This window comes from Peromyscus eremicus, chromosome 17, assembly GCF_949786415.1.
Source record: "Peromyscus eremicus chromosome 17, PerEre_H2_v1, whole genome shotgun sequence".
Classification (NCBI taxonomy): Eukaryota; Metazoa; Chordata; class Mammalia; order Rodentia; family Cricetidae; genus Peromyscus; species Peromyscus eremicus.
The window spans coordinates 27,808,695-27,873,541 of record NC_081433.1 but is presented as its reverse complement, the minus strand read 5'-3'; the positions used below and the strand labels follow the sequence as shown (position 1 = coordinate 27,873,541).

Genomic DNA, 64,847 nt, shown 5'->3' with positions numbered 1-64,847 from the left:
AAAGAAAACACAGGGCCGGCGAGAGGGTTCAAGGAGTATGGATCCTTGCCACCAACCATGAATTGGTGGAATGAAACAACTCTTGCAAGTTGTCTCCTGACTTCAACATACCCACACACATGCACACAAAGACATAGACACACAAGCACAAATAAATCCAAGTAAAAAAATTGAAAAGAAAGGCTGGGCACTCAGGAGGCAGAGGCAGGTGGATCTCTGTGAGTTCGAGGCTAGCCTGAGCTACAGAGTGAGTTCCAGGAAAGGTGCCAAAGCTACACAGAGAAACCCTGTCTCAAAAAACAAAACAAAACAAAAACAAAAAAAAAGAAAGAAAGAAAGAAAGAAAGAAAGAAAGAAAAGAAACCAAAGGGGAGAGAGATGCATAGTCTTTTCTTAACCTGCTTAACACCTTTGCACAGGGGACCATCGTAGTTAACCCTGAACACTCCATTACCTGCTTAGCATGAAGCCTGGGACCCAGCAGGTGCGCATGTGGGGAACTGTGGTTATAAACCCAGGCTGGAGCCAGAGCATCTGGGGTTGAATCTTAGCTCCACCTTTAACTAAATGTGTGATACCTACTGTCCTTGTAGACTCTGAGGATTTAGCACACTTTTTTTCTGTCTTAAATTTTATCTGCAAAATGGGAACGTAAGTATATTTATCTGAGAGAGCTGTGGAGAGGATTACAAACAAAATAATAAACGTTGGCCACTGTAGTTAGCTGCTGTTATTATTTCCCAATTTTTATGTTCAGAGAAAGGGAGGCTTGGCTTAATCTGTTTTTTATAGTCTAGCTGTAGGGCTCACAACCAGTTTTCTTCTCTCTTCCAAACTGGGTCTTCATAGCCCGGTTTCTTTTTTTTTTTTTTTTTTTTTTTTTTGTTTTTCGAGACAGGGTTTCTCTGTGTAGCTTTGCGCCTTTCCTGGAACTCACTTGGTAGTCCAGGCTGGCCTCGAACTCACAGAGATCCGCCTGGCTCTGCCTCCCGAGTGCTGGGATTAAAGGCATGCGCCACCACCGCCCGGCCAGTTTCTTTTTTTTTAAAGATTCATTTTTATGCTTTAATTCTGTCTGTCTGTTGGTTTATCTGTCTCTTCGTGTGTGTGTGTGTGTGTGTGTGTGTGTCTGCATGTGTGTGGGTCTGTGCATGTGTGTGAGTGTGAGTGCAGGTGCCCTTGGAGTCCTAAAGAGGCATTTATGAGCTGCCCAACATGGGTACTAGGAACCAATCTCAGGTCCTCTGTGGGAACAGCAAGCACCCTAAGTCACTAAGCCACCCCTCCAGCCCCTCACACCTCATTTTAAGGCATTTTCTCCCATAGCAGGTACAACTAGAGTTCCGTTTTCTGTTCTCCTGGGAGCCCATATATTTGAAAGACCCACCAGTGTTCATTTGTTCGGTGGCAAATAGTATACAAGTACATTCACATTCCTGATTTACATTTGGATAATTTCCTGTCTGGCCTGCCCTCCATTTCTGCCGACTCCAATGAAGGTCAGTTAAACACACAGGCATCTTTGGTGTCTAGGATCAGGATGGAGGAGATGGGGAAAACTAGAAACAGGAATTAGTGATGGACTGTACGGGGACGTACGGTAAGAGGGAAGGATCAAATCTATCTGACAGCCAGTGTTGTGTGCAGCTGCTCTACAGTTACCGTAGCACACCGGTCCAATTTCATCACTCTGCCAATAAGCAAACGAAACAAAACCATACAACAAAAACCCTCCAAAACCTAATAACCCAGAGAAACTAATCCATCACTTGGCCTCTGGGAAAATATCACCTTGATTTCGTCTTTTGTTAATGTCAATGCATTTGTCTGTTTACACAAAGTTCCCTTGCAAGCCAGTGAGGCACCACTAGTCTTACCTTTAAGGATTCTCTAAGAACTTCCCTGAACTTTCCCCTCCATGTCAGACAGGGGGACTCTGTGTTCATGCCAGGAAGGAACTAGGAAAATATCATTTTGCTTATGAGCAGTGGAGAAGATTTGCAGATCACGTCAGACAGATCAGTGAAATCTACACACAAGCTGGTTAAGGCTGATGGACACACACTATCTCCGTTATGACTTGTGTTTCTCTCTGAGGACGGCCATGGAGATGAGCAAGCCTTTGCATGGTCAAGATATTTACATGAATTTTCAATGGCTTTTTTATCATCAAAAGGCAAAAATTGAATGTAGCGGTGCTTTTCACAAGGAACCCCCTCCCTCCCAAGAGTGGTACCCACTCACTAGTTTTGCTGAATATACAATATAACATCTGGGTGCATAGAATTCTTGTGCTTTACAGACAAGAAGAGTGCAAGATTGCTATTATTCGTGTTCACAGCTCTGTCAACGCTGTATGAAAATCTCTCTCTCCTAATAACCATTCCAAAGGCCTTTTACTATAAAGTGGCGTGTATGTTTATTTTATGAGCTTGCTCAGACATATTAGCTGGCAAGCCATCCTGTCACGCCCTAGTGAACTGAGTTCCATATAATGACCTTTAAGTGGCATGTTCCGACCAGAGAGAGGTGATGTCAAGCTCAGGTGTCTAGCAGCAAAGACAAATTGGTGTAGTGACAACAGACCTGGTGGATGGCGAGGGGGACCCCAATAAAGAGGTCATCAATACTAGTTTGGAGTTACCGTTTCTCCCAGGAAGCCACCTGTCCATGCAGTTTCATGTTTTAATTTGAAAAATGGAAGGCACACTCCCTTAAATTCTAAGTTCTACCTTATCCCTACGTCATTGTTTCCCCGTACAAAACATGCATTGAAAAGTGCAAATCCCATGTACCACTTTCACATCGGGGATGAGGCGATCTGACTTTGGAGCGCGAAGAGGCTCAGTGATTTCCCCGATACCGCTTTAAAACCATCTTTGAATTTTCTTCCAAAGTAGCTTCGTTCTGTTAAGTTCTAGCCAAATCCCTGAAGAGGGTAAACACCAAATAAACGTGATCCATTACAATTTTTGTTAATTTTGTAGTGGAAAAAAAATATAAAATGAAGATTGGATTTTAATCCAATATCCATCATTACATTGGTCCAGAAAGTATGATGACTATTTGATTTTCTGCTTATTAAAGGGTGATCTGGAACCGTATTCCTTGGCTAACTTATTTTTTGTTTCTCTCAAGTCTGGTCCCTAGTTATGTCATAAATTGTGCCTTGGGGATCCATGACATAGAATTAAACAGACCTGAGGTTAAATCTATATAAAAACAGAAATAGTGCCCAGTCTAATCACTGCCCTATAGAGTACCAGAAATTCAAGCTGTAAGTAAGTTTTGATTCTGTCTAGATCATTGATACAGTAAATCTAATGTGGTCACCTTTAAGAGTAAATGCCTGGGCATGCAACAACAAATCCCAGTTATGTGTCCATCAAGGCTAAATACAAGGCTAAATACTTTCCTCACAGCCAAAGTAAAAGTGGTCTAATTAGACTCTCAGATATCTCAGACAAGCACTTCCTGGTCAAAAACTCTTTGGTTAATTTTGGCAGGATATTTATGCTTCTAATATCTTTGGGGGAAATGCCACCAGAAGACTGATAACGTCTCCCACCCATGTAATGGTCTCTGCATGCTAACAGTGTTTTTATTCTTTTTCCTCTATCTGTGTGTGCATAGATGCTGATTCTTGGGCATGGCAGCTGCCTGCTCGAAGACAAAGCCACACCCTCTGCTAACAGTGCCTTTAAAACCCTTTGGAACAACGCAGAAGACGGTATTATTTACAGTGATCATCCTGAAGGACGTTTGCATGTGATTTAGAAAGTCTAGGCAATACTTGTGTTTATCTGCACCGTATGAATGTCTCTGAAGGCTTGGAGTAGATAGACACAAAGCCTGAAAACAAGACACCCCTACAGCAAGCCTCAACAAATACACATCCAGCAGCTGAACAGGCGGCATCCTTGTTACCTTCCACACAGAGCTAAGTAACGACCTGAGAACCAGCATAGTTTATATATATATAAACTGCTTCTAAAAGATATTTAACAGCAGAATATTTAAAAACCAAGAGATAATACTGACACTCAACTTACACTTATTATAATATTTTCATCTCCGGGAGCAATAAAATCAAGCCTGTACTGAAGTACATTTTCTATTGCTTCCGCAGATCCTTTTATTGACATTTCAGTAGACATATCCTGTGGCGGATGCAGCAAGCTCCAGGTTCTGTGCTTACTCAACTACTCAGAGGATCAAGTCAAAGTGTCCAAGGACCATCTCGTACCTGGATTTGAAAACAATGAAACAGGATGCTGATTCAGGTGCCCACGTCCACCCCAGTGGACAGATAACGGGCCACCTCTGAAGCCCCTGACCCAAGTGGTGTAGTTATTCCTAGCTCTCCCTTTTCTCTGCGATGATGCACCAGTTACCATGATCATTGCCAGCACTCAGAACCTGCAGCTCGGACACACTCTCCTGCAGTAGTCCCGACAGCTCACCTTCCCGGAACACATGGTAATAGCGCATGAAGGCCCTGGAATCCGGAGCATCCTGCTGCTCCTCCGCGTAGCTTGGGCCTTCTGGTTTGGAATCTGTAGAGTCAAATGCAGAAACTCTCCTTAATATTTTTCTGGCAGAAGGATCAATGACGTTGTCTGCAGCCACACTGTCTCTGGTGTCAGCGATGTCCAGAAAGTCGCCGCCCTCCTTCCTCCTGCCCTCTCCTCCCCGGTGTCCACTGAAGTGCTCTGAAGTGCCCGGTGCTTCCAGCCAGCCCAAGTGTCTTTGAAAAGATGTGTCTCCAAACACCTCGTCTAAGTTTGGTTCTTTTGTTGAAAACGTCTCCTGGGGATGTAAGTCTAAGCTGGGGTGTCTGGGAGGCTGACGGGACACAGTGCTATCGGCCCAGCCCTCCGTGATTTTCATGGGTCTGGCTCTTTGAGTTTGCTTTCTCAGGGTTGATTCATCCAAAGACCTGGAGAAAAACCAGGAGCGGAAAGATTTTCCAAAATTGTTATACAATCCATTCGCTTCCTCGCCTTCCTTCGAAACATCTTCACAGCAGGTTCTTGCCATCGCAGGCCCGTCGTCCATGCTGTGGGACCGCTTGGAATCGCACCTGCCCTGAAAACACACTGCGCAGCCGCAGGCGGAGCCAGGACCCTGGTGGCCTTGGCTCGTGGGATGTCCACACGGATGCCCCCAGGACTGGTGGGATTCTGAGAGCCGCCGGGAGCAGAGAGCATGGTTCCACGGCACCAGCACGTCCTGCTTCTCGAAGTGTCTGTTCTTCTGTTCCATCGCCCAAACGTAAATCATCAGTTGGCCTCCAGGAGCTAAGACCCTGGCCATTTCCTTTATTGCTCTAATTCGTCTTTGTCTTGTAGAAAAATGATGTATGACTGAAAAAGGAAAACAGAACAGAAGAACACTTAGAGCTCACTGTGCATGCATCATAGGCATAAACACATACGTAGTGATGTGTTTCCACAGAACAATGACGAAATTCTGACCTAGAGCGAGCCTTATCTCGATAAACTGGAGAAACAACAAGGGTCTGTATACTGAGTGGTTTCGTGTGTCAACTTGACACAAGCTAGAAGTCATCAGAGGAAGGAGCCTCCTTGAGATCCAGCTGTAAGGCATTTCCTCATTTAGTGATCAATGGGGGAGGGCCCAGCCCATGGTGGGTGGTGCCATCCCTGGGCTGCTGGTCCTGGGTTCTAGAAGGTGGGCTGAGCAAGCCAGGGGAAGCAAGCCAGTAAGAAGTACCCCTCCATGGCCTCTACATCAGCTCCTGCCTCTGAGATCCTGCCCTGTTTGAGTTCCTGTCCTGACTTCCGTCAGTGATGAACAGCAATGCTAAAGTGTAAGCCAAATAAACCCGTTCCTCCCCAACTTGCTTTTGGTCATGGTGTTTCGTCACAGCAATAGAAACCCTAACTAAGACAGTCTGGCTTTCAGAGAGACACAGTTTTTGGCTTGGGCAAATTCTACAGATTTTAAGTTTCTTCAATTCCAATAAGAAACCTAGAGAGATATAATGTGCAAGCTCTCTTCAGCTCCAAAGCCTGTGGAATTTGATAACTGGACAAACATGTGTAACTGATGTGAATTACTGAAATATGAAAGGGACATTAAGTGAGGCAGTGTTCTCTGGTGGAGTCTAAGAGAGAATTCATTGTTTTACTGAATAACTGATATTTCCATAGAAACAAAGGATGAGCAGCATGAATCATTGGTATTAGTAATATTAATAAAACAAATACAATATAGTAAAAGATTAAATATTATTTTTTTAGCTAGATAACACAAAGAGAAGCCAGCTAAACATAAGTTCAAATGCTCACTCATCATTTCTTAAAGGTAATACAATAATTGTGTATGCTTAAAAAATCAATTTATTAAGTTATAGTTTTACTTTTAATCCCTGTAATGTCAAAGGGAGATTCGAACATTTTCTAAATAGAATCCATCAGGGAGGAGACTGGTTCCAAGCAAAGCTGAGAGACTCCAGCTCTGATGTGGGCAGCCCTGGCAGGGAGCAACTGAAAATGTCCTCTGATGCTCACACCATTTAGGTGTTAGTGATGATTTTAAACTAGTGATCTCTGAGGTTTACTTGCCACAGAGATGCATTGACTATCTACAGGGAAAGTCTGCTATAGATATAAAAGCTTTCAGAGGGAGATCACTCAACAATACAATTTGTATTATTTTCTATTATTATTGTTGTTACTATTTGTGTGTGTGTGAGTGTGTGTGTGTGTGTGTGTGTGTGTGTGTGTGTGGTTGGGTGTTTTGCCTTCCTGGGTGTACATACGCCACATTTGTGCAGTGGCCAGGAGGGGGCGTTGGATCCCTTGGAACTGGAGTAACGAACCGTTGTGAGCTGCTATGCTGTGTTCCCTGAGACCACAGAACACAGCTTCTCGGACAGTGACCACTCACTGCATTGATCTTGTAAAGCCCTAAGAGGGGCAGGGGAAACATTAAAACAGGACTGTTTTCATGCAATAAAGATCTCTTTGTAATAGACTAATAGGTCTCCAATGTTCCAGGATTCTACCAGGTTTCAAAGGGTGCTGCGTTCTATACGAAACAAAGTTTTCAGTCATTTATTGATAAATACAGAATAATTTATTTTTAATTATAATCTGATGCAGAAAAGTGACTCTTAATGTTTTAAATTTATATTTAACAGGTACTGGGTAACAGCTTTTAAAACAAATGTTTTAAAATTTTTTATTTGTGCATATGTATCTGCGAGCAAATGCCATGTGTATCCCTATGGAGACTAAAAAGGGTGTTAGATCCTCTGGTGCTGGAGTAGGCAGTTGTGACCTGCCCAGCCTGGGTTCTGGGAACTGAACCTGGGTCCTCTGCAAGAGTAGCAAGTGCTCTAAACAGCTGAGCCATCTCTCCAGCCCTAAGCCAAATGTTTTGGAGGAAAAAGAGGCTTAAGCAGGAAAATTTTCTTCACACATGCCAAACGTGCTATATATACACACACATACATGTTCTGTCAGGAAGCCCTGTGAATGTCACTATAGGAAGATCTGTCTGAAATGTCACTGCTGAGAAACTATGCCGAAATTTTAAAAATTAAAAGAATATTTTTGCTTGTGAGTCATAACCAGAGCTTAAAGGCAAAAATAGTATTCCGTATACGCACTCCATATATACACTCCGTATATGTACTTAGAGCAGTTTTCCTGTGGAGAGGCTAAAAAATAACTTGAATCCCAACTTTTGGATGACAGAACCAAATGGTGACAGCGGATTTCCGTTAACAGCCTGTCACGTCTTATGTTTTATGACTTCCTGTTCTTTAAGTGTGCCAGTGCGTAGGTCTCACTAGGCGCCCGGAGCTGATGGGTTTAGCAGAATGCAGGTTTTAAAACCCTAGTATCGCTGACATTTGGAGCCAGATCATTCCTGTTGTGGGGGAGCCACCCACTAGGTGACAAGAGCACACGTCCACCTGTCCCCTGTGAGTCCCCCAAAATGTCACCAGACGTCATTCAGTGTCCCTTGGAGGGTGGGGGCTGGGAGCGATAGAGCGCTACTTCAGAGCCACTGGTACAAAGTGGGTAGTTGATTTATACCAGTTTATGTTGCTAGATTCTTATGGACTGTAGAACTGCTCTAAAGGCAGGGAGTGGTCCCCCTCCCCCGAGTCTGCCAGGGAAGCGTAATGGGTGTATATCCAAGTACGACAGTTGTCTCTCTGTTATTAAGAGACTCTAAAAAGTAAGATGATAAGGGGGGAAAAAGATATGTCCTTGTGTCATAGCAAGCAAGAAATGCCAAAATATGCAATTCAAAATAGGGAATAAGTATATATGAATGTAAGAGTCTTGAAATTTCTCAGAATGTTATTCTAAATGTGAAATGTGACTGAAAAGTGACCTCATCACGTTACCTCATAGCTGCAGTTCCTAAAAGCATGTTTGTTTTTTCCATTTAAAGGGGCATTTTTGTTTGGCTTATTTATCAACACCTCTCTGTGTCCTCCAGGTTGACCTCAAACTCATGATTCTCCCGCGTCAGCCTGCACAGGACTGGGATTATAGATATGTGACATCGTGTCCATTGAGGGAGCATTTTCAATGAAAGATAGTAACAGGGTGTGCTAGTACATTTCTGCTACTATAACAGGATGCCGAAGACTAGGTAAATTATAAACAACAGAAAGTGATTTGGCTCATGTTTCCAGGGGCTGGTCTTTCCCAAAACCAATGGGTCAGCATAAGTGAGGGCCTTCTGGCTTCATCCTAATATGGCTTAGGACACACATGACAAAGAGAACTGAGTGAGATGGAGAGGGGACATGAAGGGGGGGGGGGAATCCTGCTAAGCTCATTGTTATGCAGCTATTTCCTCTGAATTGAAAACTTCTTCCTGGAGGGAGAGGCAGACTATGAGCCCCTCGCTGAGGTTATACAGAGTAAGCCATTGCTGAGAAAGGGGAGACTCCAGATGTGGAGTTCCCTGCGCGGTGTGAAGCTTTTCATGAGGTAGCACCCGTGTTGAGTGCGCTTTTCAGTGGTAAGTTCCTTTGAGTCATCAGTGTGTCCATAAGTAATTCTTCTCCCATGCTCCTGTCTGAAACCTGACTAAGCGACTGTGGGATGCTTCTTTGGTCTGTACTAGAGTCCTTATCTGGGGTTCACCTCTCCTAGGAAAATGGTATGCACATCTCTCCCCAGCCCTCCGGTTTAGAGGGTTTTCTTGTGATAACTAACCCATTTCCACCATCAGCTTTCAGAGGTTCAGGAGTGCCACGGTAAGTTCTAAGGTAAGCTTTGGAAGGGCCACAGCCTCTAAGCTGAGTACAAAGAAGAGTTCAAGAAGAAACGCGGAGCATTTCTCAAAGGCGGAAAAGGTATCGGCACCCTCCCCTCCCCCACAGTAGCTGAGTGGTGCTGGGATAGGCACCTTGTGGACCCGAAAAACCAACGTGAGCAGAAAGAGAGCAAGATCTCCATCTCCTTCCAAACTCTATTTAATTTCCAGTTCTTTAGGAAGGTGACCAGATAAAAAGCTTTCCCCACTAAAGATTCAGAGCACAGCATGGTGCTGCTTTGGTCAAAAAGAATCCTTTGTTACATCTGTGTGACTTCAACCAAGGCTATGTCCACAAGGAAGTCACTTTGGGAAGTCACTAGGCTCAGATGTGGTCCTGTGTGATTGGATTAGTACTATCATAAGAGTCCAGCAAGCTTGATATTCAACCTCTACCTCTGGCTGGTTCTCTGATGTAAGAAATAAAAGTCTATTGTTTTAAAACACAGGAATCCAAAGTATTTTGTTATAGCAGCCTGCATAGACTAATGCTTACAACAAAGTGCACCTAATCGTTTCAAGAGCAGGAAGTAAGACAGCGTAGTCAGCTTCCATAAGATCACTTCGCTTTGGTAAAGTTTGTTCCATCAACAGGTTAATTTAAAAAAATGTGTTGAATCAAGTAATCTGCTTTGCAAAGTATTTTAGCACTATAAGGAACTTAGTAGAGAATGCCTTTGTTTTTGTTTTTGTTTTTTTGAGACAAGGTCTTATTATGTAGCCTTGGATGTCCTAGAACTCACTATGTACACCAGGCTGGCCTCAAACTCACAGAGCTCCACCTGCTTCTGTCTCCCAAATGCTGACAATAAACGTGTACAGCACCATGCCTGGTTAGAGAATTCCTTTAATACAGGTCTTCCTACACATTTGAGGATAACCAACACAGTGGACGTAAAGAGTACTGGGTAAAGTGAGCTCATATATGTGTGCATGTTTCAGGCACAGATTTTGTTGTTCTTGTTATTTTGTTTGCTCTGGTGCTGACTTTATTGGGATGATAGACTCATCATCAACAATGTCTAGAATTAGGAACACAAAGACACGATCAAACAATGCAGTCTGGGACAAGACAGTGCTTGTCTTTTCCAGGAACTTGAATAGCAGTGAGTGACACACCTGTCCAGGGGGTGTTCAATATATATTAGTTCTAGAATTTTCTGTTAACAAAGGACACTGTTGTGACCTGTTGTTTTCAGTAACATGACACCTGAAAAAAAAAATCTACTCTATTTCAGGAGAATCTGGCCTGATCTCAATATAGCGAAGCATATTTTCAATGAATAGGAGTCCTAACATTCTTCATGTACAGAGTAAAAAAAAAGGGAGGGGGACAAACCATCAAAAACAATACAATAATAGCCTGAAGGTCTAAAATTAAAACAACATATATGCCATAAATGTAGTCAAGAGTCAAATAAGCCATGCACTAGAATATATATATTTTAAAATTAGGTAAAATGCATTGCCTAGACCTCTACAAAGAATGGACATTGAGTCACATGATATGATTGGCCTGGCAGTAGTTTTTCATGGCAAAGTGTGATTGTGGCCTGGCTGCCTTACCTCCTATGGAGATGATAGCATCGAAGCCCTGGTCCCTAAAGGGGAGATTAAGGTTGTCACATACCATGACTTCACCCCCTCTATTCCGGGCAATCTCTACCAGAGGCCCACAGTAGTCACAGCCCACGGTATGTACTTGGCTATTCACTTTAAGATACTTCCCAGTTCCACAACCTGTAAAAGAAAAACCTGTGTTATATGCTGTCCTTGCTGGAAAAATGCAAGTTAATTTGTCCTATAACAACTAAAGAAACTTTATATTAAATGACCAAGACACAACACTTCAGTGAATACTTACATAATTTCATACAGAAGAGAGGAGACTGAGAGTATGGAAAAAAAGAAATAATATGTATGGAACATTTATTTATTTATTCATGTATTTTGATTTTTCGAGACAGAGTTTCTCTGTGTAGCTTTGGAGCCTGTCCTAGAACTTGTTCTGTAGACCAGGCTGGCCTTGAACTCACAGAGATCCAACTCCAGAGTGCTGCGATTAAAGGCTTGTGCCACCACCGCCCAGCTGGAATATTTATTGAGGCAGTGCCCATGGGGCACAACACATCAGCACAATCCAATCACATGAACTGGCCTGCCCCCGGGAAGCAGACGCTCCAACATCCAGAAACTGAGGCCGACAGTGGGCAGTCGCTACATTTACGTTGATGTACACTTTTCACTTAGTTTTGTGCACACTGCGTCAAAGGTCTGCTCCAGTGACTTTTACCAGTTTCTGACCATGTTAAACAAACTACTGCTAATGACTTTTCAACGTCTAAAAATCGCAAATGTGGTTTTAAACACACAAATGTGACTGAAAAAGAAAGTAGCATCTCTTCACACACTCTCAGGTTAATGCTAGGTACAGGGCATTTCTGTTAGGTCAGTCTATAGTGCTCACAAAGAGTTTAAAAAAACAGGCCATTTTGGACATTCCTTTCCTAGCAGCAGAGGCCCAAATACACAGTCCAAAGACTGAGGTCAATCAAATCTTATAGTATGATAGAGAATATCACGAATGACAGATTATCTTGGAAACAAAAAAACAAAACAAACAAACAAACAAAAAAAACCCACTTTCTATTATCTAGCACTTGCTACCAAGTTCTTTTTTGAGATTGGGTCTCACTGTATTGCCCAGACTGAATTTCTGGGTTCAAAGAGTTTTCCCATTTCAGTCTTCCAAAAAGTTGGCACGCTAGATGCACGCCACTGCATGATCTTCCGTCTCAAATATGTAATCCAGGTCCGTCCCAGAGGTGTTTGAAGAAACCAGGTGAGCTGTATTTTGTATCTACTGACATTTCTTACTTAGCGATTTTTCTGCAGCACAAAAATATCAATCAACATTCAGATGTAAAGTTTTGCTGCTTCGGAATATTAAGTCTGGGACAGTCTTTAATAACTCTTCCTTAGTACACTGTTTTCCAAACGACAAGACAAGAAAAATGAAGCGAAGGTTCCCTGGTGCCAGCTGTGATAGTGGAGGGGAAGTGAATAAAAAAATATGCTTTCCAGTGTTATTATTTCAATATAAATGGCTGCGATTAGATTCTCATTTTAGATCTCACAGCCGCCGCTCCTAACGCTTAGGAATAAAAGTAGCCGCTATTTGAAGACAGTCACAGGGAAAATAGAAATCACATTGCATTTCAAAGTTGAAGTCCTGTCTGTGTCAAAGATGACAGCCCCATTTTTAGAAATATCTTGAAAATTCGCTTCTCCCTTTATTGGCTTGCGAAATGCATTCAGAGTCAAGAAAGGGAAAATCTCTTCAAAGATTCCGTTAAGAACATTTATTGTCGCCGGGCGGTGGTGGCGCACGCCTTTAATCCCAGCACTCGGGAGGCAGAGCCAGGCAGATCTCTGTGAGTTCGAGGCCAGCCTGGGCTACCAAGTGAATTCCAGGAAAAGTGCAAAGCTACACAGAGAAACCCTGTCTCGAAAAACCAAAAAAAAAAAAAAAAAACCAAAAAAAAAAAAAAAAGAACATTTATTGTCGTAAATCACGTCAGATAGTGGGGGCTATTCAGAAAACCATTGGTGATGAAGAGGCTCAGGTCTTTTCTCTTAGTGACCAGTGCTCTGATACTCTCAACTCTTCCCATCTTCGTTTTGAACAGCATCACTTTGAACAGAACCTCCAAACACGAGGCAATTGCTCATTTCTAAGTGCACACCCCCTGAGATGCTGGTAAGGGGAGAATGTTCACATAATCAGGAAGTCAAGTCCATCACCAAACCAGGTCTCCCCAGGATCTCAGATGGAGCCTGAACATTCATGATAGCATGGCAAACTCCAGTCTGTAACAATTACGCTCCCTTGCAAAATCTCCTTAGTGATAACTGGGCCCAGGACTGAAGAGAGATACCAGAGGGTATCTGTATGCTCACATTCTTCTCACTTTTGTACTCTGTACCACAAAGTGTCTACAGAAGATAACAGAGCAAGGCTTCAATTCATCAAAATCTTTTAGGTCAAGATGGGTGAATGTTTTCTGAAAACAACAAAAATGATTATTTTTTCTAAAGTTTGTAGAAAAAATAACTTACTTTTTGTACTTGGAGTTGAACCCAGGGCCCCACATTCTCAGATCAGAAACAACTACATTTGAAAAATTAGTTCTTGCCAGGCGGTGGTGGCACACGCCTTTAATCCCAGCACTCGGGAGGCAAGAGGCAGGCGGATCTCTGTGAGTTCAAGGCCAGCCTGGTCTACAGAGTGAGATCCAGGAAAGGCACAAAGCTACACAGAGAAACCCTGTCTCGAAAAACAAAAAACCAAAAAAAAAAAAAAAAAAAAAAAAAAGAAAAAAAAAAGAAAAAAAATTAGTTCTTTGTTAATATCTCACCTAAAAGAGTTCTTTTTCTATGTTTTTCTTCTAAAAAAGACAAATAGCATGCACATTTTAAATTCATTTCTTGGGTGCAGGGTTGAGGAGATCTGTCATTGGCCAAGCATAGTGCTAGCCATATGGGGATAGTGTTCTTAACTTTTATTGAATCGAATGCAAGAAAGGCCATTAAAGAATTAATGCCAATGAAAGACAAGCATCGAAACTGGGAACCCTGACAGACAAAAGTCAGGAGGAGTCTTAATTGTTTAAGAATTTATTTGTGTTATTATGTTCACAAAAATACCATTTTCAGTGCTATTAGGGCAGGTATTTCTGGAATTATTTATGAGCAGAATCTTGCTGAAAAAGAATCCAGCTCTGATCTTTCTCTTACTTTATGAACAGATCTGAGTAACGACTTCAATCCACACACTGCCCTCATTGCTGCATGCAATTGACGTAAAATGGACCAGCCGATTCTGGGTAAGGTCTCTTGCCATGCTTCCTGGATATGTCCTAGTGTTTCTGCTGTTGAACCATTGAAACTCTGGTCGTTTATGCTATTCTCTGTATTTCCTTAATCTCTGTCCTTCAGGCTTTCTGCTTGTTATGGGAGTAGACACCTGTAATCTTAGCTGAGACAGGAGGATGGCCGCTTCAGACCATCTGGGCTATATAGTGAGATGTTCTTCCACCCCAAACCCTCTGCTGGATGTTATAAACATGATTTGATGGTGGTCTCTGCTGGATGTTCTAAACTGATTTGACGATGTTTTGCTATCTATCTGCCTTTTCTGTCTAGCAATTTGTTCTTGTACTTTTGCTTGCTCCAGACTTAATAAGCTCATCCATTTAAGCCATGAGTACAGCTATCATAGATCGTATCTCTGGACCATATAAAAGAAAGGATGCGAAGGCAGTTTTTCTCTGTCTTCTTCCATGCTGAGGCAAATGTGACCATTCTCTTTTTTCTTGTGGTGTGTGTGTGTGTGTGTGTGTGTGTGTGTATGTGTGTGTGTGTGCGTGTATGGGGAGGGGGGGGGAGAGAGAGAGAGAGAGAAGGGGGAAGGAGGGGGAGGGGAAAGGAGACATGCTTTCTATATCCCAGCAACCTGATTTTAATTTTTATTAGGATATATCATACAAAGTGATGGTTATCATTCAGATACACCATACACTTTGCCCATATTATCCTAACAATTACCTGCAGAATTAGCTATTCCCAGGAGGGAAAAACAACTGAAATAGAAGATGAGTCATGGCTTTCTAATTAAAAACTTCTATTTATATTTACAGAGCCCAGTGCACTCAATGATCTACAGAAAACAGCAGACTATGTATTAGAAAAAACAGACCACCCGAAAATTATAGCAATCTCAGTGCCTGTCTTGCTGATATGGCTTCTTTGGCATTCCTGTAAAAGCCTGATGCCTACAACCCCTAGCTGGGAGGCCTGGTTCTGGAGAAAGTGCCTATCTTTCAATTTTCTGCCTTATTACTAACAGCTCTTCCCTCTCCGACCAGCCTTCCCATTTATCAGCTAAATCCAGTACAGTGAAATAGAACTTTCCCAGTCAGAACAACATCGTTTCTTCTTTAATTCAATTTTACTTTAAAATATACCCTTCCTTTTCTAATCAAAGCATTGCTGTTTACTGATTTGTTTAAATACAAAAATCACATACAATTCAGATAATCCAAATGGGCAAACACGTATTTCCTATTGATATAGTGAGTGATTTGTACAGAGGGATTCAGAGACTGCCATTCATCCTATAATTTATGGCACCAAAAATACAGGGAAAAGATTGTCTGTTAATGTGGTACCCTTAGCCTGGATACTATGCAGCTTTTAATTTTGGGCAACATATTCATATAGGTGAATATGCAGTATATTGAAAGTGACAAAGGATTGATGTATGATTGTATACTCTACAACCATCTGTGGAATCAAGAAGGGGAAATCCAGCCATACACATACCCAGAGGCAAAAGGTTCTTATAGTCAAACAAAATAGTTCAAGATTGCAGAGTAAGCTGGCAGGAAGGGTCTCCTCTAGTGTGGATGGTGCCCAGAGACTGGATATGCTGGAATAGTTTCTTTCACTGGGTGTTCTTGGAACTGAACCCAAGTATGTAGATTACTTCCCAAGTATTTTTAAAGCACACCTTAATTCTCCAACTTCATGCAATCATTTGTTCATAGCCTTTCGCCATTTGTCTTTGGGCCTGCTGGTAGTTTTCTTCTTTTTTATCTTTTGGGTTTATTTCTCTTGTCGAGTTGAACCTGGGCATCACTTAACCAACACCTCACCATTTGCTTCATCTTCCCAGCCTCTCCCTGCTCCAACCCCTGGTAATCACTTCTCCACACTCTGTTTCTATGAAGTCAACGTTTTTAGGTCTCACATCTAATTGAGATCATGTAGCCTCTGTCTTTCTTTGTCTGGCTTATTTCATTCAGCAGAACATATTCTGTGTTCACAGATGTCGCAAATGATAGGATTTGAGGCTTTTATACTAAATTTGAAAAATGTTCGGTAGAGTAAGAATTTTTTTTTCTTTTGTATTCTGGCTGTGGACAGGGTCACAGTGAGAGTCACATTAGCATATTCCTTTAGCATCCCAACAATTTGTTTTTGAATTGTCACTAGCACACATTCACTGTACGTGTGGTTTTCTATTATAAGTAGTGCAGATTTATTACTTAGTTTGCTTTTTGATCTTCAGACTTTATATAGTCACCTAGATTTTCATGTTAAAATTTTTTTAATTTTATGGGATCGAGGTTATTAATACAGTCTTTGTGCATTACTGACGGATTCCGTATTTGCTGATCATCTATCTGCTAAACTTTATTCACAGCCCTAAAATCGGCCTTTACACCATTTGCATGGTCATCCAGGCATGTACACTATCAGGCAACAAAAAAGTCTGAGTTGTTGCCGTTCTCACATTGTTGTCAGTGAAGAAAACCAAAGTGGAGTCATTGGTTCTAGACACTTAAAATGAGTTGCCAGGCCCTGCTGAACCATTCATATATCAGGCTTATGACAGGCGAACTTTTGAACCGAGCTCTCTGGTACCCACCCAGGTTCATGTGGACCTCATGATCTGGTGCCAAGTGCAATTTTCTGGGAGGAATCCTACCAGCTTTCTAAACATCTGTGAAACCACACCTTCCTCTCTCCCACTAAACTGCCCAGAGACAGACTGTGGCTAATTCCTTTCTTGTAAACTCTTACTGCATCAGCCGCAATTCCTGGCCAACAGAGGTATAATTGGCGGCCTCCTCACAGATTTAGTTACACCAATGATACTTTTGTAAGACCTAAGAGCACACCCTCACAGCTACCACAATTTGGTGTCTCCCACACTGCTATTCCAATAAAGCCCAAATAAATAAATTCTTCTCTGCTCTTGACTAGCTAGTTTCTATGTGACTTTCTCACAGTTTAGTTCATACCTAAGTGTTTGCACTCTGTGTGTGTTTTGGCTTTTTTAAAACGCACCCCTCCTCCCTGAAGCATTCTGTGTTCACTGATAGTTCACAGATAGCTACCGTGTCTGTGGGCAGAATACGTGATACAATGCATTGTTCAAGCATGAGTATAATGCATTAACTGAGAGTTTGATGTTAACGAACCAGAAATACACAGTGAACAAGACATCCTTAAACAGAAATACAAAGAAACAGGGTAAACTGACAAAAATGTGTGCTCAATATGTATCTGAACCTTTATAGATGTTTTCTCAGGACAGTGAGTTGGTGTTTATCAATCCAGTGTTTACCATACATTTAGAACACACTACAAATCATGACAATCAATTCATTTCTTTTATAGCTTTTTTCTTTTAAAGCATGGACAAAAGAAGTCTGAAGACATAGAGAGGCCTTTTGTCTCAGGACTACTTTAAAAACAATTTCACTCTCCTTCAATAATTTCATTTTCTTACACTTAAACCTTTGCTTCATTTTTGAATTTATTTTTGGGTAAGATGTAATAACAGCACCATCTTATTATACAGCTATCTCAAGCCTCCTGAGTGAATCACTCCTTTCCTCCCGACCCGTATCAAAGTCTTGTACTTTGCATGGACAGTGGACATTAGGAGCCCTGAACTCACTTCATCCTCTGAAACCAGATACCTTTCCCCCTTTTGTGGTACTGGGATTTGAACCCAGGGCTCTAAATATGGAGAGCATGCGTGCTACCCCTCAACCACATCCCTAAGCCCAAGGCATCGTATTTATTTTTAAAAACTGACACGCTAGAGATCCTTTTTTTTTCAGACTCCTGATTTCAGCATGGTACAAACCTCTTCCCAGACTCTAAACTGCTTATTCCCTCTGTCAAACTCTGCACACACAGCAGTTTCTCCCATCAGTATTAAGGGAGATGTCAACGTAGAATGAGTAATTAGAGACTTATGATTCTTCTGGGCACAGCAAACTTGTGATTCCTGGAGAGGAGAGTTAGTGGGAAGTAGAGATCCAACCACACCTTCAATCTTAGTCTTTAAGTTGTGGTTTACCACCTCTCAATTCAGAAAGATGCTGAGCTGAAGCCTTCCAGATACATCAGTGTTTATGGAAGTGCTACCCAATTAAAGATATGCCCTAACAATTCAATGCCTACAAAATAAGAGGAGGGACCCATCAGAATAAAGAAAGGGTATAAGACTTCATTCATGATCTCATGAGTCTGACTCTTTCATAGACGTAGATGGAATGTCTCAAGATGAGCCAAGTATACAAAACACATCTTACAAATGCGGAAGTCTCTACATTGGAAACCACTAATGTCACATCATTTCCATCCTTATTTATTCCATCCATGATGGTTGATTTTAATGGAGGATGTGCATGAAAGATAGAATGGAAGCTTTCTCTGAATATAGGTTGGGAGCTATTTCCTGCTAGATGACTTTGATGCTAAGAACTTCTGCTATAAAGTGAATATTCTAGAGACTAGCATGCTGCTAATACAACGTTGCATTTCTTGTTAGAACGAAACTGAGATGTGAATGAAAAGGATAGGTACAACTGGATATGCAGCAGACTAATCATGGAAAAAACAAAAGTCTGGGTTACCAATGTCAGCAATGAGGCTGCCTGGCTTCTGCTCCTGCAGGAATTGGCGGACTCGTGGCCAAGCTTTGTTCTGCAGGTCACTGAAGTAGGGGGCTGTGCTCTCATACACATCATGCACGTGCTGCTTCTCCAGCTGGGCAGCTTCAGGATCCATCCTAGGGAAAGCAGGCCAACACAAGGCAGGCAGGTAAGAGAATGAACCAGACATAGATAAAGGGGGGGCGGGGCATAGACTTCCTGATATTGGAAACTACAACTGCAAAAGTTATGCTGGTCCTTGTACTTTCTTATAGCTGCCATGAAACCTTCACCAGAGCCTCAGTATCATCACTATCACATTAATAAGTGCATAGTGTTCATCTACCCACTTTCAGAAACCAATGGTTTGGGGATAGGTTAATCATAGTAAGTTTCTGCACAGGATCAATTCTTCATTTTTGAAGCATGGCGCCCATTAGTACCAAATGGTTTCATTTCAATGAAATTCTATCTAATGCTAGGTAGATTTTTAAATTTTGTAACAGGAAGTTATCACTCTAAACAAGAAGCCATGTGAGGTTGGGGAGATGACTCACTTGGTAAAGTACTTAGATGGAGATGGTTGGATCCTTGGGGCTTGCTAGCCCAGCAGCCTGGCCTGATTGGCAAGGATAGCACCTGAGGATGACCTCTGGCCTAGAAACACACACACACACACACACACACACACACACACACACACACACACACACACACACAGTAGGGTGGGGACACTTCATGAATTCTACCCTTTTAATGTCCTTAGATTCCAATAATTTCTCTAGGTTCTTTGATTCTTCTTTTTGAGTAAATAGCTCTTGACCTGAGCTGTTTCAACAGCCTTCAAACAGATTGTCTGGCACTTCAATTTATTTATTTGTTTGTTTATTTTGGTATGATAAGCACTTTAATCTACTTAGTTGAAATTTTCATCCAATCATGTTGCTTCCCAGCTTGGGCACCTTCAAAGGTCTTTATAGTAGCCCATTTAAGCTCATCTGGCTCAGGAGACCTTGCAAGTGCCATCCCTGATCTGGCCTCTCTTAAAGTTAATTTCTCTCTCTCTCTTAATCTGTAATAACCAACAGGCCAAAGCCTCCCAGATGTCACACATTCCAGGTCAAACCAGAGCGGAGCAGATCCTGAACCTCTCCTAGCACAGGCATCCCCTCCTCCAAGAAGGATAAGGACCAGCGGAAAGGATGAGAAAAATACAAGAGCAGCAGCCAGATCCTTGCTACTGGGCACCTGCTCTTTTAATTTTACTGCGGTATGAAATTGAGGAATATCTAAGAGAAATGGGTAGGGGTTCAGAAAGTGGCTTTTATCAATCAATATGAAAATATTTCCAATAACTTTGAAGACCATTTGGCCCTGTGGGTGCCTCTTAGATTTCTTGTGTCTATTGTGTGCTCCACACAGGTCTGTAATGGTTGTTTGGACAGGCCTCCCTCACTACCTGGAGAGCAGAGGTTTGTCTCACTTCATGCTGAATCCTCAGCACTGGGGACACAGAAGGCCCTCACAACTGAGAAAAGTCCATAAAAGTAGCACTGGCTTTGGTGGGGGAGGAATTGTCACCCTGGGGAGTGTGGGGACCCAATATCTGTAGTCATGCACATAGCAGTGTGACTAGAGAACATATCACCCTTGAGTAAAGATAGTCTGGGCCCACTGCCACCTCTACATTGGGAAATAAGAAGTACTTGGGTATCTGCCATGTTACTTCTTTGTAGAAAGTAATGCCACTTTTGTATTTTAAAAGTACCTTGTGGGCTGGAGAGATGGCTCAGTGGTTAAGAGCACTGGCTGCTCTTCCAGAGGACCCAGGTTCAGTTCCCAGCACCCATAGGGCAGCTCACAACTGTCTGTGACTCCAGTGCCAGGAGACAGAATGTCCTCTTCTGGCCTCTGCAGGCTCACATGCTGTGCACAGACATACATGCAGACCAAATATAAACTCGCAACACAAACAAACAAATACATAATACATACATAATAAATAAATTCAAAGTACCCTGTAGGGTTAGGGAGATACCTCAGTGGGTCAATCCCTTACTGATCAAGTTTGAGGACCTGTGTTTGAATCCTAAGAAACCATGTGAAGCTACCATAGTAGCACGTGTCTGTTACCTGGAGCTCGTATGGAGAGAGGGGGGCGGTGAAGACAGGAGAATCCCTGGGCGTTTCATGGGCTGACCAACTAGCCTGAGCTACAGCATCAAGACAAACAAGGTAAAAGGCAAGAACTGATACCCAGGCTACCTTCCGACTGCCACATGTGTGCTGTGGCCCTTGTGAGTCTGCACTCTCACACCCATCCACGCACACGTATACAGAGATCTCTGGAGAGAATTTTGAATTATGTGAGTATTCTACTTCTCATATGCTCACCCACCAGTTTCAGTATGCACTACGGATTCTTCCTTGAAACAATGATCCCCCTAATCATCACCAAATGAAGCCCTTATCCTTCTGCAGTTATGAGGCAGTCTTAGTCTCTGGAGATCTGCACAGAGTCCTTAGGAAGATTCAAGCAAACTCTTGCCACAGGGTAAATCTAATGAAATTGTCCCCAAGTGGATCCAGCTTCTATATCACTGTCAATTGGGGTTGACAAAGTATTTATAATGGCTTTACCCTTCCATTGTAGGAAGCCTTGAATGAGTAGAGTTCTTAGTGAACGTGTATAATTTGACACGAGCAGTCCATGTCAAGGACCTAAGACCCAGAAGAAAATGGCCAAGCCTCCCCACTGCCCCCAAGCCTGGATGAGGCTCAGAGGGAAATGGCAAAGCCTTCCTTGAGTCCATGTGTGGATGTTGACAGTGTGTGCAGAAAATGTCCACCATAGTTTCCTCCTCATGGATATTTACAGCCTGAACACTGCTTCTCTACAAAGACTTCTACAGAGGTCAGCTAAACCTGCCTCCTCCACAAACGCTTGTTAACCTGTAGGCAATAACCCTGCCTCCATGTTCAACCCCATATAGTAAACACACCGAGCTTCCAGGATGCTGTGGTTTCTCCATCCAAGAGCCCAGGGCCACCTGACCCCAGCTATTTCTGTCTGTGTGTCTGTCCACATTTTGTCATTCCCTTACTACACAACTCAGGTCCATCTCTGTAGATATACAAGGACTCAGCTCTCCACACAGGAGGAACCTCAAAATAATTCATCATTTTTTCTGTTCATTCATTTCTTTGTTTACCTGTGCATGTGTATTATGTGTGGTGTGCGTGCTTGTGTATATGCATGTTTGTGTGTGTGAGCAGGTGGAGAAGCCAGAGGTTGACTCTGGGTGTCTTGTTTGATAACTCTCCATCTTATATTTTGAGGCACATTCTCTGCCTCAAAACCCAGAGCTTGCTGACCTGGCTAGTCTAGCTAGCCAGCTTGCTCTACAGATCCCTCATCTCAAGCTGGCTTATAAGCATACCCCCCCCCCCCACACACACACTAGCATTTACATGGGTGCCGAGGGCCTGAACTCCTATTCTTCTGCTTGCCTGTGCAGCATGGACTTTATCCACTGAGCCCTCTCCCCAGCCCCTGCTTACTTGTTTTTTAAGTCAAAATCTCCATCTCTGCAACTGGTCTGCTTGAATGGCATACCCCTTTTAGGGAATCAACCAGGCCATCTATGTTGGAGAACCTTAGGACAAATGACACTAACAAGTACAATAAAGCAGTTGAAGTGGCCAATGACACAGACTGGCTTTCTCCCAATGTGCATTTTTAAGATTGGCTTCAATTCCACCACAAGAACACGGCCCACAGAATCAACTAAGCAGGGCTCAGAGAATGAACCGACAATCAGGGACCCTGGTTGGGTCTGGCCTATGTATGGGTCCCCAGCATATACATTATGGCTATTAGGTTGCTGTTCTTGTGGGAGTGGGGGCTATTTTTGACTCTTTTGCCTGCACTTGGGACCCCTTTCCTCCTACTGGGTTGCCTTGTCCAGCCTGGATATGAGGGTTTGTGCCGAGTCTCATTGTAACTTGTTATGCCACGTTTGGTTGCTATCCCTGGGAGGCCTGCTCTTTTTTATTTTTAAAGGGAAATGGAGGAGGAGTGGAGGGAGGGAAACTGTGGTCAGGATGTAATGTATGAGAGAAGAATTTTTTTTAAAATGGTGAAAGATGAAATACCAAAGTTTAAAAAAAAAAAAGGTTCCAATTTAAGTGCAGATTGTCTAGTTCCAAATACCATCCCTTGGAGACCTTTTTTTGAGCTCTTTCCCAAATTGCCTGGCTTCTACCGAAAACAAGTAACCTTGGAGACTGCTGTCTTTAGATGAGTGAGCAGGGTGAATCCATTTTGTTTTTAATCGTATTGCACGCAGGGCTTAAATGCTGTAGAGTCAATTATTGATTGTGAATGTGACACTTTTGAAATTCTGTGCGTTTGAGTTTCCTGTATTAATTTCTATCAGAATTTTATGTACGCCGAATAAGCAAAATCCTCCTGGGTTTGGTAGCTGATTAACTAATAGGGGCCAGAGAGGCAAGCCAGCAGTGAATTCTAGGGGAAGCACAGAACGTGGAAATGTACTTAGCCAAGCTTCCTGTTTTGTGTGACACCAAATTCCAGACCTGCAAAATATTCCAGATCAAAAGGGTCAGTAGCCAAATCTCCATGTCTGTATCTTCCCATTGAAATGTAAAGGCTCACTAGCATGCTATGGGCTTCAGAAAAGAGTCCCAATTGGTTTGTGAAATCATCCATTTCTCAAAACCATCGGACCGATGCTATTTTTCCTTTGTTTCTCAGCTTCCAAGAGAATAATGTTCTGCACAAAGTATTTGGGAGAAATGTTAGGCCAGGGATTACCACTTCAGTCCCTGAAACAAAGCAAGTCTTTCCGGTGTAGCTAGAGTTTTCCTGGTCCTGCCTGGCCCACGGTCAGGACAAATCTCTCTCACTCACCAGTCCTGCAGCTGCTCAGACCCAACCAAGTAAACACACAGAGACTTATATTGCTTATAAACTGTATGGCCATGGCAGGATTCTTGCTAACTGTTCTTATATCTTAAATCAACCCATTTCTATTGATCTATAAGTTGCCCCATGGCTCGTGGCTTACCCATATCTAACATCTTCTCATGGCAGCGGCTGGCAGCATTTCTCTGACTCAGCCTTCCACTTCCCAGAATTCTCTTCTCTGCTTGTTCTGCCTATACTTCCTGCCTGGCTACTGGCCAATCAGCATTTTATTTATACAGAGTGATATCCACAGCATTCCGGAGTACCCCTGTTCACCCCTGTTATTTCAGTGACCCTTGTGACTGCAGGTTCTGTAGAAGAAAGCAGAATAGTGCTGCCATCACTGGTAATCTTCTCTGCTATGCTGACTGGAGCCAGGGTGAAACCTAGCCCAACAGAGAACAAGATCCTAGGTGGAGCTGGCTCAGCCTTGAGAACTGGAGCCAAAGGACCAGGAGAATCCCATGAGCACAGGTGGATTCTGGATTTTTGGAGTCCAGTTTGAACCGCGCACATGTAAATGAAACAAGAGAAAAACTGTTCTGCAAAATAAATGTAGCTGTAGGGTTTAAACAGCACGAGAGACTGTGGTGTTTCATAGGGAGGTAAAAGAGCAGGAAAAAGGGACAGCCTACTCTGTGACCTAGTTCTAGCTTCTCTGTGGGGTCTGGACTGTGGCCTCAGGGCCACTTTATGCCAAGACAACTGTCACTTCACAATATTGGCCCGCCCTGAAGTTCTTCTGTTTCCAACCTGGAATTTCAAGTGCATTCTAGTTAGCCTTAAGATATTCTTCCATCCAGCCCCATTGTGTTTCCTGCAATTCATCTTCCCTAAGACAGGCAAATTGCTTCTTTTTATGCAATCTGAAGGGAAACCAGAGTATTAAATTGCTCCTTTTTAAAAGATAGAACATTTAGAAATGATTGTGTTACACTTCAAGAAAGAAGTGCTCAGGGATACTAACAGCTAGTGTTAGTAGTTAAGCATCTATAAAACATCACCCCTGTAGAAAGTAACAAAATCAAACATGAGTAATAATGACAAAATAACAAATACGATGGCAAAACCAAGCAAAATTCAACGGATGAATTAACTTCACTGTGACAAGATAAATAATGCAACCAGCTGAAAAGGAATAAAAGTTGACTTTGGCTCACACTGCCATAGACACTTGGCCCGGTTACTGTGGGCTCATGAGTCGAGAACATCATGGCTGGGGACATATGGTTAAACAGAGCCATTCACCACATGGCAACCAGGAAGCCAAGGGAAAGAGGTCGAGGAAAGGGCTGGGATAAAGCATATGCTTCACAGGGACACCCCCACTGGCCCAACTTCTCCAACCAGGACCCACCTCCTAAGGTTTCCACCTCCCTCTTTTGCTATCGGGAGCACCCAAGCACGTGACTTTAGGGGCAGTCTAGACACAAATGATAGAAACATCAAGAGAAGTAGCTGACTCTGTGGGATGAAGGTGATGAAAGCCCAGAAGAGAGTCATAGATGTTTGATGCCGTTGTTATCTCTTCCCTTGACCACAAGCCCTGCCTGCCCTCCTCAGTGACCCATGTCCCAACCTTAGGTTTCAGAAGCTGTATAACCACAACACTGCTGATTGCTATTTTTAATACTTCCCACTTTCTCACAAGCCCTGTCACATGTGACTCTTTCCCTTTCTGATTCCAGAAAAGCTGGATCTGGCTTCCACCCATCAACCATGTCCTGCTTATGCTCCAGAGTTCCTTTCTGTGGGGAGCCACAAGAATATGATATAGGGAGTCCAGCTGTATATAATAAGCTATACCTTGACTGACCAAGGGTCCTTCCAATGGGAAGCCATTTATCACGGAATGTTCGGTGTTATTCAGCTTTAATATTCAGCTGCTCCTCGCTATGAATTTCTTGTGCTCATAATTCCCATAAAACGTGTATGTGTGAGCATCCTAATTGGGCCAGTACTTGGATAAGATCACATAGATAGGGCCTTCTGCCTCTGAGCTTCCTGCTCCCTTTTTAGCATTTGAATTGTGTATCTGCCTTTTGCAAATTGCTCCTTTAGCTAGGGCCAGCCCCAAACAAAGCACTGAAGGACTAGCAGGAACAGAATATCTGAGACCATCCCTTGCCTTCAGGCCTAGAGGTATTCCAGAGCAATTGACTGAGAACAAAGAAGGTTTTTGCATATCCAGGTGGAGGGAAAGGTGGAGCAGGATTCCTGGGAGATAGAGCCCTGTGGCCAGAGAGAATGGAGGAAGACAGAGATTCTGAAGAGAGTAAGGCAAATCTCTTGTAGAGTTTTCTGAGAGCCAGGAGTAAGGAGCTATGAAGGAGAGATGGAGGACGAAGGAACAGAGGATGAAGATGAGGTCAAAAGCATAAGGGCTTAGTTATTACTGGAACTATACAGAACAGAAAAGTAGGTACAGAGAGGATCTCAATGTCAGGACAGAACTGAAGCTAGGTAGATTGAGTTTTATCTTAGAGAAATAAAGTAAAAGGAGAAAAGGCATGGTATGTATAGATTCCTTTCCCTCAGAAAACCCCACGCTGGATGTAGTGTCTGCCCCAGGACTCTGGGAGGAATTTTCTCAGGGCTGGAACTTGGAAAAATTCTGTTACCTTTCCTGTTTTTGGTTTTGTTTTTAAAACTCTGAATATGTAAAAACATGTTTTCTAGGGGCTGGAGAGATGGATCAGTGGTTAAGAGCACTGGCTGCTCTTCCAGAGGACCTGGGTTCAATTCCCAGCACCCACATGGCATCTCACACCTATCTGTAACTCCAGTTCCAGGGGATTTGATACCCTCACACAGACATATATGCAGATAAAAAACCAATGAACATTTTATACATATATATGTGTGTGTATGTGTGTGTGTGTGTGTGTTTTGTAATTATAAAAGTATAGCAGGATAAGACTAAACAAGTGAGATCAGTATTTGTCAGGGTGTGGGGTAGAGAGAGAACTGGGAGGTAAGAAAAGTTCCCAAAGTGATGGAAATATTTCATGTCTTGATTGTGGTGACTTTATAGTTGTTTGCTATTGTTGGTTTTGTTGTTGTTTGGTGATTGTTTTTTTTGGTGTGTGTGTGTGCGTGCATGCATGTGTGCATGTGTGTGTGTGTATGTGTGTGTGTAAGAGAGGGGAGGGAGAGAAGGAAAGAGGGAAGAAGGGGGTACTCATGACAAGAAAGTAAGCAACTGTCAGGCAGACGCCTAGTTTAAGTGTCCTCTAGGCTGAAACACATGTGGAGAGCAAAGGTCCACGTGCTACTCGTTGGTGAGTCTGGAGAGAAGGGGAAGGAAGGGAGAGTCCATAAGAAGCTATGTGATGAAACTCAGAACTAATTCAGATTTTCTTCTAAATGCAATGGGAAGTGGTTTTGGCTTGGTGAGGTGGGAGGGTAATAAGACAGCATTGCCTACTCTGAAACATCATTCTAGGTATATCTAACTTTTTGTAGAGTAGCTACTGTTTCGGTATATCAAGACCTTCTGAGAACTCGAGTCTTGCACTGCTTGGGATGGACTTTTGATGTAGCTGTAGCTGCGCATGTGACCTACATCCCTGGACATAGTCCCTGGCCAGGGTGAGTGGGTGAGACAGGCTCAGATGGGTCCTTCTGCAGGCATCTCAGTGTGGCGCTAAATAGGAAGTGGCTTTGCCTGATGTCAGAGTTGGAAAGATGAAAAGGTCAAGCTGTTGGCTCCATCTTTCCTGCCATATGGAAAAGACCTGTCTCCAGTAGAGGGAATGAGGTCAGGGAAGGCAAGCAGAGATGACAGAGGAGAGGAGAGAGTCGGGGTAGCCAGAAGTCCAATTCTAATTTCTGAGTCTGTGTTCCTGTGGTCCTAGAAACTAACCTGAACCCTCCCAGGGACAAGTGGAAGCCTCCTCAATTTAAGCTTGTTGGGTTTCTGATCTTATCACCATCAGCCATCCTTAATCCATCGACTTCCGACACCAATGCTTTTGAGTTTTTGCTTTCTTTCATTTGCAGCCTTTATTCCTCAGAGCATGAAAGAGAGGAGAAGAAATACTGGGAAATTAATAGAGCAGGTGCCTGGCTGGGGACCAGCCACAAGGACATTAGCAATTCCTGCTCCTAGCAGCAGGGTCCTCATTAAGAAATCACAAGTGTTTGGATTATCTCTTCTGCGGGTGTGATTAAACACTTCACCTTCTCCAGCCAGGCAGAGCCATGTGACTGTCTGTGGGTGTCAATCAAGATCAGAAAAGATGAGGATTACTTCTGAGCAGAAAATCTTCAAGCAGCATGTGATTTGCTGGATCTCTTTCCCATGTCTTTGCAAGGAAAATTTCATTAATTTTGCACATACGAAGGGATCTTCACGGAAGAGCCCATGATGTTTTTGGACAAAGAGTCATAAACATGCGGAGAAATGCAAAGACCAATGAAACAATGGACCAGGGGAGTCATGTCCAGGGCTGTTATAGAGAGATATGTGTGGGGATGGGAGGGTGCTTGTGGAAGGTAAGGGTTCCTTCAAAATCTTTTGTTTATGAGTCAGGCGGTGGTGACACACGACTTTAATCCTAGCACTTGGGAGGCAGAGCCAGGCGTATCTCTGTGAGTTCAAGGCCAGCTTGGGCTACAGAGTGAGTTCCAGGACAGGCACCAAAGCTACACAGAGAAACTCTGTCTCAAACAAAACAAAACAAAACAAAACAAAACTTTGTTTACACAGATTTGTTAGAGCACCAGCCATGTGTCTGTGGTGACAAGGCTACTGTCCAGCCTTGGTTGGCAGAGGACATCCCTTCCAGAACAACTTTGTGTCTTGCTGCATGTAGGAAAATACAGCCAAATGGGCCTTTCTGAAGTTACAGTGACTTCAGTGTGAAATAGACAACATATCAATTTGACTTGCTTTGAGATGGTAAAATCCTAAGTCCTTCAGTCTCAACCCCCCCCCTCTCTCTGTGTGTGCTCTGTGTGTGTGTGTGTGTGTGTGTGTGTGTGTGTGTGTGTGTGTGTGTTGGTCATGAGGATAGAAATCAGGGTCTCACTTATACTAGGCACTGTCATCCAATCTCACTCCTACTCACTTGTACCCTACCACTGACCTACACAGCACATCCTAAAACATATTTAATAAGGAAATGAATAATGAAACTTGACAATTAAGTGATATTTCTTTTTAATTTTTGAATTTTAGAACAGTCTATCTAGGCATGGATGACAGGCAACAGCCTGCACATAATAAAAGAACCAATCTTAGTTAGGGTTTCTATTGCTGTGAAGAGACACCATGACCACAGCAATTCTTGTAAAGGAAAACATTTAATTCAGGCTGGCTTATAGTTTCAGAGGTTTAATCCATTATCATCATGGCAGCAAGCATGGCCATGTGCAGGCAGACATGGTGCTGGAGAAGGAGCTGAGAGTTCTGCATCTGGATTGGCAGGCAGGAGGAAGAGAATGCCACACTGGACGTGGCTTGAGCATCTGAGACCTCAAAGCCCACCCCCTAGTGACACATTTCCTCCAACAAGGCCATACCTCCTAATAGTGTCACTCCCGATGAGCCTATGGGGGCCATTTTTATTCAAACCACCACAGTACCTAATCCATTAAGTCTTGATATATGTAGCCATGGAGAAAACTACGCAGTCAATTAAGATAATGGGCATACTCCTCACTCTAAAGCTCCCTTGCGTCCCTCTGCGGGTCAGTGCTCCCATCTGTCCCCACCGTGGGTAATTTTTGGAATGTCAAACTTCTGGGCTGAGAAAAAGAGCCAACAACAGCCACAATTTCAAAGGCAAACTCTGGGTATATGATGTGACCATAAAGAAAACAAAAGGGAAGGTTTGTTTTCTTTTACCTAGGTATAACACTTCCTGAAGGTCATTGGGTAAAAGTACTCAGAAGAGCTGAAAATGCTCCCAGGGACATGGTCTCCCTGCTGGGTCATCAAGGTGGCTGACACTGCCCTTGACCCACAGAGGTCTAAGAAACTCTGGGAAGGCTTAGTTTATCCCCAAGAACACTTCTTTCTCCAATCACGCTTGGCATTTATGACAACCCTGGCTTGCTGGCTAAAATTTATCATTTTCCCTCCATGAATTACAAGAAAAAAAATTACAAGAAAAAAAAAAGCAGAGTGGAACCTCTATTCTTGCCAAGGTTGGACCAGTTTTCCTATAGTATCTCTCAGTATGGCCACACTTGGACCAAGCTCCAGCCTGTGAAGCTTCAGCAGACACACTCATGTCCTGTCCAGACCATAGCAGATGTAGGAGCCACATCATGGAGGGTTTTGACAGTGAGTGAGGAATGTAAGCTCTATCCCAGAGGCAAAAGACACCCTTGAAGGATTCTTAACTTCCAACTGTATATGTATCCAACTTGAGTATGAACTTAGAATGTGGGCACTGGGACAGGAGATATATGTGATGCACATACATGATAAATATATAAAACATACATAATACATACACCAACCACATTGCCTCAGACAGTGCTGAACACAGAGCATCACTGAATCATTACGGAGCAAATGAATAAATGGCTGTTTCTTTGATTCTGCTAACCAGACAGCAATACTTTTTCCTCTAAGCAAGGAGGCCTGGGGTTGGAGCTGTAAATACTGTGCCTGAGGCCCAGAAAGCCCTCGGAAGAGAGCAGAATGGAGACTCAGGTCCCCTGATGCTGTCTTTGTGTGTACTATTCCTTGTCCATTGAGATACAGCCTATGCATATAACTGCCACGGATCTTCAACTAGCAATAAACACAAATATTATAAATCCCACAGAAGACACAGTATCTAATAAAAAGGCAGCAGCAAATTCTGCTTTAAATTTCCAAGATATTGGAAATATCCAGCTGTAATTCTGGAGTAAAAACACAAGGTGATCAGAACAATGGCAAGACTTACTTAGAATAGGTAGCCTTTACTGCACTTTCAAATGCATGCTATTTCAAACAAACTCTACATATTACTTACAAAACCTATCATTTGAAAATATGTTTATATCAGGCCAGGCAATGGTGGCACCCACCTTTAAATGCAGCACTTGGGAAAACAGAAGCAGGTAGATCTGTGAGTTCAAGGCCAGCCTGGTCTACAGAGCCAGTTCCAGGACAGCCAAGGCTCCACAGAGAAACCCTATCTTGAAAAACCAATGTGTGTGTGTGTGTGTGTGTGTGTGTGTGTGTGTGTGTGTGTGTGTGTCTATCTTAGAAAAGCACAACCAAATACCAAATATGTTTGTATTGTTTTTATTCACTCAGTACACTATTTTCAAATGTTCCTCCTCCCCCTACTCAAATCTGCTTTCCAGCATATCATCGTGCACTTGAAACTACAAGAAACGGCACTAATTAGGTTTAATGCATATGCACACGACCGAAACCTCTCACAGTATTTGAATTACAGCAAGTGCACAGAGCTACTAACCTGAATCATCTTGTGATCACAGAGGATTACTTCTTGTCTTGGTAAATCACGGCAGTTTCCTTCCTCAGAGAGGGACACGAGTCTCTCAGTAGGGAAGATACATGAAGGGCGCCGGAGTGACGTCAGTGAGCACCATCCTTTGCCCTTCACAGGATCCACCAGTCAGTGTGAGTCTCTGATGGGAATCCAGGCCCTACAAGAAAAAAGAAAAACAAGCCACTTTATAAAATAAGAATATCAAACCTGCTACTGCCAGGTTGCCCTCTTGACCTCAATCACTCAAGGAGATGGGAAGTACAAAGAAAAACTAATAGGTGGAATGTGCCAGAATTATCAGAGCAGATTGAAAGTCAGTTTTGAAGCTTTCTGTAAAACGGGCAGTACTTTTACCCAAAATTTTAAGCAGGAAAGTCATCTGTAACCCAGTGGTTTAATTAAATACATGGTACTTGATACTATTGTTCTGCTCAAGGAACATAGCAATAAAATGACTCCTAATGATCTTCTGCCATACACATTGAGATCAGTGCTTTGATCATCAAAGAAGATCCCTCCTGCAGGAGATGGGAACTAACACAGAGACCCACAGCTGGACAATACGCAGGGAAAGAGAGACTTGTAGCACTCAGTTCTAAACGGGATGTCTTCATCAAATCCTCCCCTCAGGGCTCAGGGAACTCTGCAGAAGAGGAGGTGAGCAAGATTGTAGGAGCCAGTGGAGATGGAGGACACCAAGGAAACACTGCTTCCCAGACACAACAGGACTGATGCGGAGTCACAGAGACTGTGGGACAGGTCAAAGCTGGATGGGTTCCCAGCACCGAGGAGGTGGAAATGGATACCTTCAATTGATAACTGGTCACAAAGGAAAAGTTAATTTTCTCAAGGAAGTCTCACCGGGAATACAAACCACACTTAAAGGCAGTCCCATGCCCAGCTGTAGATGGCCGACATAAAACCAACCCAATGGCACTTTTGGAGATTTTTTTTTTTTCTCATCTTGCTCTATCAGGCATTTTTCTACCTTACTGGGCTGGGCACACATTGTTCTCCTCTAGCTTGGTTGTGTGTGTGTGTTTTTTTCTTCAGGCATTAGTGGCAGAGGTGTTAGTTCCCTCCAAGGACTGCTGAGGTCTTCAATGTCTTACGCAGTAAGAGGAGTCAATGGGAAGAGTGGGAAGAGGTAAGAAGGCACCGGTGAATGACCTGGGTTTTCTGCATGCTCAGTTCACGCTCCCCAAATACCTGTACACACTACCGACTCACTTAGTATTCCTAAGTTAGGATACAAATCCGCCTCTGTCTAAAGGATTTCAAACCTATTATCTCCTCCAGGGTGTTACCAGGTAAAATTAAAACATGGTGAGATCTATCTTTAGAAGTCTGAATTCAGATGAGTCCTTGTTCTCCAGCAGCCATTTCACATCAAAATGAATACACTGTCTCCTCTTCCCCCAGTTAGTGGGAAGCCATTTTCTAACACCAACCTTCTGAAATTTGGGGGTATAGCATGTGAGGGAGCTGTGCTAGAAGAGGGCTGGCACTTTAAACCACAGAGTAAAGGTAGTTTTAGGGTTAAAGGATTTTCTTTACTGAGTTAAAAACTGTACCATCATTTATTGAACAGAAACTAATGAAGTCTTTTCAAGTATTTTCTTTCTGGTACAGATAAAGCACCACGGATAAAGACTAAACAGATCTTTCTCCCATTCAGGGCCCCACCATCAGAGGGAATGAAAGGGGAGGTGGGGGGTTCTGTCTTAGACAGGGGGTTCTTGTGCTAACTGAAGGACAAGTAAAGTGACATGAAGCTTGGGGAAGTGGACTGGATTAGAGATCATGAAAAAAACCCAAACACCACCACCACCACCACCACCACCAAAAAACCCAAAACATTATCCTAGCACTTGGCAGTTTGGGGCCATGGAAATACAGTCAGTCAGAGAAGAACACAAAGCGTGAAAAGGAATGAGGTGCTAACACCAGGGCTGCTAACACTCAACCTCCACAAATGTCAGCTGGGTCACCTCTACCAGAGCGGTAGTTCAACGTAATTAAAGAAACATGAGGGTACACACACTTAGCAAGAGCGGCCCTGGCCACCATGAGAAGAGAAGATGAAGGCGCGCGTGTAAGGATGCAGCTTCCCACTGTCTAGACTCCAACCTGATAGAGATCAGCCAAGAGCAATGGCTAAGTACAAAAGGAGAGAGCAAGGTCAGACTGACGGATGGAAAGCAGATAGCAAGGGTTGCTTCTGCAGTTTGGAGGGACACACACTCTGTGACTCTTAAATAATGAGACAAGGAAAACAGTCTTATTAATGTTCAGAACTCTACACTGAAACTCCCTAAGATCCACCAGAGAGATCACAGTGAACACGGAAAGGAAGCAATGCAAGAGTTCCATCGGAATGCCTAGGAAGCTGGGCTGCAAAATACACAGCCCTGGGAGACTATGGCCCCTCTATGATTATAACAATGCCTGCCAGGTATCCCTGCAGAAACAAATAGTAGACTGAAGGGAAGTGAGCAATGGAAAATGTGTTTTGTTTTTTTCATTAAGGAAAACAGACCCAACATGCCACCAAGAAAACTCCATTCTTTTCTTCAAAAATTTCAAGGATTCTATGTCTAAATGGACTTCCATTTTGCAGTGGAATATTATCCTCACCATCAAAGTGAGTAGAATAACGTCCATCCAGGTGGGGAATGTGAACATGTGAAGTTATGGGGGGATGATGTGGGGATACACACACACACACACACACACACACACACACACACACACACACACACACACACACACGAAACCAAGAGTTCCAACACAGGATCCTTTAACAGGTTGCTCCTCCACAGGGACTGGCTTGGTTTTCTTCATGGTAACTAGATTATAATTCATTCTGATTTCACAGACTAGAAAATGCCAGAAAAGAACAAGAAAATCAAACATGGGATTTAAGGGTAATGGAAATAGAGAGACCAGCTCTTTTGAGGCAGTCCTTGCTGGTGTCAATTTGAAAAACCAGCTTACCGCCTGTGCAGAGATCAAAGGATCAGATCTCACGACAGCAGCCCACGAGGAGATGACTGATGTTCTCAACAGCAACATCAGATGAAATCATTCATCATTCATCCACTCTGTGTCAGGATGAATGGTCACGAAGGGCTGGGGGATGGGGAATTGTTCTACAAAGAGATTTTAAATGAAGATCAGGGTACCTAACTAGAAAACAACAAATGCACAAATAATCTTCATTTTATAGAATGAAATTGAGGGGGAGATATGAAGCTGTGTTAGCATTTTTCACAAAATGTATTTCATAATACAATTAACTTCAAAGCAGGCACTCTGGGTTTCTTACTGAAAGCATCAAACTGATGATACACTTGGGTCTCAGCAAGAGTCCTTGTGTATACAAAGTATAGAGAACCTGACTGCCAAGGATCTCATTTTAGGGGTTCCTCCCCCAACTTGCCTCTCTTGTGTATCTCTGCAAGTCCTTTCCACTCCCTCAGCCTAAGGTTAGGCACTTCCCTAGCCCAAGAGTTCCTTTTCCTTGTGGATTTTACAGTCCAGGAAAATCTCCAGGGGATATTTGCTTAGCCATGAGAAGCTGCTATTCTCCTGAGATCTAGGGCACGAGTTGGGGAGATCACATGGTTGACAGACAGACACAACGCTTAGAGCTCAGTGTTTTCACCGTAATTGCTCAGATGAAGGGAGAGCTTTACTCCCACAGAAGCTGGCAGACCCTAATTTCAGAGAAGAGGGTCCTTTCCTTGCCAACTGAATAAAGGTTGGCTTTATGAAAAGATAGTTAAGTCATTTTTAATGTTTTTATTTCACCATGGGCTGATGACAAGGTTTTCACCAACCAACCCCGTAACTGCAATGGTGTCCTAACCCCTCCACCCCACCCCCACCCCACTTTCATAGCTCTGTGCTATGAAGCTCACCCTGGTAGTCCTCTACTGTCCACACTGACAAAGTAAAATACAATACAATAAAATAATAATTCCTGTACATTAGCATGCCACAGAAAGGCTGCCATGCTCTGAGTCCAGTTCGGCCGTGGACACTTTCCTCACGACTCATTGCCATACCACCTGAACTCTGCCACTGCCCCTGGCACTAGATAGGCAGCAGCCCTTGGTTTCAGTGAGGGAAGAACTTTTGATCAGAATGTAAATCAGTGCATGAAGAAAATCTTGCTTTTAAAAAGAAGAAGAAGAAGAAAAAAAAAAAAAGACTCATGTACATTCGAGTCCAAGCTTCCAGTCTAAGAGTACTAGTGGCTTCCCTCCTTCACTTAGGACCTTCTGAATGTCTTCAAGCTGTTTGTTCGTCTGTTCCCTCTCTGCTTGCAATTTCCTTCCTCCCCTGGATCACTGCAGACACGTAATTGAGGCTCGCCTTGTGCGCATTCTCTATGGAGCTCTTCTGTCCTACAGATAAGCACCGTCTCTTATACCACACTCTATTACACAGACACACTTTGCTACTTGCAGTGAAGAAGCCACTCTTTGGTCCTGTTAGCTGTCCAACACCAAGCTGTAATTTCCCACCTGTGTTTTCTCTTGGGACAAGCTCACAGTATGCAAAACTGATGAGATCAGGGGCCATGTCTGTCTCCATAATCCCTGAAGCAAGGGGATTTCCTCACTCCCTGTTTACTGGAGGGATGGTTTATTGGGTTAAATGGTGGTCCTTCAGAAGATGTCCTAATCGTCAGGACCTAGAAGAGCTGGTGTATTTGGAAACGTGAGTTTGCAGACACACTCAAGGGCTTTGAGATGAGAGTATTATCCTGGTCATCAGTGTCAGGCCTACATCCAAGAGGCAAATACATGGTGGAGGAGACGGAAGGAAGGGGAAGATGGAAGGCTGTGATAGGAGGGAAGGTGCCACAGCCAGTGAATGTGGAGCCACTAGCAATGGTAGCGCAGGTGAGGATTTCTTCCGGAACCTTCCATGGTGTATGGCCCTGCTGACAAGTTGATATAGAATATTTGGATTTCAGAGCTCTGAAAGAGTAAATGTCTATTGTTTTTGGCCACCCAGTTTGTGGCTATATATTATAGCAGCCCTAGGAATCAAATAGCATGACCTGGTCACGGGACCTATATTCAATCACTCAAGATTCTTTATACTTCTTGCGTGGGTTCCAGAGACTGAACTTGAGTCATGTGGCTTGTGAGATCAGTGCTCTTATGGCCTGAAGCCACCCCCCACCTCCGACCATTCTAACTAAATTTTAAAAACTACTCATTTGTTTTCATTTTCGTGTGTGAGTATTTTGCCTGCATGTGTCTGTGTAGCACATGTCTGAAGTGCCTGCAGAAGCCACAAGGGGGCGTCAGATTCGCTGGAACTTGAATTATGGATGGTTGTCAGTGCTCACGTAGTGCTGAGAACTGAACCCATGACTTCTGCAGGAACAGCAAGTGCTTTAACTGCTGAACCATATCTCCAAGCCCCACTTTCAACCAATTCTTTTTGTTTGTTTTTGTTTTTTTCCAGACAGGGTTTCTCTGTGTAACCCCGGCTATCCTGGAACTCACTCTGTAGACCAGGCTGCCTCTGCCTCCTGAGTGCTGGGATTAAAGGCATGCACCACAACAGCCTGGCACTAATTGTTAATGTATTGGCAGTTGTACTCCACTCAGTGGAATAGGAAGACCCTGAAAAGCATCATTAACCACCCAGAGAGTGAGGTGGAAGCTGCCTGTGCCTAAAAACTAACCTATTCACCACCCGTGGTTATAGGAATTGGGTGTGCACACGGGATAAACCTTTAAGGGTCAGAGCTACTCTCCCCAGGGAACAGTGTGAAGGACTCAAGGAATTAAGGAGGTGGTAAGGCATTTGAATAGCTTAAGAAAGAGAAGATTAAACCCTAATGACTAAGGTGTTAGCTCAAGCTGTACGCTTGCTTTCCTTAACAACTGAAGTTACACAGGGTTCCAGAAGCTGAACCGTGAACTCGTGGTTTGAACTTGGAAGTTAATAAAGCACATGAACTCACACCTTGCTAAGTAGTAGTTTATGTGAAGTTCCAAGATTCGGGATCAGAACTGGACTTGAGACTTAGGGATGTGTCTCTTCCCTTGCCTGCATAAGGATGACTCTTACTAGGAAGGCTCTCTGCGTCCCACACCAGAGGAGGCCGCTTACAAAAGGGAGAGAAATCAGCCCATCCCATGTTTCCTCAAAAACTCACTGCCCCCAGACCTGTGGTAACCTCCCTGCATGCTTAGAAGGACGATTACAAAGTCAAACCCAGAGATGAACCCAGGATAATTACAGATGATGGATGAATGCTCCCCAACAGCCAGAAGCAGCAGCTCCAAGGAGCGTCTTGTTTTCCTCACCCACGGCTTCCAGAAGAAAGCAGCAGTAGAGAAGATCACCCGAGTCACTCCACCAAACTATTTGCATTTTTTTCATATCTTCTTCCATCTCCCAGAGGGAGGAAGATGAACTGTGCTGTTCCATAGAGCAAGCCACAACCCTCCACTGAATCTTCCTGACAACGAACAAGGTCCTCCTGCTTTCTTTCCTTTCTTCTCGATCATCAGTTTTTCTCCTGGCTACTAGATCCTTCCATTAGTATAAAATGTCTTTCAATATCTCTGAAAAAGGAACTGTTCTTTCATGTGTGAACATAGGTCACGGTCTAGTTAAGGTCTCATTTCTTCGTTTCTTTCTTTCTTTTTCTTTTTCTTTTTCTTTTTTTTTTTTTTTTTTGAGACAGGGTTTCTCTGTGTAGCTTTGCGCCTTTCCTGGAACTCACTCTGTAGCCCAGGCTGGCCTCGAACTCACAGAGATCCGCCTGGCTCTGTCTCATGAGTGCTGGGATTAAAGGCGTGTGCCACCACATCCCGCTGTTTTTGGTTTTTGTTTTTCTTAAAACCACAATAAAAACAAAACTTTCAGTTACTCTGCAAGTTCTGCTAGGTAGTGTAGCCACCTGCCTCTGTATGGGAGCCATGTCCACCTAACGCACTGGGGACCACACTTGTTATCAAATTAACAACTCCTCTCTCTAAACTTTCCCCTGTATTCACTCCTTATTTGGAGGGTGGGACTCTACAAACAACATTTCTTCTTTGCCAGGTGACTCTGCCTACAGGGGACTTAGAGAAGGGACCAGCTCCTTTCTGTTAGGTTCCTGTTCCTGCCAGCGTTGCCCAGCAACAGTCCTTCCACACAGCATCTGTTTCTAGGAGCGATTGGTCAGTGTCTACTTGTTTCCATTCACCCAGATCCAGTTCTTTTATACCCCTAGGAGAGACCACACCAGGCAACCAAGACCCTTCCTAAGAGATGTAGATCCAGGACACCAGCCCCCCCCCCCCCCCGCCCCCTCACCCCCCATCTCAAACATCAGCTTCCAACATAGAGGTTTGGAAAGTGCTCAAAAATTTCTAGCAATATCCATTTTATGTTTTCCCCCATTTATTTTCTTGTTTACTATTTTTAACATTGTGTGTGTGTGTGTGTGTGTGTGTGTGTGTGTGTGTGTGTGTGTGTTCCGGCTTGTCTGTGATGGTCAGAGGATAACCTGTGAGAGTTAGAGCTCTACTTCCATGATGAGGGTTCTGGGAATTGAACTCAGGTTGTTACGCTTGGCAGCAAGCTCCTTCACTTGCTGAGCCATCTTGTGACCCAGTCCTACTTCTTAATTTCTATCAGAGTAGCTTCTCCATATTTTTCTTGAGTATAGGACAAGTTATCTATGAGATGCTCGATCAATTAAAAAAATACTTTTAAGTCTCAACCATATGCTAGGTGCTTTAATAATCATTATCTTAAGTCCAGAAAAGACACAAGTTTAAAATTTGAAACACTGATGTATATTAAGCCTCATGAAAATTCACACCATTTTGATATGCTGGAAAAAGATGCTACCCACAATCCCCTAGACATAAGTACATACAAACAGTGCTAGATGGACTCAGTAGGTATTATGTACATGTTTGGACACATACACACATATAACTATACATGTAATAATATAATATGTAACAGTATATATGTCATAATAATAAGAAAGAGATCATGAATGGGCGGGACACAGGAGTTGGGGAAGGGAGATGCAGAATTAATACAGATGTAGGAGTTTGTAGATGGAGCTCTCAAAATACAATTAAATGTGAGAATAAGGAATTGTAGAGACAATTCTGCAAGTGTCCTTCCTCTTTGGTGTGCTCTCTCTCTCCTCTCTCTCTCTCTCTCTCTCTCTCTCTCTCTCTCTCTCTCTCTCTCTCTCTCTCTCTCTCTCACACACACACACACACACACACACACACCCTCTTTCATTTCCTTTTTTTTAAAGACAGTGTTTCATGTGTCCCAGGCTAGCCTGGAACTTCCTATGCAGCTAAGGATGAACTTCCAATCCTCCTTTATAAGCCTGAGCTAATACATACAGTAGTCTATGAGGTGCTGAGGGTCAAACCAGGGCTTTGTGCACTAGGCAAGCTCTGTCCCCACTGATCTACCTCCCCAGCCCCTAAGCTCTGATTCTTGATGCCAGCCCAAGAGTACCACAAAGCTTTCAAATCCATCACATCCCACAGATCCAGGAGCGATGCACTGGATAGGGATAGTAAACAGTTAGCTAGTGCAAAGCTCAGAGGTTATGCCTATTTCCATTCCTGAAAGAAGCTGTACTTCTCTTTTTTAAATTTTTCATTGCATTTTATTTAAGTGTTTTTGTGTGCTTGGGTGCGTGTATGTGTGGGGGCACACTTATGCCACAGCATGCATGTAGAAGTCAGACCAGAACTTTGTGGACCTCTTCGATCGCCAGATATCATGGTAGTAGAGAGCCAACTCCAGAAAGTTGTCCTCTGACCTCTGTACGTATACATACACACACAAGTAATAAACACAACATTTAAAACCTTTTCAAAAAATACTGTATCTGTACTGAACATCTACATACTTTTTCTAATCCTTATTTCCTAAATAACATAGTAGATGTTTATATGGTATTCACCTGGAATACTATATAACAGTTAATGTAAATGACTTTGGGAGGAGGCTCATAGGTTATTTACAAATACTGTGTCACTCTCCATAAGGGGTTCAAGTGTCTGCAGGACAACTTTAGGCATCCTGGAACCAACCCCGCAGTGTGCTGAGTGCAGACTATATATGCATCAGTCTTACGTGACTTCTGACTTTGGTCCCACAGATCTCCTGCTGCTGCTTATAATCTAGCCAGGCCAAGGCAGGGTGGTTAATGAACAGCATGGCTGCACATATATCTAGTGGTTAACCAGCATTGTTAAACAGGAAACGCCTGCTGAAAGAGAGGAATGTATACACTTGATGCTCTTGTGAACACTCACAATGGTGCTTCCTGGGCTGCCTGCTCCAGTGGGAGCTGAAGGACATGGACAGGGGAGTTCTCCTGGTCATCAGCCAGCACCTGGGAACATGGTGGGCTTCAGAGACCTCCTAACCAGCCTGCATTTTATGAACAACATCCAGACCTCAAGTTAGAAAGTAAGAAATGGCTTAATTTTGTGCTTCATTAGAAGTATCTAGCTCTTGGTGACAAATAAGTCAGGATTGTCAATGTGTCTGTCATTGGACAGCATTTGTTTAGAAGAGAAAAATCCACATGGAGCATTCCATCTGAAGGGCAAGCCTACAGCTTTCTAGACTAAAGGATCAGAATCAGGAAGGTCTGGGGACCTTGTGCCCCTCTGATATTACCCTTTATTAACAGGACATAACTCAGGATAGTCCCTTGCTTCTGCAGACTTCTGTAGAGTCCCTTGACATAGATTTTTTTTTTTTATAATAGGATTAGTGTTACATTCACTATACAAATAGTGTATACTGACTTGTAAAAAGTATATTTCTTATTGTGTGTATGTGTGTGCACCTGTGTGCCATGGTGCCCACATGGAAGCCACGGGACAAGTTGTGGAGATTCAGCTTTCTCCTTCTACCATGTGGGACCTGGGGACGGAGCTCAGGTTGCACGGCTTGGCCAGCAAGCATCTTTACGGGCTAAGCCATCTAATCCATCCACCCACATATGGTCTTTTAAAAAGCAGTTGTGGTTTTAAGGATGCCCAGCCTGTCAATGGCAAAGTTAAACCTGAGCCAGTGCTTCCAACCCACTTGCTGAGCTGGGTTCCAGTTCCCATTGGCACGTTGATCATCACTTTATCATATGATGTTCTGCAAACATTACACCATGGCCATCACTCATTTGCTGAGAATATACCATCTGGCGATTGGTGAATTAGTGGTTGTAATTATAGTAGCAAAGTGACTACTTTTAACAGAGGGAAAAAAAACTGGAAAATCAGGAGGTGTTGCCAGTTTTAAGAGCTACTTTAATTAGAGCAGATGCATTGCTTACATCGCTTTGGTGGAAAAAGTTAAAAACAATCCAGCTGCAGACATCCTAGGATGGTCCACTATTAACAGGAGCAAGATTCTTTTTACATCATTTTTTAACACAAAAAGAATCTCACCACCCTGCCTTTTAATGTCCCTGCCCCTGCCAATTTCCTGTGGTCTAATACGGTTGAGCCTTGTGTGGGAGCTGTACAGTGGAACAAGAGTTTGTGAACAGGGACTTGTGGGCAGCTTGTGAACAGACCAGAGGTCCCAAGGCCAACACCCAGCTGTACCATTTATTCCCGCTGTGGGACACGTGATCCTAAACCTTCCGTGACTTTCTTTTTGTGCATTTCCTCTGCACTTTATTATTAAATGGATCAAAGACATCACTGAAGATACTCAGAAAGAAAAAAATTTCCTCCACCTGATTCAGACACCAAAAGTGAACTGCCCTCCAAGTATCCACACACTCTTGTCTCTGTTCTGGTGGTGGTTAGAATGAGAATGGTCCCAGAAGGCTTATTGTTTGAACACTTGGTTGCCCATTGGTGGAACTGTTTGGGAAGGGGTGGGAGGTGTGGTCTTGCTGAAAAAAGTGTGTCACTCCCATGCCACTCTCAGTTAGCTCTCTCTGACTCATGGTTGTAGCTCAGGTTGTGAGTTCTCAACTAGTACTGTAGCTCCATGTAGGTCCCTGCCTCTGTAACTGTAAGGCCCAATAAACTCTTCCTTCCATAAGTTGCCTTGTTCACAGAGTTTTATCGCAGGAACAGAAAAGTAACTAAGACGACTCTTGTAAGTTAGAAGGTGTTGGCACGTACCATCCGCTGTATTAATCTGGAGTACTTGCTAAATAAATACATGCTGAGTTTGATGTTTAGACCAGTTAAAGTAGAAACTGTCACAATATTTAATGAAGGGAAACAGCTGAAAGGGATCTGTTTCAGCTGAGGTATTATTTACTTTAATGGTTTTCATAGACAACTTTTAATTTATGCTACATAATTTTATTTTTCCTAAGCAGCCGATAAATTATTTTTCAACTGGGGACAAATTGTCAGGGAGTTATAGAGTAGTGATGCTCTCTAGGGCCTAACCTGTTTTGAATATAGCCACCTATTAGTATCTACAAGAGTGATCCAAGAGCTTTCACCTTGTGGATTTCAAGAGCTGCCGGATGCTCAAGTGTCATAGAAAATGACATATTACATATCACACATGCACATCTTCCTGCAAGCGGTACACATTCTCTAGATCCCTTGTATCTAATACAATGCAAATGTCCTGCAAATAATTGTCAAATTTCATCGTCTAGGAAATAATGATAAGGAAAAAAATGTACATTTACAGAGGGTTTTCCCCCCAAATAGTTTTGGTTCCTGTGGTTGCAGAACCATGGATAAAAGGGATGCTTTTTAATCCCTCCGCAGCCTCCTTACCACCTGCTGTGACTTCTCACCCTCTGAGTTGTCTCAAGTAGGCTCCTCCACTCTCTGATTTGCTACGTTTTATCTGCTTTGGGTTTGACATTGACCGTATCTGTTGGAATCCTAACTGAAACATGAACCAAAAGCCTCACAGGTAACAGAGAATTCGACTTTGGATCGGTGAACTTGGTGGTACCTTCCTTGACAGTCTACAGGGTGGCTTGGCTCTGAACTGTGATGAGGAGATGAAGATGCTGGGGAAGGCTGGCCACCCCTGGGCTCCCTGCCCCAATCCCACACTCTGGGTTCTCTCTGGTGCGACATGGAGCCCTTTGGGTCTTACAGTTTGCTCCATTGCCTGCAGCAGCCCACACCTGCTCTATATGGATGGAAACCTCTGCGGTGCCATGGGGGTGTGACTGTTTACATCATGCAGAGAGGTTTTCAATTCTGAGTAAGTGCCACAATTATGAAAGCCGCACAGAAGGAGGAAACAGGCCATTTGAAAGGATGCTCTCATTTACAGGCAGCTTGCATTGTATTTTACAAGAGCGTGTTTGACATTTTAAGCCTTCCTGTGACAGCAAATTGTACTTCTCCTAGCAGCAGGAGTTATTAAGTCGGTGCCCAGAATAAACCACACTGTTTGGGAAAGTTTAATTTTTTTTCCAGTTTCCATGCTGCAGTTTATGACTGGGCTGGTTTCTTCGGAGATAAGCCCAGGTATACTTATAAGATGTTTATTATTTTAGATTTAAAGCCACAGATACCCTTTTTAACCTTCAAGGGAAGTCATTACAATCTGCTTGCTTTTCAAGCATATGAAACAGGGCAAGAGAGTTCTGGTTCTAAATTTAAACCTTTAAAATAAGACAAAGCACTCAACCGAAAGCTCCTGAGGCAGGAGAGAAAGGTTTCTCACAAACGGACAGAAAACACTACAGAGAACCTAAAATACAATCTCTTTTGCATAATTATTTATTGTCAAAAAGTGGAATATATGCCATTGACTATAAGGCACACTCATAGTACCATCTAGGTGAGATGTGGAAGCATCTTTTCAAAAGTGGAGAGACACAGTATTTTTGAAAATTCATTAAAAATAACAGAAACAGCCTGGAATGACTTGGTTCTCTTAAACTTCCGTGGAAAGCTCCATGTTCTATGTTGACCATCACATCTTTGATTTATTTAGTTTTTTAAGACAGGGTATCTCTCTGCAGCCCTGGCTGTCCTAGAACTCACTATGTAGACCAGGCTGGCCTCGAACTCACAGAGATCCACCTGCCTCTGCCTCCCAAGTACTGGAATTACAGGCATGCGCCACCATTGCCTGGCTCAGATCTTTGTTTTATGGTCTCCTCAACTGGTAGGAACTGAGATATTACACAGCTTCTACAGGAGAGAAACTGAGTCAAAAACAGGCAGCTGAATGCAAAACCAATACTGATGGCGGGGTGAGGTTTGTGTGTGCCTGAGAGTCCATGAGCACAGAAAATGTGTATCTAGTTCCTAAGGACTAAACATTGGATTCATGAGTGCCTTTTTTTCATAGCCACGCTCTAGTTTATATAAACAGAAAGCAACAATTATTCATGCACAGCCCCAACTAAGGTAGGTATGACATCATGTATTCAGTAACTAATGTTTTAGTGACTATTATTGACCTATAATAAAATCCATGTCAAGAAACAGCATATAGAATGTTCTGTATCTAAAAGAAATGTTTGATCACTCTTCAATTTCCTAATTGAATGGATAAATCCTAAGACATAGAGCAGTGGGAATTCAAAAGGCAAACTTTTAACCAAAGTTTGGTTAAAAGCTTGGAAGGAGAAAAGAAACAGTCAACAGAGGACTCAGCAGTGAAGAACATGTATCACTCTTGCAGAGGACCTCGGTTCAATTCCCAGCACTCACAGATACCTGTAACTCCAGTTCCAGGGGATCCACCTCTGAGGGCACTGCACTTATATACTACATCTACAGACAAGTGGGAACACACACTACACATAAAAAAGTTTGCAACCTCACAAATAATTGTCCAGATGCTTCCTGCCTAGAGTAGAACACACGGCGGAGTGTGAAGTCTTCTCCAGTTGTGCCCTCCCTGGGATTTCTAGAGCCTTCTACATTTCAGAACTCATCCTCACTCTAACGCAGTATGCTACACATAAACCCATCCACCCTGCGCCAGCTGAAATGCATCACTATGATGACTATAAAGACTCCTGTGTGCACGTACTGCCAATACATTTCCCAAAGCCTGCATTTTAACAAGTAGAATAGACAGACTATCAGAAGTGAGATCATAAATTACTTTGGCTGAGGGAAAAAAAAACCTTTAGAAGTAGATAGCTCAACATTTTACTCACATATTTCTACGCTTTCTGCATCTCTATGGGGATTTCTGTGTAGCTTCCTCCTTTCCCCATGTCATGTAGGAGCCACACTATTCCTTCCTAGCCAAGCAAGAGCTCGCCCACATTCCTGCTAACTTGGCACAAAGCCTTAAAGCTTTCTACTTAGGAAAGCCTGCAGAAGAGCCAATTCAGGCCTGCAGTAGCACGCTGGAGGGGTGCTGTGATGGACAGTTTTGCAGCTCCAGGGCATGCATTTTGTCTGGATGCAGGCCTATCAGTAAATGGATTCCATGGACTCTCCCTCAAGTGTTTAAGCAATATGAAACTGCCCGACAAGGAGGGATTACTTTGCTTGGAAGCCTGTGTGCATTCTCCTCATCTGCTAAAAGCTCAGGTGAAATGTGTGCTCCCAAGGTGCCAAGTCGCTTAGGAGACTCCTGCAGAGCATAGGACAGGGGCAGTGCCCATGCCCTGACACAGAACTTTGGTCTTAGTACTTGACATACTGTCACAGAGACCCCTTGAATTAATGCCTCATGCATCTTGTACTCTAGCACCACCAGAATTTCTAACTGTAAAAAACCATCTTATGAAACGTTCAAACTAAAAGCTTGCATTGGTGCAACAGGTTATAACTAATGGGCAGATATTGATTCATTATTGTTAACCAATATCCATAGTTGATTCTGGCCGGGTGGTGGTGGTGCACGCCTTTAATCCCAGCACTCGGGAGGCAGAGCCAGGCGATCTCTGTGAGTTCGAGGCCAGCCTGATCTACAGAGGGAGATCCAGGACAGGCTCCAAAGCTACACAGAGAAACCCTGTCTCGAAAAACAAAACAAAAAAACAAAACAAAACAAAACAAAAACAACAACAACAAAAACCATACTCGACTCTGATATTTGCTCTTTGTATGGCACAATTCTGAGTTTTGTCAGATGCATAATATTGTGTATCCACTATAGCAGTACCATGGAAATTTTACAGTCCAGTTATTTCCTGAGAGCCTCCTACCTATTAATTTCTTCCCTTTACTCCTGACCCCTGGGCAACCCTAATCATTTATTCTACTGTCTATATTTTTGCTTCTCCAGAATGTCAGTAAGTGGAGCCATAGCATATTTACCCTTTTCAGACTAGCTTCTTTCACTTAGCAGTATGCATCTAAGGCTCATCCATGTCTTCATATAGGTCCTTTCTTTTTAAATACATTGTATGGACATGTCACAATTTGTATATTCATTAAATACATTGTATGGACATGTCACAATTTGTATATTCATTAAATACATTGTATGGACATGTCACAATTTGTATATCCATTCAACTAAGAACATGTTAGTTGCTTCCAATTGTTGGCAATTATGAATAAAGCTGCCATGCAGGTTTTGATGAACCTGCTCATTAATTTTCATCTTCCACTGATATAAGTATCCTCAATGTGAATAAGCATGAGGCCGCTGTAAAAAATTCACTTTGGGTTCAAGATTTTACTTTATTACTTTATTTCATTTTATGTGTGTGGGTGTTTTGCCTGCATGTATCTCTGTGCATTCTGTGCATGCTTGGTGTCCACAGAGGCCAGGGGAGGGACGATCCTCTAGAACTGGTGTTACAGATGGTTGTGAGCTGCCGTATGAGTATATCAATCAAACCTGGGTCCTCTGGAAAAGCAGCAAGTGCTCTTAACCACTGAGCCATCCTTCCAGGCCTTTTGGCTCATTTTTTTTGAAAGTGACAATCCTTAGCTATTATTTCTGATTAGCCCACAACTTCTGCAGATGTGTTTTCTGAGGTTCATTTACTACAGACGGTCAAACGTTTATCACATCACTTCAAGCCTGTTTTCAAAGATGCATACATTTTCCCCGGTGAATTTACACATAGCCAACAGTGAATAGGGCCGTACAGAGGGACAGTGATTCCTACCCAGCCACGGTGGCGATTCCTCATTTGTTTCAGACAGTCCAGTTTTACTTTGCAGGCCTGTAACTACGCAGTGAAATGGAGTCACATATTGTTTCAAAGAAGAGTCATCTCTCTGATGCTTGTACGCCAAGAGGGAAGAGCTTAGCTGAGCACAGCCATGTCAGCGTTCCTGACAATGGCCTTCTTTTATCTCCTTCCACAGCTAAGGGTAGAAGACTTCTCTCTGTAACGAGAGATCACATCCGGAATGAGCCAGGTTCCTCTCCTTCCAGTTCCCATCCACACTTGTTGCTTCTCTTCCCCCCTGCCCAGGAAATTCCTGGTCTTAGTTTCACATATGCTCTTGGTCACATGGAACCTTCTGGTATCCAACCTCACACTGTTCTGCTGGTTCTTTGTGCTGCTGCCTTGAGTGAAGACTCATAGTCTAGATGGAACCTCTTTCCTCTAGCAGCGTCTAGGGTCTGTGCCCGATGGTGGAGATGACAGGAAAATCGACTTCCTTCCTTCCCTGGGATGAAATGTGAGATGCCGTAAGATCTGGCTGTAGACAGGCCTGTAGGGCATTTTCTTAATTAGTGATCGATGGGGGAGGGTCCAGTCCATTGTGGGTGGTGCCACTGGTGGGCTGGTGGTCCTGGGTTCTATAAGAAAGCAGGCTGAGCAAGCCATGGGGAGCAAGCCAGTCAGCAGCACCCCTCCATGGCCTCTGCATCAGCTCCTGCCTCCAGGTTTCTGCCTAGTTTGGGTTCCTGTCCTGACTTCCTTCAGTGATGGACTATAATGAGGAAGTGTAAGCTGGATAAACGCTTTCCTCTCCAACTTGCTTTTGGTCATGGTGTTTCAGTGTAGCAACAGCAACCCTAACTAAGACAATTATGCAGCCTTATAAACAATAGATTCTGATACTACAACATGGATGAGAGGCATGGACAAAGGATGAGCACCACAAGGCCTGAACATATACATCATGGTAAGTGAAATACGCCAGTCACAGTGGGGGAAATAAGTGTGGGAGTTCACTTTTGTAAGGTTCCTAGACTAGCTAAACTCACGACAACAAAAACTACCAGGGATTGGAGGCTGGGAGATGGGGTGCTAAACAATGGTCCTGATGCTCCACTTTAAGAAGGTAAAAAGTTCTGGAGATGGGCCTGGCAGCAGTGGCATACATCTTTAATCCCAACACTCGGGAGGCAGAGTCAGGCGGATCTCTCTGAGTTCGAGGCCAGCCTGGTCTACAGTGCGAGATCCAGGACAGGCACCAAAACTACACAGAGAAACCCTGTCTCGAAAAACCAAAAAAATAAAAAGTTCTGGAGATGGACAGTTGTGGCTGCCACATAATGATATCACTGTAACCAAGTAACACTGACTGTACATTAAAACAGGTTAATAGTTAAGGCTACTTACACATTTTTAAAAAGTCAGTGTTGTAGATATATGGTCATATATACCTAAACTCATAATCTTGTGCCACCACAAATCTTGGTCACTCCAGATTAGATGACACAGTCTTCATTTATGCTTCTTTTCCTAGGACAGTCATTAATAGTGTCCTATTTACTCTCAAAGCTATCCTGGCTCAGGCCACAAGTCACAGGAGCTATTTCTACATCTAGTTCTATGACATCTAGTTGCGTAAACCATTGTACTGTCATTTTTTTGTTGGCAAATGCCTATACCTGCATTTTCTTGAATTACTATGACTATAGATTTGATGCCTAGCGAAACCTTACAGAGTCTGAGCATTTTCAACTGATTTTTATTACATCTGAACATATTTGAGTATCATAAGCAGCCTTCCTTTCTTACTTAGGCAATTACTATTTTCAACACAAGAACTACCCAGTGTTGAATAGATTTGTGTGGTCCAAGTCCTGCAGGTTAAAAGAAGTAGATGGAAGAAAGGCATGGGGTTGGAGGGGCAGCTTTGAAGTCAAGAGCACTGGCTGCTCTTCCAGAGGACCTGAGTTCAATTCCAGGTACCCACATTGGGCAGCACAAGCTACCTATAACTCCAGCTCTGGAGGATCCAACTCCCTCTTTTGGCCTTTGAAAACACATCACACACAAGCCCACTCAACCTTTAACCTCACACAAGTAAAAGAATAAATACGCTGCCTACTGTCCCCGTATTTGCTCCTCAAATCTCCTTTTATTGTCAGGGAAACTATTCTCTGCAGTCAGAAATATTGCTTCCATTCATTCCTTCTTCTACCTCACCGTGAGCAAATACAATAGCGTCTCTGTGAGAAAGCCACTGCGCTCCGTCCTTCAGAGAAACACACTGTGTTAGTTACTTTTCTTGTCGTCGTGACTCAAGCGCCATGGTGAGAAGGCACGGCGGGGAAGGAGTGATGGGGAAGGCAGGGATACAGGAGCATGAGACGTTTCATCTGTAGTCAGGGAGCCAAGAAAGACAAATGCTAGCGCTCAGCTCACAGTCTTCATGTATTCAGTCCAGAACCACAGCCCACTGGTGCCACCCACACTCAGGGTGGGCCATCTCTCTTCAGCTAAGCCTTTCAAGAAACACCTATATAGACATACCCTGAGGTGTGTGTCCATGATGACTCAGGACAAGCTGACCATTGAGATTAACCATCACACATGCTATCCTAATGCTACTGTCATCTACACCATAGAGAGCAGTCACTGGAGGGTGTGGCCATGCATCTTAGCACTCAGCACCAGTTTTTGTACAAAAAAGGTTCTTAAATCTGCTTCTTGAGTCAGTGAACAAATGCATAATTAAATACTAGTCAAATTCTTTAAAAGACACACAAAAAACTCCACACATGCTCTCAGCACCCTTTCAGATCAGCACCTCAATGACCTAACCAGGAAGAGTCACATTTGGATAGCTCTTATTATTTACATATAGATACACATTTACACTATATAATACTTAGCAAATAAAAGATGTTTTTGATTTTCTTTTATTACTTCTTAACATTTTTATGTCTTGAGTATTTGCATATATATGAGTATGTAGGAGTATATGTCTAAGTATATACTCATATAAGTCTATGAGTATATATGTATGTACCTGGTGCTCACGGAGGCCGAAAAAGGGCATTGGATGCTCTGGAACTAGAGTTACAAAAGGTTGTGGGTTGTCCTGTGGGTTCTAGGAACTGAGAACTAGGGCCAGGTCTTCTGCAAGAGTAGCAACTGCTGAGTCATCTTTTCAGCCCCATTTCGACTATCAATCCACAACAGCAGTTTGGTAAACAATGCTATCTCCAAGTACACCCAATATGTTTGGACAAGGCGAGAATGTGTCACCTTTACAGCCCAGAGAAAGAGGAATACCAAGCTCTAATCCCAGCGTTTACTCAACTGTGAATTAAAGAGGAGAACCGGGCGGGCCAGTGGGCAAGTGGGCGGGGTGGGGGTGGGGAGGGAGAAGCTGGAACCAGGGAGGTCATTTACATGTCACGACAACATAGAAAGGTCAATACTTCCTACTCTCCTTTATAATAAATCAACTCATATTAGAGTCAAACAGTTACACACAAGAGACTATGAAATAAGTGGGTTTCACGGACCGCAGTGTGATGACGGGTTGGAATAGAAGACCTGAGGGAAGGGTGATATAGGACAGAGCACCATTTGATTTAGAGTTGTTCATTTTTGATGGTGAGAGGTAGAGTAGCTAAATTATTGGTGTCATCACTACTAAAGAATGTAGTCATAGGACAGTGTGATTTACCCAGGTAACAAAATTTATTATTCTGCATTTAAATGTTTTCATAAATTACCAGGGAAGACAATGAAACAGTGCTCATCTTCTGAGACCAAGTTCAAGTCAAGAAAATGTATGCAGCAGACTAACAAATTCACCATGCTCTTCCATTTGTCCAGGGCTTCTCTCTTTTCCCAAGTTTTAAGGGCAAAACGAAGATGATTTAATATAATGATCAAGATTACTCCTAGATGCCCTAATGCAATCTTTCAGTGCCAACGGCTCATAATTTACTAACAGAAGAGAAGTGATTTGAAAAAAAAAAAAAAAAAAAAGGAATCTGACAAATGCAGAACATGAAAGAAGTGATCGGAGTAAATTCAAGCATATTTTTATTTTGCTATCCAAGAAACAAAATCATTCATATCTTTGTCAGCTTTAAAAAGAACACTGTGAGTGCTGCAGAGAAAAGAGTCAGCAAAAACACAACATCACGCGTGATTCATCTAATGAATGGACCAGCCAGCCAGATACTATGATTTCTGAATGGATTCCGATCTTCCTTTGTTTTGTGGGTCATGGAATGGGTATAGCTAGTTGAAGCTTTGGTGGGGAAGATCATTGTAAAAATTATTTTCCTGGAACACGAGAGATAGTTCAGTCTGAAGTGTCTGCTCGGTAAGCAGGAAGACTTGAGTTGGGATACCCATAACTCATGTAAGAAGCTGGGGTTCATGGCTTGGGTCTGCAACCCCAGCATTGGTCAGGAGAGGCTGGCGAGACAAGTGGATTCCTTAAGCTCATTAGCCAGCCAATGTAGCTGAATTGATGAGCTTCCGGTTTATAGAGAGATCCTGTCTCAAAATATGAAGGTGGAAAACCATCAAGGACAGGTATCTGGAATCAAGCTCGGGCTTCTAACCCCTGCACACTCACACATCCACACTAACAAGTATATATATCAAACACACAACATAAAAACACACACTTAGAGGTAAAAACCCATTTTCCCAATATTTTATTTCAATTACTCATCCAAGCCGAAGAATATTTTATGTTTAGATGTATAGTGACAGGTGCAGTAAGCTTTTTTTGTTTTTGTTTATTTGTTTGTTTTGTTTTTGTTTTTGTACTTAATGCTTTTTTTCCCCTAGAAATTTCAACTCTACACCTACAATATCCATCTGTTTGAAAGGGTTACCAACTACTTTCTTTTTTCTTTTCTTTTTTTTTTCTTACAAAATATAACCCAAAGTCAGTTTTAGTCTACTTTGAATTAAGCATTCTTTCTCTTAGATATGTGTTAGACATGACAATCTGTCACTCAACTCTCATTCCTAACTTCTTCCATCATCTCTGAGACTAGAAATCTATAGACTACATTTTCCAGAATCCTTTGAAGGGTGCAGTGAGAGATGAGATTCCTCCAGAGAGAATGGCTGGAGAAGGAAGCAGAAGGTGTCTAGGGATAACGTTGGCTGGCCTGCTTCTGCTGTGGGTACGGTGTTCCCTCCCTTGGTTCCCAGGGTTGAGAATGCAGGACATCCTCTGATCATTGGAACACAGAAAAATGACATGTTCGTGAAGTCTGCACCTCTGCTAATGGCCAAATCCCAGAATTCAGGTGGTGGTAATGAAGGCTAATGAAGGCCACAGACCTGGGGCCACTTCAGCCCAGCTGCTTGGCAGGAATCTCAAGGAGTTCACAAGCACTCTCTCCTCTTTCTTAAGTAGCAACTTTCCACTCTAACTTTCTTGTGCACACTTATGCCCCTTTCTGCCTCAAAGTAGCTTCAACAATTTTCTGGTTGTCACAAGAAAGGGGGCATTCCATACATCAATGGTAGGAAATGCTTTTGGGAGAAAAAAGGGGAAAAGTTGTGCCCATGTGACACACAGTTGTGTGATAGAGAACAAGGCTACAGACCAGACCAGGACTACCTAAATGAAGGGATGGAGTTGAAGTCAAACCATAATTAAAAAAGCTGGGAAGTCATCAAGGACACCCATGGAAAGACAGAAGGAAAGAGGGGGAAGACAAATAAAAATAAAAATAATAAATCCACCTATATGCAGAAAACAGCCAACCACACGTCCTTCAAATGACCTTGAGGAGATCCACTCATCAGGGGAGAAGGTTTTCATGACCTTGCCCTTTCCTCTGAGCGACCAGAGCCTTCCTCATGAGATTTCAAAGTGAATCATGCCCTACAGCTCCTTAATGGAGCTGATGCCTGTGTGATTGACAGGAATATACATAACATGCATTTTAAACCAAACTCTGTTAGTCTTAAAAATTTTAAGGGAGATTATTCTAAACCTTGTTTAGGATAGAGGAGTGGGTCTGGAGGTACACTCAGGACCTTGCACATGACACCTGTGCTTAACTACTGAGTTACACTTCCAGCCCTACACTCTCTTAAAGTCAGACCCCTAATGCAAAGCACTGGCAAATGAATTGTGATAAATACTGTTCATTTCAGATTAGCTTAAAAGTCTCAAATCTCCTTTTGTGGTTTGACAGTGTATGTAACCCGAACAAAACAATCCCAAGGCAAGACATCCACATACAATGAGATCTCTACTAAGACTATATAAAAGAAAAAAAAAGTTTCTCCCAGGCCAGCTCTACTGTTCCTGCCCCCTTCACACAGTTCCTGTTAGAGATGTCTGAGCTCTTCTGGTTTTGGGCAGGTACCGTTCAGTTTCTACTACATGCTTTTTCTTCACACAGCTTCTGGAAGCAACATTTCAGACCTCCGTCCCTCTACAGGTCAAATTCCCCATTTCTGCCATCACCCACTTTCAGTTTCTATGCCTAATATTACATACGGGCTGCCTTGTGAGTTCCGTTTAGTTGGTGGTTCTGTAGGCAGGAAGCTCTGAGAGCAAACACTCACTTCTAGTCAACAACGCAGAAAACCCTCGGAGGTGCTTTGAAGGAGAAGGGTCCCCAAAGGGAAGGACACTATTAGGAGGCGTGGCCTTGCTGGAGGATGTATGTCACCATGGGGACGGGCTTTGAGGTCTCTTTTGCTCAAGCTTCCCTCAGTGTAGCATTCAGACCATTTCCTGTTGCCTATAAGATGTAGGACTCTCAGCTACTACTTTATCATCACGTCTGCCTGCGTTTTACCACGATCCCTGCCATGATGATAATGGACTGAACCTCTGAACTGTAAGAGAATCATCACAAGGAAATGTTTTCCTTTGTAATAGTTGCCCTGATTATGGTGTCTTTTTATTTTTTTATTTTTATTTTAATTAATTAATTAATTTTTTGGTTTTTCAAGACAGGGTTTCTCTGCGTAGTTTTGGTGCCTGTCCTGACTCTTGCTCTGTAGACCAGGCTGGCCTCGAACTCACAGAGATCTGCTTGGCTCTGCCTCCTGAGTACTGGGATGAAAGGCATGCGCCACTACCACCCGGCGGTTATGGTGTCTTTTCAAAGAAATAGAAACCCTAACTAAGACACGCTCTATGCAACTTCAGGGGGTATCACTATATCAACACACCCAGTTCACTCACTTCCTCTTCTATCCAGTCCCCCTGCCCTCTGTGTGTGTGTGTGTGTGTGTGTGTGTATGCATGTATGTGTATGCATTTGTGTGTGTGTATGTGTATACACAAGTGCCCACAGAGGAGACGTCCAATCCCTCGGAGCTGGAGTTGCGGGCATTTATGAGCTGCCTGATGTGCGTACTGGGATCTGAACTCTTGGTTTTCTGAAAGAGAACTATTAGCTGTGGAATCATCTCTCCAGCACCTCTGTCCACTCTTTATAACTACTCACTGTGTGCTAACAGTAGACTAAGCATTTTACGACCATGATTCCATCCACTCCCCACAGCCACCTTCAGAGAAATCATTACGCCCACTTCACATATGAGGAAATGGCTTGGGCTGGGTTTCACTTTAGGAGACCTAGTTAAATTGCAAAATGCTTTCCTTAGGTGGCTGGAAGTTTCTTTGGTATAGCAGGTCCCCAAATGAATGCCATTCACCTCCTTTGAGCAGCTCTTATCAAACGTTCTTAAGCAAAATCTCTCTCAGGTTACCTAGAGAAGTTGAGTCATAAAAGCAAAGAGGCACTCAACTGGCCACTTTGAATCACTATTCTTTCAGCCTTCCCAGGGACCAAATTATGCCAGAGTTGAGCTCAGTTCAGCTTTAGTCCCTCCAAGCTCTCCTCAGTTTCCTTCACACTTTTGTGCTACTGTTTTTAGAACATATCCTCATTCATCTACAAGTGAAAACTGAAGGTCACTGACAATCTAATTGCAACAATTTGCTATGCCAGGGGCTCGCTTCAGAGACATTTTTTGTTCAAATCCTGCTTAAAACTTCCAGGCAGAACATCACCATGAACTCTTCTCTCAACATCAAGATGCTGTGTATTGCCAACGGTGTCTGCTTGTGGCTTCTTCAGAGCAGGGACACAACCTTCACAATCAGATGCATCAAGCTTTGGGGGCCAATTCTTAAAGAAGCATAAACATCCCTACCCTTCAGAATTACCGGCCCACTTAGCACTCCTTGTTTACAGGCCTTTCAAAGATCGGTAACAAACAAACAAACAAACAAACCAAAACCTATACTAAACGAGGTTTAAGGTTTGCTGAGAATCCAGTGCCACCTGGCCTCTACATTTAAAATCAGGTTAAGTTCTTAACTATGCAGATCAAGCATTTTCTATGTCACCATCCTTTCGGTAAGTTAAAAAATTACTAAAATGCCTGAACTACCTTTGTATCTTAGCTATACTAAGACACACACCAAAGGACAAACTATTTCCAAAGAGCATCATTACCCTTATCAGATCTTTCTAGAAGTAGCATTTCTTTTGAATGAGGAAAAGGGCCTGTAGAGAGCTCCCTTTTAAAATGTGACCGTTGTCTGCAATGGTTTCCTCAGTAATGAGATACCTTTCAACTTGCCACAGTCTTCTTTTAAATAAGCCGCCACAACCAGTCAGTCAGTGGCTCGTGGACAAGCTTGGCAGGCATGTCTTCCCAGTGATCTTCATCCCCAAAGACCCTCCCCCAGCCGACTCTAAGGCACCGAACACCAGAGCTGTTTACAGTGCCCTAGCGGCCAGGCTGAGATCTTGATCTCTGAAAACCCTACAATTCTCCCTTCGCTAAAGCTCAATACAAATTAATCACCCATTTTCCAGGAAGTAGAAAGATAAGATACCTTAACGGGCTATGTGAATAATTGTGCTTTTAGCTGGAAAATAAAGTGTTAAATGCCAATCCTCACCAGTCGTATTAACAATAACCTCAATCTTGCAACGACACGGATCTATTCTAGTCTTTTTTCAGCACAAAATCTCCTATGTGCATTTTAACGATTTCATACACAGCAACTAAGATATAAAGAAAGGATTGGCTCGGAGTTGTTTAAAGCCTTGCCTCTTTCTGCGTGTTATTTATCACAAAGAGCCCAAGTTAATGCAAAAAGGCTCGCACAAAAGGCAAATACTATTACAAATCCCATCACCCTATTTTGACTTTCTTTCCAATAAACGGTATTTTCATCCTCAGCTTTGGAAACTTTCAGACTGCGAGTTATCTCAGTTCCCGCCTCCTGCTGGGTAGAAAAAAATCATTTCCCAAGTCACGGCTTTTAAAGGGAAAGCTACACGTGCACCCAGAAACACGAATTCATTTTCACCTTTAAGCCTCTGAGCAGATATCCCCTTGAGCTCTGAGTGCCGAATTTATCGCCCTGCGATCGGAAGCGTAACCCTGCCAGGCAGGCTGGTCTGCTTTGGTCACATCTCAAGTTTGCAGGGTAAACAGGTTCTCCGCAGTAACCGGGGTGGCCTAGGAAGACCAGGAACTCACCCAGGCGTGCAGATCCCCGGTGTGTGTGTGTGGGCAGCCCGCCACGACCCCAGTCTCTAGGGGTGCAGAGCGGCCGCAAATGGGGCAGCAGAGACGCGGGTCGCCCTTGAGCAGTGCAGACTTAAATGTCAGCGCCGGGTCGGGGGCGGTCTCTGCCCGGGATCCGGGCGGGAGGCTCGACCGAGCGCTGGCTCGGAGCTCTTCAGCATCACAGCCGGGGCTGTCCAGAATGCAACTTCCACACGTCGGCCTAGAAGCGTGAGGGCGTGAGAATGAAAGGAAGAGGAGTGGTGGAGGGGTGCAGGGGTGGGGGAAGACGGGGTGCGCGGGAGCGCGCGCGGGACGGGAGCGCGGCTCGGTAGAGAAGTTGGAGAGCAGCTCCGAGGCCGGCGCGCGCCGAGGCTGGCGTGGGGGGGGACCTCCTGCCGAGCCGCACGGCTTGGGTGCCAGAGTGCCAGCAGCAGCGACTTCCCGCGGTCCCCGCCGCCCGGACCCGCCCTCACCTCTTCTTAGGCTGCGGTCGCGAGCTCGCGGCGGCGCCTCGGAGTCGGCTCGGTGCGGCGCGGGCGCGCGGCGGAGCCCAGGCAGTGTGGCCGAGCTGTCTGGTCCCCTGCAATCGCCGAGCCCGGACGTGCCAAGGGAGCGAGGCTGGGATCGGGATGACCTTCCTGTCCCTTGCCTCGCTCCTCTCCAGTCTCTGGTGGCTGGTCGGTTCCTAAGCCCGAGAGACGCAAGGGCGGGTACACCTGGCTGGCCCCAAGCGCAGCTCCGTACCTGTGGTGACTGACACCTCACGTGACCCCGAGCATTTCTCTTCCCTTTTGCTCCTGACCGCCACATACACTAACGGGAATACCAACTGGGTGCCTGGGCACCTGGGCTGACCCAGAAGCGGAGGGATCAAGCCCAGGCTGTCACAGCTCAGGTTCTGGGTCTTTTCATTAAAAAGGCATGGTTCATCTTTTCAATGTTTTGCCAAAGTGAGTGGGTCAAAGGCAGCTCGTGTCAAAGTGTAGGGTGGAATTTAGAAGCGTTCGCCTAATGGACATAGATCACTGTTTCTGCAGTAATAGTGTTAATTGCTTTCCGTGTCAGCTAATAACCTTCAAACCCCCATTAGTAAACGACTCAGTTACCCGCAGGGGTCTATCTATGTATTTAAAAACAAAACAAAACAAAACCATGTTCCCCAAATCGAAGCCCAGATCGTTCAGTAATGTCTTTGGACAAGAATCTGATATTGCTGAGTTGCTGTTCTGTTATGATGTTTGTGTGGACTCAGCTACGGTGATCCCAAAATGTGCCTTTGTAGTGCTGCTAGGAGGGCTGCTGGAAGATCATTTAGCTTAATTCCGGAGCAGTGTTCCAGTACTCAGTCTACTGCGGGACACAGGGAAAACTTCAGTTCAGACTTCTAGTGTAATGTCAAGAATAACAGAACAGCCATCTCCCCCTGCCATGAAAAATGGATGGGAAGAACCATCAGCCTGTTTCCTATCTTCCTGAACTCGGATGCCAGCAGGAAAGACACCCACCGCTGGTTGGCTCGGTTTTTTTTTTCCTTCCCATTCAAGGAATCTACAGCTATGGTAAACAGAACGCATCTCAGGTACTGACATATTCTTTACCTTGTGTAACAGTGCACAGCAAAGCACATTTCAGGAGCATATTGTTTGGTACACGGCAGGGGCCTAATAAATATCATATCGTGAAAGTGAGATAAACAGAACAGGATAAACAGGGAAAGCGACCTGGTTTAAATTGCATAAGAAACACGAGGGAAATAATTACAGGTGAAGTGGTCAGGGCAGGCGCAACATTTTGATATAAAGAGTTTTGAGATGTGAGCGTAGCAGAAGTTCTTATCCTTGTGTAGGGAACAGGCTCTACCTACAACAAGGGGACAGGTCTGGAATACTGTAGAGTGAATGTATATGTATTTTTACATAAAATACAAGGCATCGTATGGGTGCACACAGACTGGCAGAAATCAGTCTGTGCAAGGTATGTAACCCATGGACACTGCATCATTATGTAACTGTCAAATGTGTTGGGCCACAGTCCTGGCTATTTGGGGACCCATGTGGACTCCAGTTGGACACTCCAGCCATACTATGTGGATGTGAGTTACCAATCCCTTGTCTGGAGGCAGAGAGAAAAGCTCATCATTGTAGCTGAGGCTATGATAGGAGGCATTTATTTCCTGGCCATGAGCAATTTGGATGATGACTATGGAAATGAAAAGAATATTTGTGAACTAGGAAAACATAGCTGGGCTTAAAGGCGAACAGCTTATGTGCTTTTGTATGTGAGAATTCCACCACTCAGCAAAAAGAGAAGAGACAGACAAAACGGGGCTGTCTAAACACTGACAGTTGGTGCTGGGTGGGGACTTGGGGGTGTATCATTATCTCATTGTTCATGAAGGTTGACACCTTTTATGAAAAAAAAAATCTAATGAATCCTTGCTCTTGAGTAATTGTAACCCATCCCATGGGATTCCTCAGCTTTGATTATTACGATGGATAATTGATACATAATAAAAGCAATGGGGGCTGGAGAGATGGCTCAGCTGTTGAGAGAGCTGATTGTTCTTCCCGACGACCTGGGTTCAATTCCCAGCACCGGCACGGCAGCTCACAACTGCCTGTGACTCCAGTTCCAGGGGACCCGACACCCACAGCAAAACACCAATGCACATAACATAAAAATAAATTGTTTTTTTAAAAAAAGAAATGAGGTGCCCATGAGACAGCCAGTTCAGAGGGTGATGGAGCTTGCTACCAAGTACTGACCAGCTGAAGTCAATCCCCAGGACCCACATGGTCTAAGGAAGGGATTCACTCCCCAAAAGCTATCCTTGACGTCCCATGTGCTGAGGCACCCACGTGCCCGCTCACATAAACCCACACAAGCAATAGTAAATATAATGTTAAAAAGGGAAAGGAGAAAAGGAGACACTATGAAGATGCCAGTGATGATATTCATGGCATTATTATTGTTAAGTAGAATTTCAACTGAAACAATGGACATTCTCTTACACTGAATAATGTTATGTGCTGACATGGTATCTACAGAAACCAGACCACTGCAGAATGCTGAAAAGCTGTTTCCTGGTTTTGTTCTGGAATTACAGTTTATTTCACTTTATACTGACTAATTAGCTTCGTTCCTCTATTATTACCTTTTATGACTACACTATATGTTATTACTCCTATGTATCAGGATGGTGACGACGATGATAATGCTACTTAACTGATTCCATCCTCTTTTTAATTCTTCAGGTCTGGCACATACATCGGTGGGAGCAGATTGAACCTATGAGCACCTGCCTCGTGCATGTGCATACATACCTCAGTACCCACCTCATTTGCTTCTGGATCCTGAGAAGGGCACCCACAGTGCTAGCTTACAATAGCGTAGCATCGCCCATCACATGATTAGCTCAGTTAGGTATATCGGTGTCTAGCTCGTCACCAAGCCTGTGCTGTATTAGACAGCATCTTAGCTTTTTGTTTTTGTTTTCCTCTTGCCAGGACAGCATACCCAGGCAAAAGCAACTTGTTTGGCTCATAGTTCCAGGTTCCAGTTCATCACTACAGGGAAGTCAAGATGCAGAGATCTGAAGCAGCTAGTCACTCCACACCCATGGTCAAGAGCAGAAAGCAATGAGTTAGTGAATGGACACGATTGCTGGGCTGGCTCTCCGATTTTCACTCAGTCCAAGAAGCAGCCCATGAAACTGTGCAGTTACATTCAGGATAGGGCTTCCCAACTAAGAAAATACCTCATAGGCATGCCCACAAGACAACCCAACCTGGATTCTTCCTTGAGATTCCCTTCCCAGGTGATTCTACATTGTGTCAAGTCGACAGTCAAAACTAACCATCACCCATAGTGATGATGAGCAGCTCAGACCTTTTCTGTGGCTTAGAAGCGACCTCTGCGTTAGAACCCAGGCTGCTAACGCTTCTCAGCTGCACCGTTAATTGCTTGGTTCTCTGCCTCAGGAGAAGCAAAAACAGTACCAGACTTAAGTTTTACAGTCGGGAGTAGCAGATGCCTTGGCAACTGAGGAGCTCGCCCTACTGTACTTCCTCAGGCGGCTGTTTCCTCACAGACAACTACTAACAGTTGTAGAGGCAACAGCTGGCGCTCCCTTCCTTTCTCTTGTAGCTTTGAAATCCTGTAAATCAACAGAGACAACCTGATTCTTTTCTGACTTGAACTGATGCAACAGTACAGCCTCCTGATAGCCCCTGATGCATGACGGGAAGGCGATCTTGGGTTGTCCTTTGCATAGCTTTCCCCGTGTGGCTTTCTTCCTCGTTCCTAATAAAAGCACAAGCCATACCTTCTGAATGCTTGCTTTGACAATTTTTTTTTTTGTAAATCAAGTCATGTTTTCAACCGATTTTTTTTAAACACCATTATTTCATTTTTTTTGGTTTATGTGTCTGAATGCTATGCCTTCGTGCATGTATGTGTACCGTGGGCATGCCTGGGGTCCTTAGAGGTCAGTAGAGGGCATTGGAACTAGAGTTAAAGGCTGATTTTCAACTGCTATGTCAGTGCTGGGGATCTAAACCTGGATTCTCTACAAGAGCAATATAATCTCCTAACCTCTGAGCCATCTCTCCAGATCTCTCAGATCTTCCATTTTTTTCTAGTAAAATGAGATTTTTCTTATAAAATATTTTTTCTGAACCATTATAAAAACTATAGCCAGAATGTAGCAGCTAATGTTTTAAATCATTTGTTTTATGCAAATATATAATAAACATATAATCAATAAACATTAAAACCAAATTATTCCATAGTCCTTTTGTGTGACATTCATTACCATCTTTCCATGTCTTAGGATCTACCACAAATCCTACACAGTGGATTGCAGTACTCCACAAGACCTGGGCCCTACATCTCTAGGTCCAAGGAAAATCAGGAGTCATTTCCAGCTTACATGGTCTCAACTCCTACCCTTCTCGTCTCTACAGCGCCATTCATGTTCCTAAGAAATCCATGCAAGAGCTTTTTCTAGAGCTGTTGGGTATTGCTTGATTTATTTAATTCTCCCTGCTTACCACAGCCTCAAGTGCTTAAAGCTCAATGCATACGTCTGAATTGAGTTCGCATAGACTTCTCTCAGCCTCGTGATAGTCTAGAGAATGCTTTGATGCCATGATTTCACTCAGGTTCAAGGGCTTACTCCACTCGAGACTCTGTTCTTAGCCCTGGGTTATTTTACTAAGTTAGTGTTATTTATTTATATATATATTTATTTATTTAAAAGTTCATGCATTTGTACAATGTATTTTGATGATGGAGACTTTTGTAAAAAAAAAAAAAATACTGTTTCCATCCTTTCAAAGTCATCCCACGTCTTTGAGTGATTCTATTAGTTTACAGAAGACTATGTCGAAGCATAGGGAAGAGAAGGTGTGGAATGAAGAACAGGAGAAGTCAGTTTGAGATCATCAGGAGAAATGTGAGACTCAGTTTCTGTAGAGAGAAAACGCTCACCTGAGAGAGATGGGCAAGGATTTACGACCTCACAGGTTTAAAGCATTTGCTGCACAAACCAGTCAGACTGGTCTGGGGAACAAAGAGCCCACAGCTGTTTATAATGCAAATCAGTACAGTTTAGAGGAGGGAGTGCCACCTGAGCCACCCCCGGCATTTGGGGGACTTGACTTATGATTCAGTCCTGTGCCTTTCACTTCTCCAGCCTCTTTGGTACCAGTTCTGGAACTGCCGTCTTTGTCCAGAGAACCGGATACCCCACACCTATGAAGTCTGGGGGCTACCTGGTGGTCTATAGTACACTTCCCAGCATCTATCTGATAGGATTTTATGAGTCAAGGAGAGAACAACCCTGTTTCCCCTCTGTCTTCTTATACTGGATGAAAACTGATGTGCCAAATCTCGATAGTTCCCAGTCAACTGTCCTCCATCCTCTGCTTTTCTGTCTCTGTGGTCTTTCCCAGGACCTCCTAATCCACCTCTCACTGCAGGAAAGACTTTGTGAAGATGCCTCAAAAATCTCAGAGATCTCCAGGTCCACATGACTGATGTCTTGCTTGGCATCTCTGTCAGGGTGACTCATATTGGAAACAGGCCCTGTGCCCTCTGTGGACCTCACTTGACTTCTAGTAGCTGCTTTAGTCTATGAATCCCTATCCTCCAGGCACCTGGCATGTATCCCTAGACTCTCAGCAGCAGCTACAATCTGCTAATTTTACCTTTGTAATACTTTTTAATCTACATTTTCCTTTCTTATTGTTTCTATGTATATATACATATACATAATATATATATATATATACATATATACATACACATACGTATATATGTGTGTGTGTGCGCACGCGCATGTGTGCTTGCAGAGGCCAGAGGAGTTGTCAAGTGTGTGTCCTCTATCTCTCTCCACCAACCCCGAGTGTTTGTTCTAACTGTAGACAAGGGTGTTTGTTTTGCCTTGCAGAAACTAGGTCACCCTGCAGCTAGCCTTTATGTTTTTACCCACTTTCAGTCTCTGGGGACCTCGGGGGGGGGGGGGGGGACTTTCTACACATTCTATTTCTCAGAATGATATTCCTCCTCTATTATCACCCATTATTTGTGGGCATAAAACTTTGGGAGTCAGTTTATTTATTTATTATGTATTTTTATGGGAACAGTGAGTGGCACACATTTTGGTTGATGTTGTCCTGTTTTTTTCCAAGAGCTATTACATAATTCTCCCAAGAAGAGCTCTCCGATACGGAGTTTTTTTCCCCTCTCCTGGTGTGTGTGTGTGTGTGTGTGTGTGTGTGTGTGTGTGTGTGTGTGTGTTGGTTTTAGCTAGGAATGGACAGGGCATTGTGACCTTGTCTGACACAATAGGAAAATAGAGACTATGGAAAAATAAACACCTCAAACAGAGAATGTGCTGCATAAACAATGAAAACATTCACACAAGGAAAATACAAAGTCAGGATTCCAGAGACAATTGGATGACTTGGAAATAGAACACACCGTTTAGTGAACAGTATTTTTATGCAATATTTGCAGATATTAAATATTAACATGTATGTGCAAGGGAAAAATTGGGCAAGCATGCCAAAATCTTGCTAGCTGTTTTCTCTCTTGCTGTAGTTTCCATTTTTATGGTCATCTATATGTGTGTAAGGCGAAGGGGTCCACGCTGTCGGGGAGCAAAGCATACTCTTATTTACAGTTACAGTTCTTTGTTTTTTTATTTTTTAATAAAAAATTGTATTTACTTAGAAGCATTCAGGATGTCAACAAAACAGCTGCATTTTTTTTTTATTTTGCAATCACAGAGTGGTATTCAGTTAACAGAACAACAACTGTCTTCATATAAGCTGCAGCAGAGACAACTGAAGATGAAAACAAACAAAAACAAACAAAACCCAAACAAACAAAACCGACGTCCCCACATGTGACTAATCTGTGCTATGCACCAAAAAGAACCTGCCTGAAATTTCCACTCCAGTTTACAAGCCCCAGACTGTCCCAGGCAAGGTTAGTGGCTATTGAGAATACCACCAGGACAGGGCTAACTGAAGACACATTCGGTAGTGTGTTCACTACACAAATACAGACACTGTACAGTTTAAAAACAAATCGTACACAGCCTTACATTTCAATTTTTTTTCTTCACAAGGAGTGAGTTGTGTACAGGGGAGTTAAATGCTTTATACACAAGGAAAGAAAACTGTTCTAGAACCAACTTATTCATCATCATCTTCCTCCTCCTCCTCCTCCTCCTCCTCATCTTCCTCTTCTTTTCCTTGCTCTTTTCAGCCTTGACCACGCCCTTCCTTCGCCGCACCGGGTTTTCCTTCAGCTCTGTAGACAGCGATATCCCTTTCGTATTTTCCTTCAGCTCCGCAGCCTCCTTTTCACAGGGCTGCCTGTGGTCCGCAGCGGTGATGCTCACATCTCTCCCAGTTTCTGTGCAACGTCAC

At 43.4% G+C, this 64,847-nt stretch overlaps 1 protein-coding gene across 2 annotated transcripts; it reads right to left on the bottom strand.

The window, feature by feature from the left end:
• Positions 1-4,126: 4,126 nt before the first annotated feature.
• Positions 4,127-31,422, bottom strand: Trmt9b (tRNA methyltransferase 9B (putative)). Of its 2 annotated transcripts, none has more exons than XM_059244769.1 (4): positions 31,245-31,422; positions 18,810-18,964; positions 10,879-11,052; positions 4,127-5,366 (listed from the first exon to the last, which is right to left on the bottom strand). In XM_059244769.1, exons 2-4 carry the CDS (start codon positions 18,961-18,963, stop codon positions 4,357-4,359), a joined length of 1,338 nt encoding a protein of 445 aa, XP_059100752.1. In that variant the 5' UTR covers position 18,964; positions 31,245-31,422; the 3' UTR covers positions 4,127-4,356. The 2 variants fall into 2 exon arrangements, with proteins under 2 accessions (XP_059100752.1, XP_059100751.1); XM_059244768.1 differs by having other exon boundaries at positions 10,943-11,052.
• Between the last annotated feature and the right edge of the window lie 33,425 nt (positions 31,423-64,847).

Coding starts and splice junctions, on each gene's coding strand:
- Trmt9b (XM_059244769.1), bottom strand. CDS start 18,963: ATGGATCCTGAAGCTGCCCAGCTGGAGAAGCAGCACGTGCATGATGTG. Junction 11,053..18,809: donor CAGCCTCATTGCTGACATTG/GTAACCCAGACT, acceptor TTTCTTTTACAG/GTTGTGGAACTGGGAAGTAT. Junction 5,367..10,878: donor TGCTATCATCTCCATAGGAG/GTAAGGCAGCCA, acceptor TTCCTTTTTCAG/TCATACATCATTTTTCTACA.